The following is a 72,089-nucleotide window of genomic DNA, read 5'->3' as shown; positions in this document are numbered from 1 at the left end:
CTTTTTAATGGCATACTACACTATTCCTATCTACACTATGTTCCAAATTTACCGGTTAAATTTATGTCGTCTGCTAATTACATAGCATTTTGATGATCATATGTCGTGCCTCCTTTGCAATTGTTTTCCTTACTCTTTTTTTTATTTTAAAGTATTTTCTCAAACTTTCATCATGAGTAAAAGAATTAGTGAGGAAAAAAGTGGAAGTGTGAAAATGATTCAAAAAGTAATCTTATTGGAAGAAAAACGTGATATAATAAAGAAAAATGAACAAGGCGAATCCGCACCAAAGATAGGACAAGAACACAAAATTGGTGAATCAACTATAAGAGCAATTTTAAGCAAAGCTGCTGAATACAAAGAGAAAGGTAAGGCTACTTCAAGTTCATCATGCATGCACTCTTATAATGATTGAATTAGAGAGACTTCTTTTTACACGGATCGAAGATTGTAACCAAAAACGGATCCCGCTAAGCACTGACCTTATTAAATCAAAAGCATTGTCTCTTTGCAACCTTGAAAGAAAGGGCTATCAATGAGAAAAGAAGAATTCCACGCTAGTGCTGGGTGGTTTGGACCTTTCAAAAAGAGAAATAACCTAAATAATGTTCTAATCACAGGCGATGCTGCAAGTGCAGATAAGGAAGTGGTAGCAAATTATCCAGAGATTTTGAAGAAAATTGTGGAAGAAGGGGGATATTGTGACCAATAAATGTTTAATGTCGATGAAACCGGCTTTTTTGGAAGCGAATGCCTTCCAACACTTTTCTGGCCAAATCAGTGGGTGCAAGCACACACACACACACACACACACACACACACACACACACACACACACACACACACACACACACACACACACACACACACACACACACACACACACACACACACACACACACACACACACACACACACACACACACACACACACACACACACACACACACACACACACACACACACACACACACACACACATTAAATCAGATGACTCTCTAGCGTACCATATCAGGAGAACATTATTTATTTACAAGATCGTATCGTTCCAACTGTTAAGTTTTGGAGTGTTTATGTTTATATTATGAGGATGTTTCGCCTGGTTTTAATTTTGTTTTGCCTGCTCTACACCACCTTGTCCAAGAGTTCCCATAACGATCCATCTCGGTGTTTCTCTGACTGGTCTGCTTGTTATGCTAGATAAAAACCACAGAACGTTTTGAAGACAAAACCTCTGTATGAGACCGAATGAATTACCTTTAGTTGAGAAGTCCTTATAAACGGTTAAAATTGAAATATATGGATTCGAATCGTGGAGGATTCGAACCCACGTATTTCCAAATAGACATCGTTGTTACTGATTGAGTAATAGGGGTTCGAAGCTAATTGACATGAGGTCTTGTAGTAAATCCGGGGATGTGACATCCCGATAAAAGATAAACCAACAGTGTGTGTGCAGTGTGTGATATAATATATTAATTATATCGAGAGTCTTTTGTATTTTTAACGAAGATATTTAGATCGATATCCTCGATAACCATCATAAATTTCTTCTTTAAAATTACAAGAGACACTTGTAAGCTGAAATAGAACAATAACAACGTTGAAACATTTCACGAGTGGAAAACTAACACTAGCTCAGTATAATTTCATTTTACTGGCACAAAAATTGGAAATGGGTATTTTTTATTCTCCATCACTTTTTAATGGTCGTATTCCTTTGGTTAAACTATTCAAAATCTTAATAATAATTCCTAGTTTGATGAAATTTAACGAAACTCAGTGTCAAAGATCCTTATTCAAATTTTGTAATGAAATCACGCAGCTGAGTTTAACGGAAAAAAATTAGAAAAACAAAACACTTGTGTACAGTACATATACCAAAATGACTCTTGGTTCAGTTTTGAAAAATAATAATGTCACCATTATACAATATTGCAATTCTAAAGATCATTTTATGATCGTCTACGATCATTTCTTTACTGGTTAATATGTGATGAACATGATTCTCTGTCTAGGATATTTTCTTCTGCAATGAGAAGTATCTCATTCGAAGAAATACGCATTTGATCGGACCTAGCATACAGGTCTATTAAGAAGCTGCCATATTATAGTCTGCCTTCCATGCTTTGTATTTTGATTTTCAGTTTCCTTTATAGTAGTAGTGGTGTGTCATGGTTGACATTCTATCTTCAGATATCACCGTTAATTACGAAATATCCTAGTTTGTTCGCTGAGTGGATAGTTTCCGTTCTGCGACTAATTTAATGTCGTTCCAGTCCCAGCATGGCACGAAATCTCCGTGAATGTCTTGGAATGGGAGATGAATTTCATAATGCTTAAATAAGTTCTCCTTTTGAGCTGTAGAGAAGGCGTTTGCGTTACGTTACGTTACCCTAAGATCATCCATAATATTAAATGTACGATTGGTTTGGGTCTATAGTTGGAGGGACACACACACACACACACACACACACGCACACGCACGCACACACACACACACACACACACACACACACACACACACACACACACACACACACACACACACACACACACACACACACACACACACACACACACACACACACACACACACACACACACACACACACACACACACACACACACACACACACACACACACACACACACACACACACACACACACACACACACACACACACACACACGATCTCGTTAACAACCTATTCATATTTTTGTTCATGCCAATGAGAAGTCCCTTCACTTCTCTTTACTTTTTATTAATACTCAGCTCTCAAGGCAAGAGAAAATATCTATAGCCTCCAAAAATAAGTATTTTTCCGCTCAGAACGTAACCTTTCACTGTAATTATTCAAATTAATTGTTCCTAAAGCGTCCCTAAAATTTCTTTATGCTTCTAAAAGGTAACATGAAGAAATGAAGGACAGTTAATGAATGATTCTCTACATACAATTCTGAATCCAATCAGACTCTTTGTTACAGTTGTTCTGTTTCTGTCCAAGCCTTTTTCTTTAGGTGTTTCTTTGGTATAGTTCTACAGAAATGGGTTTCATTATCCCTTTCTTTTCCTGTACGTTTACAAAAATACAATCAGTTGCTATTCAACATCATACGAATGTGTGAAACTGCCTCTCAGTCTTTTCGTTCTCTTCTCTTAATTTCATCCATCCTACAGAACAATCGCATTCACAGCATTTCCCCTACGCTATAAATCAGCACCGGTTCAAGAACAAAAAACAAGAAACAAAAACATCAAATTATTTCCTCTTTCTTCTTAGCTACTTACTCACACAAGGCACCACTGTGATGCATGTTTTGCAACTTCTACCGAGAGGGATTAATATAAAAAAATGTTAGGTTGAAGTTATCCCACGAAATTTTGCTCATTATGGGATCATTCCAAAAAAGAAAAAAAAAATTGCTTGCACATTTAAGGAGGGAAGCAAAATAAAACGAAGGAAATAAATTCCAGATGGATGTCTCATTTTTTTTGTCTTTCGGTGTGGGAGAAGGATTCAACATTGCATGGTTTTTCCAGACACCAGTTGAATTCCATCACTTAAACAAGGCCTACGTTCTCCAATGGGCTCTTTATTTTTTCAAAGTCCGTTCGTATCATTGAACGCACGTGAAGGTGAAAACATTTTTCGGGAAAATGAGAGATTTCAGTCTGAAAAACATCAGAAAAGAGGAAGGAAATGTTAGTATGCATGCCGTTTCCTTTGGTGTACCTCTTTACACAGTTTCCATGATGACTGAAAGACTTATGGATTAGACTCTCAAGAGTGGCAGAGAAACTGAATACAATCAGTCAGATAGAACAAAGAAATGTAAACATCAGGTGAATGTCTTGAAAAGTTCCCATCTTCCTTCATCATTGCAGCTAGTATTTGTAGTGTAAACACTTTTCTAGTTCAGAAAATGGGATAAATTTCTTTCAAAAGATTATGAGGGTTCGGATCTTGAGTTCTATGAGAACGTACGAGTCGAATATGTACACTATGTTGAAATTATGGAAATCTCCATTATATTCTAATACCTCGTATCATCAATACTCCAGGAATGAAGTCAAGGGGATGGGCATGAGATGGCTGTAATTGAGTGCAGTACTGGAGGAAATGACTTAATCCAATCCAGGAAGGTTTTATCATAGGTTGCTGTATTATTGTAGCATCATTTTGTTCATGCAGCAGAATCAAATTTTAAAATCAGAATTAACAATGGCTGATGCTCCGAAAATATGACCGAGAAGACAGATCCAAGAAACAGTCATGCGCGTCATGTAAATTGACAGAAAACGATACAGTTGTTAATTCCTAAATCCTCCCAATTAGGTGTTCAGAGCGTCCATCAGCTTTAGAGATTTGTGTCAAAATATAATGTACTGAACTTCACTACCTTAGTTTCAATGAAAGAGCTAACAAATGCCATAAATGATGCTTGCATAATCCACCATTCTTGGACAATAGATCGTCGATAAGATGCAGTAGGGAGTATTAAGTAATCACACCCAATCTTCAAATTAGACAGAATATAGCAGCTTATAGATAAGATTTATCACAGTGGATCATCTCATATGTTAATGTTTTAAATGTAGTAACGATTTCTGTATAATGCAGGGGTACCGTTAATAAAACTCGTGATCGTAATAGTCAGAAACCTAACATGAATAATTATTATACTGTCATTTTAGACAATCTCTGTTACCTATACTGTGGAAGTCTCATGGAAATGAACTAGCGAGCAGCAAACCTCATGATGTACAATATCATACTTCAAACAGCTGTGTGCAGATTCGATAAGCCAACCAAGAATTCTTTGGGTTAATGATCTTAATCGTAAAGAGCACCTCCCTCAAACAGACACCCCGTCCTGATGTCGCCTAGATCTCAGGCCGGCCTGACTGGTTTGAGGTACAGCAAATTTCTTATCTTCCACACGAGAGGATGTAAACCTATAGTAAATCAGTACTGTTGGTGGGCTAGCGATTTTTCAAATCTTTTTATATATGTTTATTTAGTTTTTACATAATCCGGAAACCCTTCTAGACACCAAATATGTAACTTTTCAAGCCACTTCAGACGTTCAATAACCCGGGCGGTGGTGCCATTCCACTTTATGAAATTCATCTCCCACTGAAAGAGAATCGCAAGCATCGATTCCCTTTAATTTATAGACATTACATATGTTAATTTGAATATCAATTCGAGGAACACAGGAGTTCATTAAAGTGTTCGTAACTTTACTCACAAAACGCATCAATGCTGTCCTCTAACAAATACCATCAACGATGCTATCCTTAATTTTAGCAAATAACATCAAAATTAACACAAATTATTTTATAGTCACTTTTAGAAAGAAAAAAAAATGGTGTTTTATATGCTATTGCGTCATTTATGAAAGATCTTAGGTTTTTGCATTATTAACTCCGATAATTTCAAGATACATAAACATAAACATAGTTTTTAATCATAATTGCAACAGAAACTTAATGCACTTAATTATTTAGCGTCTAAAATAAATATTGATATTGAACAACAAACAAAAATTCTGCACACCATTCAGATATTTAACCTCAAGACGAGGATACCCCTGAATATAGAAATCCTACTATCTAGCTGACACCCAACTCTCTTGAACACATAAGCATTTCCTTTTCTTCAGCAATTCTACATTAATATTTCAGAAGTAATATTTTAGTGCAAAAGCTTATACCCAAAGTCCAAAAGTTTTTGTTTGTAGAAAGAAAGAAACTTCTTTCTCCATGAAACAAATCCCTAAATTGTACCATAAACATGCCTTACAGTGTTCGCTTATGAACGTAGGAATAAAATCCTAGAGACGTGGTAATTTTAGAAAAATGTGCACTATCACGAACAAAGATAATGAGGGATCCCGAAAGACATCGGACGTGACTTGGAAGGATATTTCTGAAATAAGTGTTAGTTCACTCCTTTGTTTTCTTTGTTAACAACATTAAAGAGGACAGTTAAGAGAGGATAAAGTTTTCTCCTTTACACCATGTGCTGATTATTGGGCGCCACGCTGCAATATAAACACCATAATTTTACAACAGACTCGCCCACAGACATTTTTCAACTTTTAATTGAATAGCGAGTTATTATTTGGACTCCATTCTTTATTCTGACAACAGTTTACTTTTCATGAATTCTTTATTTCTTTAGTCATTACTCAAACAAACATACTTATACGCAGAACTACTTAATAGAATTAGTTATCAAAATAATTGTGTAGAAAATATTTACGATATGTGATGTTATCACTTTAGTTCTGATGTGGTTGTTAAGGGATCGAAGATACCTATAGAAGTAGGCAGAATATTAGCATTGTCAGTCTAGTAATGTGCATTTATATTGAGATTTATAAGAATAAATATCCATTGCTATATCACAAGTAAAGACTGAATATTTCCTTCTATAAAGTAGGACTGTCCATTTGCACATTATGAATACAAATGGATAATCCTTCGACCGCTAAATTTCATCAAAATCCCTCTAAATGTACCGTATAACTCATGCATAGGAAGACTACTTTCCAGATATACAACATCTGACAACTCGCTGATTGCAGCTGTGCTTACACATTTTGTACGACAGGACTGTGGATTATACACTAAGTAACGGCTTAGAATATAATCAAACTCTGTCTGAGTCAATTTCTAGGAACAACCAACGTTGTTTTTATCTTTTGATTTAGTAATCTGTTGGGATCTGTACTTTTCTGTAGTAGACATTTCTTGGAATCTATTTTTTCAGTATGATTAATTTACTGTTTATAAGAAGGGAAGTTACTTGATCAATTAGGCCTAATACTTAAAAGAAAAAGGGGAAACAAACAGAGTCATTATTGAAATAAGCAAATCATTTGAAATTTCTCATGTTCCTTAACTTTCTGTTAATAGATGCAGATAATAGTTCAACATTTATTCTCTGTAATCACTATAATGCTTGAATATCATTTAATAAAAGTGTGGCTTGATGTGTACAAAAGAAATTGCACCAGGCCATATAGTTTATTTAATGGCCAGACTGTGTGGTTGTAATTGAGATCAATTCCGGCCTTCATTCTAAACATTTTAAAGATTTTTCCTCTTTGATGAATTCACCTTTAAATCGCACATTTAGAAATATCAGCTTTCACACATTAATCTGTAATGAATTGATTTTTTTCCCTGTTTCTTAGTAACATATCCATTTCATATAATAACTGCACCGCTTTGTCTATCCCTTTTATGCTCCTGAACTGTGAAAGAAATCGTTCCGAACTTGTAGTTTGAACGAAAGATTATTCATTAAACCGAAGAGGATGAAGTCGTTCCAATTAGATTCCAAGAATTTTTCCGGTTGTTGAACACTTTTGCGTGAATTAATTAAACAGCAGTCGTATAATATTGCATTCATTAAGTGCCATCATAAATGGTAGCATTTTACCTTCTCTGATTTCTACAGTTAAAATTGGACAATAAAATTAACTGGGTACTCCATTCGGCCAGTAAACAATGATGCATCATTAAAACCAATTAATTATGAGTCTTAGTAAAGTTAAACATTATTATTTCCTATTAATTCAGTTCATTTCTTCTGAAGATGCTTCATTATGTACCGTCGTTTTGTTATAACGAAACATTTTCAGAAGTTAAAGTCTGCAATTATCGGTAAGAAAAGTTCACGGGACATAAGTCATTCGCTGCTATCTCCTGAGGATTAATTTACTTATTAAAGAAAGGTTTAAGTATTATTTGTACGCGCTTCTGTATTCTATTACATTCATAAATGTCTCATTTTCGAAATGCTAATTTTGTACATATGAATCAATGCACTGACTGAATTTCTGTTTTAATTGGGCCATTTTAAAATCGAAATTAGACAAGGAAGTATAAAAAACAATAGGTAAATTGTGTAATGGCCCTAAGTTCAGTTACTGTAGTGATGAGTGACGTTACTATTGAGGAATGCTATTGCGAAAAGTTATAATTGCCTCCGATCATTTCTTACATGTTACTGTACAATTTTCTCTTCTTGCATTATAATAAGGGAAATGTGAACCGTTTTGAAGCAGTATTGACATTGTGATTATATTGAATTATTAACTAGTTGAGTGAGAATAGATATTGAGTTTATCGACACAAGATTTGATATGATGATGCTGTCTGAGATATGAGTCAAAGAGGAACAGATAGGTTTTGCTATTCAATTGACAATTGACATTTATGACTTTAGGGGTGAAGCAAGATTCTTTTCATATTCCCCGCTATCTGTTGTGGTTACAGTGAGGGTAAACTTTATGAGCAGATTGCTCGCCCTGAATGGGCAATGGAGATTATGCATCGCTATAGGAGGCTAATATAGCTTTTGGTCTTCTATATTTGAATATGTCCGTTGCCTCGTATGCTGCAGCTTGCTGAACCAAATAGTTGGGGGTGTGTGGACGTCTTTAGGAAAAACTTGGATGCTAAGGATTGTAGAAAAGAGAAAATATAAGAAATATTTGTATCTCTATGAAGTTGATTGTTTCTAACATACCACGGGGCGTTCAGAATCATTCTCAACCACTTGTTCTGCACACGTATCTTAATAATGTTAGTGTTAGAGTTATGGCTCCAGGCTGGAGAGGCATAGGTGATTATAGGACGAATCGTCATCTAGTATAGTTGCAATTTGATTCTGTTACTGAGCTTGTTATTTCTATTAATGAGCGGGTAGATCTGAGCTATGACTTTAGATGCCTTTGCGCACGTAGACTTGATGTATTGGTATTTTTTTCTGTCTGCCAGGGAATTTTAGTATTGAATAGTAACACATCTCTGCAGGAGACATTGGCCTTTTTGAGAAAAGAACGGCTGAGCTTTTCTGGGGGGTTAACATCCAATCTCCATTTGGAGAACAAAAAAAAAAGTTTTCTTGAAGCTTTCTGGTAACGAAATGGGGTCGGAGAGATTCTGGTTAGTATTGCTGTATCGTCCGCATACAAGGCCAAAATGGAAGACATCGGATTTTGCGGGATGTCCGACATGTATACAGAAAACAGCAATGGAGCCAGTGGGGATCCCTGCGGCACTCTAGCAAAGATATGGCGCTGGGACGGTTCTATTTCGTCTTGATTTTTGATTTTTACTTGCGTTGATCTATTCTGAAGATATGAATGGATTACATGAACCATTTTTAGTGAGGTACCGGCTGAGATAAGTTTGTGTAGGAGTCCAAAATGTCAGATCTTGTCAAATGCTTTGAATAGGTCTAGGAAAGCAGCTCCTATGCACTGGCGCCAGTTATAGCTGGTAGTGATGTATTCCACAATTCTGTGGATTTGCTCGGTAGTACTATGGTGTTGCCGAAAACAAAACTGTTCTTTAGGGAGGATGTTTAGGTCATTTACTGAGGTTTGGAGTCGTGAGAGGATGACCTTCTCCGCAACCTTACCCAGATTAGAAGATAAGACTGATTGGACGGTAATTTTGCGGTAGGTGTGGGTCTTTGCCTGGTTTATGTATAGAAATTACATCAGCCAGTTTCCAGGTAGAAGAAAAATAGTGAACACTTAAGATTGCATTTATTATACTGGTAAGGTGCACTACAGCTTTCCGAGGTAGCAGCTTGATCACCCTGTGTGAGATACCGTCTGGTCCAGGAGCTTTACTGTTCTTAAGTTTTTTACTAATATCATATAATTCAATAGGTGACGTTGGTGCAATATGGTCAGCACTGGTATCTGGGAGATTTAAAGCGTGTCTGACCTGTCTGTGGATTTTGTACAAGTGAATGAAATCTAAGTTGTTATAAGAGGGTTTGCTCTGCTCCTCTAGATTCTTTACTATGGCCTTATCTACATCTATTGTGAACTAAGCCTTGGTTTGAGATTATGGGGGGAAGACAACTGTTTTTATTTCTGATGTTTTTCAGTAACCCCCACATAGAGTGATCAATAGGTGAGATAGAGGATAACTTTTTATCCCAAACTTGGTTTCTATGAGTTTTAAGTGGATCTCTTACTGCCACATTTATCCTGTTTAGGGCTGTTTTATCTTGTGGTGCACGCGTGTTACGGAATCTTTTCCTTGCTCTGTTTTTGTCTATGATCAAGTTCATGATGTCTTCAGGCAAACGATCTGGGTTGCGGGCAGATTTGTAGGATGTAACTACCTTTATAGCAGAATTAATTTGTCGTGTGAGATTTGTAACTCCATTTTCTACTTCTTTTGTGCGTATGGAACAGGAACAGGTCCAATATAATCCTTGAGTGCTGTTGACAGTCTATCCCATGCAATGTAGGAGTGAGAAGGACGACACAGGTATTCTTGATTTCCCAGCTGTAGCAGAATTCGATTGTGATCGGATGATAGTTCATCCATAGATATGATGCTGTATTGAAGTTTGATATCCTGCAGGATAGCTATATCCAGGATGTCAGCAGTGCCGAACGTACTGAGATGAGTTGGTTCGGTGGGGCCTGCTACAACAGCGTTGCTTGATCCTAAGTAATTAGAAAGGATACAACCATTCTTGTTGGTGGTTAAAATAATTCCACGCAGTGTGCTTGGAATTCAGATCCCCGGCTATAATGGTAGGCTCTCTGAAGCATAAGATGGCATTTAGGTCAGAGTGAAGTAGAGATTTTTGGAGAGGGTTGTAAGCTGAGTAGATTTTCAGTTTGCCAGTGGAGCTGGTGACAAATTCCACGGCTGTGATCTCAAGGTTAGTGGTTGAAGGATTGCTCACAGAGTGGTGTTTAATGTAGTTTTTAATGAAGATGGCAGATCCGCCGCCTCTGTAGAGTAGTCTATCATTTCTGTATAGGTGATAGCTCCTTATTGTAGGATTGTTTCATGGCCTTAAATGAGTTTCACTGATTAATATAACATCTGGTTGATATCTACATGTGAAATTTCGGAGTTCCAGAATTTTGTTTTTGATGCCATTTGCGTTCCAAGCAACTATCTAAAGTGATGCTGGAATGAGTTTGTTACTATTCATTTATGAGAGTTGTGAGGATGACCTGAGTTTCAGGAAGAAACCTTTTAGTGGAGGTTTCAGTAGGGTTTGATAGGCTGAAATATTGTAGCATGTTTGGTAGTGAGGCCGTAATAACAGCTGTTAAATTTTTAGATGCCGTTGGTTGATTTTGTTCTGGTATTGGTCTATTTGTGCGGGTCACATCGGCATAACTTCTTGTTTGCTTTTGGGTGTCTCTATTTTTGGAGGTCTCTGATTTTGGCCACTGAGTCTCCGGTTTTGATGCCTGGGCCTGTGGTGTTATTATATTGTAGGAGGAGGGCTGATTGATTGCCTCCATCTTTGTTCTGTTCTTTGGGTGCTGAGTACATCCTTTGTAGTTCGCAGGATGATGGCCACCGCAGTTTGCACATTTGGCCAAGGTTTTGCATATATTTGTTGAGTGGCTGTCCCCACATTTTAAACATCTATATTCTGCTCTATATTCTTCTCCTGGGCATGGCCAAACTTCTGGCACCTGTGGCACTGCCCAGAAGATGATCTTTTCCGGAGTGGTTCTGGTGTGACGATGAGACCACAGACTGTTTTTATGTTATAGATATCCTTGTATATTTTATGAATCTCAACTAGGACTAATGGCATGGGAGTCTTGTCTGCTTTGTATATTCTGCTGACCTTGACTGGAGGCAGATCCTGAGAATTAAGGTCAGCAGCTATTTCTGAGGTGTCAATGTCTTCACAGACACCGCGAAGGACCACTTTTAAGTTTTTTCGGAGCTGAGCGTAAAGGTATGATACTGGATGCCTCTGTCGTCCAGTTCTTTGGACAACCTTCTATAGTCTGTCAATGTTGCTGGCTGGATCTTTATGCCTTCATCCATGTTTTTGGCCTTAATGAAGCCAATGTGCAGATTGGACATTGTGGATCTTAAAGCTGCCCACTTCTGCTTTTCTCTAAGGATGATCGGAGGCACCTTTTCTTTGGGAGAAATAGCAGCGTCCGAACCCTGAGAATCCTGTTCCATTTCATTATTGTCATTGTGTGGTTCTTCTGTTGCCCTTCACTTTTTGCGTGAGCGCACTTCTACAAAGTCTGAATGAGTAGAAGGCATCAATTCTAATTGATCTTCTACGACAACGTCTGTGACACTTTCCGGGGGAAACGTGTCGTACAATTTCACTTTTCCCGGACAATTGTTGTTAAGTAGTTCACCTAGTCTTATAAATTCTTTATATACCTCTTCGAATATTGTCTCATTTAGCTGTTTTTCCATGATTATCAATGTGACGTAAAAGGGAAAAAAAAACACTTGCCGTGCAGTTGTAGTCTTACCGGCACTGCTACAGGCAAGAGCACTGAATCAAAAATTGCATCATCTACAAGGCACATAATGTAATAAAACGCACCACAATTGCGAAACTGAACCAAGGACGCGCCAAACAAAAACTAATCTTCTCCAATTGCGTGTTTGCTATTCCTGGGTACGTCACATTCTTTAACTGTAGGGTATATAACAAATCGAGTGGTGTTTTAATCTTTCATATGGGTACGAATCCTGCACCTACACAATAAGATCAACAGTACTAATCGGCTGATCACACGATTATGTGATAGATGATTTTAATAAGGGGCTAGAAAGAGTACTGAGAAGTGTCAAAACGGAAACCGTTTATTACCTAGGGGATGTAAACATAGACTTCCTTAAAATCTTAGAAATACCGACGAATATCTAAACATAATGTGTGATCTGAGTTTCAGACAGTATGTCTTCCAACTAAACAGGAAGGTGGGAAAGAATGGTTCGTGTACCGATTATGTCTTCATAGGAAGCACAACGATAGCACAAGTAACGAATTCAGAATATGCGAATACCACAAGATATTTCCCAATAATAGTAAAAATAAAATACAAAATAAAAGAGACGGCAGAAGTCAATAAAAAAACATATACAGATAACGAAGGTAGTAGAAAAAGTATTGATTACACAAAATTGACAAATATATCATGAGCCTCAAACTCTGTTATTCCTCATACGAACAAATGACCATTAATGAGTTCTATAGGGAGTCAGCTGATTTCGAAGAATCACTTCGTCAAAAATGTGCTATGGAATAGAGACTTCAGAGAGAGAAAAATAGAAAAAAAAACATGTATGACTAAATGTTTAATTACATTAATAAACAAAAAATAAATAAATGCTATACAGGAAACACAAGAAGAAGATCGGAAATACAGAGATTGAAAGAGAATATGGATCATTTAAGAAGCTTGTGAAGAACGAAATCAAAATGGCAAAGAAAGTATTCTTCCATACTGAATTCGCGAAATGCGGCATGCATCCATGAAAGCAATGGAGATACTTGGATTCATTTCTGGGTAAGCAGAATAAAAAAAAATATTCCCCAATTACTGTAATCTGAAAAGTACAATAAACGAACACAGTCTTTATAAATAAAGGTGCCTATGTGGCAGAAGATGAAATAAATAGCTCTCAAACCTTGACATCAAACTGTAAAGAAGGCGGAATCTCCATTTTCCTGTCACAAATTCGAAACATGAACTGGTAAACACTGACAAAGCTGTAGGATATGATGAAATAACTGTAAAATGCTACAAACGTTTACTAAACACCACCCAAGAGTTCTCTTTCATTTCATAAACAAATCCTCCTCAACTGGTGAATTTATACCAGACCTAAAAAAAGCAATACCCATTCAAAAAAAAAAGCGATATCAACAAACACATAAACTACAGGCCAATTTCTATTTTACCAATTCTCTCAAAACTCCTTGAACTCACAATTAAAAATACTATTTTTTTTTTAAATTCAATAAACTTCTTCAGTAAAAATCAGTATGGATTCCTTAAAAAAGGTAACACTAAACAAGCTTGTCTAAAATTTTCTGAACTCATATGAGAGCATTAAAAAGAATTATAAACAAGCTAAAAAACTGCCACTGCTTTCATAGGCGTACAGAAGTCATTAGACTCTGTCGATCATGCTATACTATTAAAAGCATTGCACACCGTCGGAATTAGAGGGAAGTGTCACCTATGGTTACAAACTTATTTAGGAACTATGTGGCAAGAATTTCAGATAAACGCCACCTTGAACGAATTCCAACTCACCAAAACTGGAGTTCTTCAAGGCTCAGTTCTAGGACCTATTTTATTTCTGATCTATAAAAACGATCTATTATTATTATGTATATTTATATAATATATACAATATATACATAATGCACACACACACACACATGCATGTGTGTGTGTGTGTGTGTGTATTTCCGTAGCCAAATAGGCAAACTGCACAAAATTTATTGGGGTCCCACGTGTAAATGTTTACATCATTCAAGAAAACAAATATATACCAAAAATATGTGAACAATCTCAGTTTTTGTTTATTTATGGATTATTTCTTGGAACAAAATTGAATGGGTACAAAACAAAAGTCCGTTCTTGTATTCAAAGAAAAATCCATTATTTCATAATAATCGAATTTTCTTTTTAAGATATCTTCTAAAATATATTTAGTCACGTGGATTTTGGATACCAATTTAAATGTTCTTATTAGCGTAATAATATTTTTATTTTTTAATCTCCAATCCTTATAAACTCAAAGAACTCTGCAAGGTGGTTCAGAGAAGGATTTACAAATCTCTATTCTTTAAGTGTAAATCGAACCAACAGTTTTCGCAGATCCGGGTTGGTAGTGTGAACAGCGTACCCTTTCTACACCCAAGAGGTTACAGGTTCGAACCCTGCGAAAGTTATAGATGTTTCTCATCATCTTTCAGTGGGAAATTAATTTCATGGCTCTGTATAGGCTCTCCCTTACTGGAAGCGTAAAGTGGTTTGAAAAAGTTCCTTATTTTATCTTTGGAACAACGTTTCCGATTACGTAAAAATAAATTAAAATGAATATACTACTAACTATTATACGGTTTATCTTTCGTGTGTGAGAGTTACATAAAATAACGCAGTGGCTTTTAACGTACATACAAAATAACGGCAGTCAGCTAGCATGACTCACATAAAACATAAATATGAAAAATAAAAGAGACCTTACCACAGCATATTACATCGTGAAGTATATGTTAATATATATCAATCATAGCTAAAATTTTAATTGCTGTATTAATGATATGGATATAATTTTATTTTAAAAAATATTTTAATACTTTTTTTAAAATTATTTAAGAACTTTCACAGTAGTTTTATTTTAAATCCTTTCTTAGTGTCTTTAATTTTGTGCATGCTTTGTATCAGAAGTAAAATCATTAAATGTGTTCTAACGTTATATTAGGCGAATTGCTACTTAGCAAAACTGGAAATTAAAATTTATTTTTAAATTTATCTTCTAAACATTTACTTGTTATTTTCCAAGAATTTTATTCAAATTTGTTATTTTGAATCCTTGTAATCATTTCTTGACCTGTTTGAGTTTTGGATATTTCAGAGATTTAAAAAAAACCAAGCAAAATTGAAACTTCTAGAAAATCGTTGGACATTAGTGGTTTCATACATTCTAAAGAGTTAGACAATAATTGAAGGGACTACCCTCAAAAATTGAAGAATTAAAAGGAACTATTTTCACTACGACATGGAAGATAAGTTGGTTTTTACATCGATCAGAAGTCGTAAAAATAAATTTAGCTGACAAGATTTAACCTTGGCTTCTACACTACACGTTTCTGATGTCTTTTCATTTATGCGTTTAAATAAGCACTTACTCAAGCAGAAGACACATCTGGACTGTGTGAGCCAATGTGCTTTCTCAGAATTTTCCAACTTGTACAGAATATTGATCACCGTTAGGATTTGCAGCAGGAAGCATACATTTAGCAGAGGGCTATATTTATCAAACGCATAAATGAATGGGAGACGGTTTCCAAGTATTCAAAGAAGCAGTTACTGACTTTTGAATGGCGGGGGAAGAGAGGAGATCAAGGTTAGAATCTGAGTGCAGGCAGAATTTTGAAGTGATTCTCACGATCTTTACATAAACCTTTTGGTAGCAACAGTCGTAATACTTTGAATACATCAATTGAATCGGAAGAGGAAAGTTTTGGAAATACTGCAGAGAGCACAAATGGTTTCAGTTAACAATATAGAAGCAAAGATAAATTTCTGGATTGATCATATTATAATAGCATCGTAATTAATACAGAGTTGCGGTGTATTTTAATGTTGTATTCATGCATATGCATACTGAAATAAACTGCATTAGTGGACAGTATTATCTTTTAAAATATAATAATACAGTCATGTCATGATTTCAACTACATAAAAAGAAATCTTCAAAGAACAACGTGAAGGCATTAATTCACAAAAAGCACTGTTCCATTGAATATTCCAAGTTCAAACGTAGGATGATGTTGCTGATGAATCAGTTTATGTTTTTCACACGGAACCGACATGTCTTTTCTGAAACAGAAAAGACATGTCGAAGAGGTGTCGTAGCGAAGACACCTCTAGAAGTGACACACTTGATATTGTTTTCTCCACAATATCACAGATCGTCCAAGTTCTAAGCTTTTTCAAAAACGAGGGCACTTCTTCGAATGAGACGTGTTAACTGACTTCACGCTTGGATTTCACACAAATATGGTTATTGCCACATTTCATATCTAATTCAATCATTAGATACGAAATGAAGTAAAATACCATGCATATATTCTCTTTCAACTTCCATTTAAAATGACTCTACTTTAATTCCAAAGGATGCTATAACAAGTTGAACTAAGAGGTTATTCTGAAGGACTAAAATGTTTATTATAAAAACTATCTTCTGATACTGATATGCGACTTTTATGCGATCATTTTTAATTCATTAGTAATTCTTCAGGAATTGAAAGTAACTAAATAAAAAATAAGTTAAAGTTCGTATTTTTATTTAATATCATTTTTATTTATTAAAAAATTTAATAAAAATTTTATTAAAAATAGCATTTTTATTTTTATCGTCTATAACTCATTTTTTATTATTCAAATGAATAGAAATTTATGAAGGATTTCGCACGTACCAGTTTTATTTCCCTTTGTGAGTGTTAAAAGAAACTCACTGGATAAAAACAGTGTGTGCATATTTGAAGAGTAAGTTGATCACGCACTATACTGTTGCTAGGGTAACTTGAAAAAACGATGTCACATCCACTTCAAACCAAACTCATTAAAAAGATATTTTAGAGAAGCTAGAGCTTGTCCTTCGTTCTCTTCTCTCTCCATCCTAAAGCTATAGATGTATGAGTGCAAAATAAATATAAAAGACTGTACGTTTGGCATGCCTTTCACTTACTTGACTAAACGTATGTACAAATACCAAGACAATCATAAGTTAAATAAAATGACTTGCGTGTTTCGTTTTGTGTAACTTATCTGGTATTTGAATTTTCATTCTGATAAATCTTTCAAATTTCTTATTATTATAATTTTATTTTTTCCTCTTTTCTTGTAAACTGGACAATATGATATGAAATAATGATAATACTATTAACGTAGTAAAATATTTGGTGAATCACAATAAAATATATGTTATCATAATCACGATAGCAACATAGTGGGGAAAATAGTCTCTCCAGGTCAATTATTACTCATCATATTAGTATTTTTATAGTCATAAACATTTAGATAATTTAAACACAAAGATGGATTACTGCTAAAATAAAATAAACACAAAGATGCATTCACTTGTGCTTTTTTTGCAATTTGAATAGGTCTATGTTAATGAGCAGTTAAGTGATATAACATCACACCACACTATTTGAAGATCGATATAATGCCAGCTAGCACTTACTTCCGAAATTTTTCTTCAGGAATACTGCGGCGTACGACATACAAGTCACGGAAACACAAGTCCTCGACATTAAATATTCACATTCTAAAATATATATACATTAGCGAACAAATTAATCCAAATATTCGCATTTTAAAGAAAAATTTTAATTTTCCAAGAAAACAAGTGCAAAAATTTAAACTTCAACTTTACCTAATCATTTATATGTGCTCCTCTGTTCCTAATAAATTAATTCGCTTAGGCATGGACTCTACCAACGTAGAACACATTTTTCGTATTTCCGCATCTCGAAACTATACTTTTATAATGGATTGTAAAATTGTGAAACAAAGTTACCCTTTGTATCACAATTTAATTTTCCAAGTCGCTTTTTCACTATGCCTATAAATTTTTTATTGGGTTAATGTCAAGAGAGTTATCTGACTTCCAAAGCAATTGGATGTTGTGATTTTTGAAGACCTTTCACTTTTTTTTGTAGGCTGGAATGGAGGAGATCCTGATGGAAGATGAATTCGTTGTCTTTCTGGATCTGTGGGACTACTCGTTTCTCCAATATTTGTATGTATTGGTCATTGTTCATCATACACCCAACAGCCACAAATGATCTTGGACCGTCATGTGTAAAACAACCCCAGAACATTTTTTTTAGCTGGGTGTTAAGGAGCTTGTTGAATGTAGGCGGGAGAAGTCTTCTGAGCTGCTGATAGACAAAGAAATGGATTTCATCTGAGAATATGACCTTTTTCCAATTTTCAGCAGCCCAGTCATTGTACACGTCTGCTTCTTTTTTGCAGGGACATCGTCAACATTGTTTCTTGTTTGGTCTGTGGACAGTTCTCCCTGCTTCAAGAATCTTCGATGGACTGTAATGTCAGAAATATTCACCCCAACCAGCTATTGTCTGTCGTAGACGTAAATACTGCCAAGTCAGTATTTACGTCTACAACAGAAAATATTGGATTCATTTTGCTTTTTTCTAACTAGTAAACGATCTTGAGTAAGTGCAGATTTTCTTTCTTTGTCCATATTTTTCTTTTCTCTCAGGAGTAAAGGTACCTGTCGCCCTAAACCTCTTTAAAATCGCATCAACAGTACCCAAACCAACACCACACTTATTAGCAATTTCTCTTTGAGTCATGGATGTGTGCCGAGAAAGAGTACCTATATTTCAACACTTTCTTGGAGATGTTGCAGTTGTCGTCGAGTCCATTGAAAAACTTCCAGATATGACCGTGAATCTGAAGAATTGCTTTGGCAATCTGTTGAACTTTGATGGAGTACAGCTTTCCTCTAGGGTTATTGTCAATTTTACGTAGAGCAGCAGCAATTGCTGACAAGAGTAGACATAGACGGGTGTTAGTTCAACTCCTGGACAGTTCTTGCATATTTCATAGCTCCTACAACCATCTGGCTAAATTTTCATGCCTTTAAAATGTTCCATCTTTAGTCTGATGATGTTATTTCTATATTTTCATTAATTTCACTGATTGTATTCTTCTTCTTCTTCTTGATAGGTTGTTTTACCAGCCTATTTTGGCGACAGAGTTAGCGTCAGTTTGTGATAGCGGGTGTAATTTTTGAGGCATTTTGCTTCTTTGGCTAGTCTGTCTGCACTTTCATCACCTTCAATATTTACATGGATTGGTATCCATTGCAATATCAAATTTAAAGTTGTTAGTAGTTCATGAATATCCTCTGTGAACTTTGTTTTTCCATTTCTTTAGTGCCTCAAGTGCAGATTCTGAGTCGCTGTAGATGGTTATTCCTTCTGTAATGCTGATTACTGGATTTGAGAGATAGTACTTGAGAGCTTTGGTATGGCTGTTAATTCACAAGTGACGTTTGAAGCTATTTTGCCAGCTGTGGTTTTGAGTTACGTTTCTTCGTCTCTATGTAGAGTTAGAAAAACCCCTGAACCTCCTTGGTTGAGTGCCTCATCAGATGATCCATCAGTTTAGGCAATGACATGGTTCAGATTATGTAAGTGATGTATAGTGTCAAGTCCTGTTCTTTTATTTTCATGTTGTGAATCCGTTTTGGAACAAGGTTCCAGGAGATTTAAGTTTATCATTGTGTTTTTGGTAGAATATTGGAAAAGAATGGCTCTTTGCAAATTACAATGGATAGGTGCTCTACGTCGATCTGTTTTCTAATTTCATGATCATATTGTAAAGTAGATGATCTCTTAGTCTAGATTTTCTTGTCCAAGCATCGAAAGTCCTGAGTAAGATGTAATCCTGTTGTTGGCTCCTGATTCTGTTAGTGAATTTGACTGTGGAGAATTTTCTTCTGTCTTTAGTATGTAAAGCCCACACTCTTGTTGAGCTTTTAAATTATTTGTGGATAAGACTGCACCTATAACAATTTTTTCTGCTCTTGATTGTAGTTTTTCTTTTGAACTAGTAAAAGCTGTAGCCCAGATTGATGAGGCATATTCCATAGTGGGTCGTATGTGTGCCGTATATGTAGTATTGAGTATCTTCGGTTTTGCACCCCACTTTGTTCTACAAAGCCTTTTGATGATATTAAGTTTTTTAAGAGCTTTATTAGATATATTTATAGTATGAGTTGTAAATCTCAGTTCCGTATTTAGGGTTAGGCCTAAGTATTTTGGAGACTCTATTTTTTCTATTTCGGTATTATATATTTTGGGTTGTAATTGTGTCTATTTTTTCTTTAGTGGAGAAGATACTCAGTTTTGTTTTTTCTGCATTATCTATAATTTAACTTTATCTGTAATTTATCTGTAATTTATCCATCTTTCTAAGCCTTTTATTAAATTATTTAGGACTTTTTCAGATTACTGACGATTACTGCTTGTGTGCCAAATTGCTTTATATCATCTGCATAGCATGCTATTTTTGTGTCATTTATTATGTGAGGATGGATATTGTTCATATAGATGAGAAACAGGAGTGGTCTTAAAGCAGAACCTTGTGGGACTTCAACCCAAGTTTGATGTGTGATTATTAGAAATGCCATATATTAAACACATTATGCATTAGTCTTATTTAAATATATTTTTAGAAACCTTTAGTTCTAAGAAGAGGTGTATTATTAAATAATTATTTGCGAAAATTATTTAAAGTTTTAGTCTCTTTAAAATTGCATTAAACGATTCCAATTTAATTTTGTTTCTGTAATTATGAAAATTCTAAGAAAATTCGTTTAAGAATTTGATAATTCCCCTCAAAAAGGACATTTTCTTTTAAGGTGAGGAAAAATATGCCATTTCCTTTTAAATTGCTCCCTTCAATAAAAAGTGGGACTGAAGGGGGAGGAGGATAGAGTTGCTATCCACTCTATGACTTATGCTAATAGTATAATTTTAGCAATACAGCATCCTGCTTTAAGTATATATTGCTTTATTTTATTTTTTTATCCCCAGAGGAGCTACTGCATCTTTGTTAACGTTTACTATCCTCAGGTCACGGTTTCTAGTTAAGGAGAAATTGAGAAAGTTTCATCATAAATACCCATTAAAAGTACGTCACGGATCACCAAATAGGTTTATTTATTGGAGAGGCAAGGCTAATCTGTTTCAATGATCGGCTAGGTCGTTGCAATAAGTCACCATTTTACACAGTTAAATTTGGAAACAAGTGAAGTTTAATCTCCGACAACCAATAACGACGCTTAAAATTTACACGTTGCCCCTAGTAATATCAACGCCTCACCTGATAGGTGTTTGTTTTGGGCAACCCGACACCAAAGTTATTAACTCTATAATGTTAAATGACGTTATAATCTCGAGATTTAGAGGGTAATCCAGCTTTTGGTTTTTCTTGCTTAAAATAGAGAGAGAGAGAGAGAGAGAGAGAGAGAGAGAGAGAGAGAGAGAGAGAGAGAGAGAGAGAGAGAGATGCTTAATTACTTTGCTGACGACAATGGATGTTCTTTACATTTTTCTAAAACTTATTCCTCACTTTTCTCGAGGTGTTTGTTATACTTTGTTTAAGTGAAATTTTCTATTCTTTCAGCATGTTTCTTAAATTATTTTTAACTGGTCTTAGTCTATAGTCTAGAGACTTTGCAATAATTTACACCATCTTATCAAGTAATTTGCATGTTTCCTTATTTTTATGAACAGATTTTTATCATTGTTTATTTATTTTTATATTACTGAAAAATTCCGACAAGAAGTAACAACCGTCAGTTCGTGTTTAAATCAACATAAAATTATTATTTTTTTATGCATTACATTTTTGTTTGTCTAAGTTAGGTTACAAATCGCGGTTTGAAAAAGATCAATGGCTATCTAAATTTCAAACGCAGAATAATAATAAAAAGTACAGATAAAATACTAAAAACAGAAAAAATGCTGCACATTATCAGGTATCTATATTTTAATCGTGCATTCGCATTTATTTTTCTTTATGTAATCTCCTGTTTTCTTAAAAATATTGAAGTTCCCTGCTTATATAATTCATTCCACTTTGCTGCAAAAATTGCAGAGGGACATTTTCAAATCTTCTCAGAATAGCGTTGTATGCATTCGAATTATAATATGGTGATGCAAGCTACAGAGAAAATAGCGGGTGTGATTTTTATATTTTTATTATTTTTTTCAACTAAGAATCACATTTAAGTGTATCTCGTACCGAAGGCGTCTTTTGGTTAGACAGACATTCGCTTCTACAAAGAAACCAATTATTCCAAAGAGGGATCTCGATTTTGGTTGTGTTGTTTAAAATTACAGCCAAAATGACTAAAGCTACTGGGTTAGTGTATCATGCCTTTTAATTGGGTCTATTCGTCGATCCGTTTTCCGGTTTGCAGAATGAAATCCCTGCATGTCCATATGAGATCAGTTAGCTCAATTCTAGTAAATCAAAGCTCTTTTAAAGCACTTTGCGTCTAGATAGAACTTGAACCTAGATCTCTTCACTCAAAGCAAATTTCAAGAAATCCTGATTATTGTACGAAGACAGTTCAAAACAAATAAATATGCAAACAACCGCTCTTGCACATCCGAAAGTATCTTATTATTTAGTTCTGTAGTTATCTTTGGAAAATATAAATTATGAATATTGATAACTTAATTTAAGTGATTTTTTTATAAATAATCGATATACGAGAGTGATCTGAAAAGTTCTCGGCCTAAATCATAGAAGGCAACACTATCGGCACGATATTTTTCCCCCTAAGTTGGTACATCTGTCATAAGCATCCATGTGAAATTGCAAGTCATTCTATCAAGTAGTTCGTTTTATACAGCTGTCTGAAGAAGACAGCTGTATAAAATGCTGTAAAATACAGCTTGTACAGCTGTATTTTACAAAGAATTTTATAACCTTCTGTTATAAAATTCTTTTTAAAAGAAAGTTTATGGGCACTCTTCTGCTCCGTTTTCGACAAGTAAGAAATCGGCTGCCTAGTTTAAACATGGCCGTACCGGCCGTAAAGATGATCCACGTAAAGGACATCCAAAAAGGATAGCAACACCAGAAAACATTGTTCAAGTGCACGATATGGTATTGGATGACTGGCGAGTCAAAGTGCGTGAAATTGCTAAGCCTATAGACACTTAAAAAGAACGTGTAGGATATATTCTGCACGAAGAATTGCAAATGAAAAAGCTTTGCGCAAGATGGGTGCCACGCTTGCTCACATCAGATCAAAAACGCACTTGCTTGAAAATCTCTGAACAGTGCTTGGAACGTTTTAACAAGAATAAAAGTGATTTTGTGCGTCGATTATTAATATGGATGAGATTTGGCTTCACCATTACACATCAGAATCTAAACAGCAGTCAAAACAGTGGACAGAAGCCGGTTGTTCAGCGCCAAAGAAGACAAAGTGGCTCCATCAGCAGGAAAGTTCATGATATCGGTGTTTTGAGATGCTAAAAGCATTTTTTTATTAATTATCTTGAAAAGGGTAAAACAATAACCGAGGAATATTATTCCGTTCTCTTAACCAGATTAGATGAAAAACGTTGTGAGAAAAGACCCGGTTTGCAGAAGAAAAAAAATCATCTTTCATCAGGACAATGCACCTGCCCACAAAGGTGTTTTGGCAATGGGAAAATAAGGGATCTGCACTATAAATAGTTCGAACATCCACCCTATTCCCTAGACTTGGCTCCCTCTGACTTCCGTCTCTTCCCCAAACTAAAACTCTTCCTCAATGGTCAACGTTTTTCTTCGAATCAAGAGGTGATTACAGCTGTAGAAGAGTATTTTGCAGATCTTACTGAGAACCACTACAGGGACAGGATAATGGCGCTTGAGCATCGCTGGAATAAATGTATTAGTCTTATGAGGGATTATGTTGAAAAATAAAAATAATTTTGAAATTATAAATTCGTTTTTCATTGCTAGGCCGAAAACTTTTCAGATCACTCTCGTATCACCGAAAAATACGTGCTTACGTATATGGCATTCAGATGTTTTCCATTTCTATTGTTGAGACTAGCGATACTAAAAATTGAAATAACCATATTATGAGTCATCTGTTAATTCAACATGCATTTTCTATTCCATTAAGTAAATATAGACTGATAAATGGCATGCGGATTGTAGGATAATTTTACAAAGAGAAGAAGGAATCTCTTAATATAATAAACCATATACTTTTTTTAAATATATAATTATTATTATATAACACCTCCAGGGAGTCCTTGAGGTGTTATATATACTCATCGAGGAGGGTACTTGCTCTACTACTCTCCATCTCCACCACTCCACCAACCCCAAATACCTTCATCATCTACACCAACGCCATCTACCGCCAACCACCACCACTAGTATTTTCATAGACAAACATCCATGTCCACTGCGGGATTCGAACCCGCAGCCTTTTGGCTGGAGAGCGGAGAAAGCATACATAGGATTTATATGTATGTGTGCATACTCTACAGTTTCTGCTATAAACTACTTCATCTCGGCTTCATTCCAATGACGGTGGAATTTGAGCCGCTAACTAATAATGCATTAATTTTTTTTCTCATAATTTTATCCCCTCCGTACATTTTATGAATTTCCAAGTGCATATTGGATAAAGGCATAACTGTCTATGGTTTTACTCGATTTTTATCTTCAACATACGACGTTAATTTTTTTTTTAAATTTATTATTCTGCTTAATGAACTCTGTCGACACATGTTCTAAATGTCAAATGTTATGGTCTTAATTTATAGAGGAGGAATTCGCTGTTCTTTTTAAAATTAATCTTCAGACGTTTTTGTCTACTGTTCAAGGACTTTCTGCTACATTTAATGTGTTGGAAGTCATCTGAAGCACTTAGGTGGAAATGAGAACACGGAACATCTTAAGCTAACTTTTTAAACAGGGCGAGCAAGAACAACAAACGACTAACATTTTACATGGCTTTATGTTTATATATAAAAAAAAAAGATAAGATGTATTTCGTCCTTAGAAAGCAAAAGTGTCATGAAGAGTTTGTAGTTTATTACTGCAAATTGTTTTTGGACTTGATTTTGCTATCTCGAAAAGTTTTGACAACTTCCACAACTGCGTGGAAAGTTTTTATGAACAACTACAGTAGGTAAGATCAGTGCAGTTTCCACGGTAATAGAGCAATTACTCTAATTTGATTATTTTCTTTTTTCACGAATTATTATTTATTATTATTATTGACAATACTGTATTTCATTTATCGCTATTCTCGACATTGATCAGGCTGATCCGAAGGTATTGCCAAAGAAATTGGGGGGGGGGGGGGTACTCCATTCTTGCCAACGCAAAGCCATTTTCACCATTTCTTAACAGATCATTCTTTTAAATAAATAAAAATAAATAAATCGGAAGTAGTTACCTCTCTTAGCCTTAACAAAATTTCGGAAATCGGTGGGCAGCGGTTAACTGTCGTGGCCGTCATCAACAACTGAGCTCACAACCATTTGTAGCTTTTTAAGGCATCAGATAGAAAGTACGCTGCTAACCAGTGCCATTTGGTGATTTTAACCTCCAACACTGTATTGATATCTAAAAATAGCATGTTAATTCTACATCGATTTTTCTGAGATTCGGTGTTAAAAACATTAGTTTACTGGAGGAAAAAACCCATTAAACCATGCATTAATTTTATCTTATAACAAACTATAAAATTCTTGGAACAAATTCTTCGGAACAAATTATAAGTTCACCGTCGAAAATGAATATAATGTAACATCTCCTTTTTCAATATTTTGAAATATAAATAATATCGCTATATCCAGCATAAGTTTTGGAATTCGACAAGATAATTCATAGATGACAATTATAATGTTGAGCAAAACTAGAGGTCATTCCACTAGTTGGCTGTTGCGCGCATTGTAATTAGGTTTACTCTTTGCATATACTTTTTTTTTTTGACAATAATATAGTTAGTGCACCATTTAAATTTTTTTTCCTGAAATATTTAGTAAGAAACTATCAGCTGTAAGAACCTAAATTGCGTCCTTTCAAAGAAAGGAAATCAATTCGAAGTTAAATATGTAATATAAATACAATTTTTGAGCGAGGAAGCATTTTAACTATTTTAGCTAGATGTAACTAAATGTAACTAACCAATAAAGAAAATGACATTAATAGCAAAATGAAAAAGAATAGTACACAGAATAATTAAGCAAATTTTTAATGAAACAAAATAAATACCAGAAAAATACTTATCTGGAGTAAAATATGGACTATCAGAAAATACAAACAATGCCTACATTAGTCGAAATGTAAATTAATTTCGGTATTTATTTTTTACTTGAAAAATACGTAAGAATACAATAAAATATCACTATATGCAATAAAAGTATATATCAACACCTTTCAATAGTCGCAAAAAGCTACTGAAATATATAGAAATAACAATAACAAATAAATTTGACGATGTGTAATAGCTAATTTTTTAGTTCAAAAATATTTTCTTGATTTTTTTTGTCCTTTTCCGTTTAATTTCCTTGAGTGCTTAATACTCATCACATTGCTCTAAAACATTTCTTTACTAATGTATTAAATTTCAGTCTTCATGCTCATGAATATTTCTACTAACTCTAACTGTCCATGTTATGTAACTGTATACACGTATGCAGTAGTTCCAGTAAAAACACAGAAAGAAGTGAAAAAAAAAAAAAAAAGATGCTCTACGAGTAGCATTTACTGCAATAAAAACTATCCATTGATCTGCATGTGTTGTTTTTCATATATAGTGGTTTTCATGCCTTCATTATATAATATATAATCCACGCTAGATTAGTGTTTTTCAAAGCATCAACAAAAATCAGAATTCATTTTAAGCAGATTCTGTTATCCATTGATTACAATTATAGTAGAATCTGGCTTTTACTCCTTTCAAACTAGATTTCTGCATCATCAGAATACAAAGCTCGCATACAAAGTTTTATAAAGCAAGCAATTTTCTAAATAGAAAGGTTTGAAAGTCTCCCTTTGTTTCCTTACATTATCCTTTAGTTTAAAAGTCTTATTTTGTTTTATTTAACGGGGCATTGTAGACACGTTCGTAAATTCCTTCATTGATTTCGATCACGTTTGAATGAATGTTGATACGTTGTTTTATAGCCTTAGCAGGAAAATACATTAAGTAGGTAAGCTAATGTTGTCTAATCATTACCCATCAGGTGCACAAGAGTAAATATTACAAACAGAAAGTTACGCTGTTGCAACTTTTTTTTTTTTTTTCAGTAGTCATTAATTTATTCTATAAGCCGAAATTCGAAACGTTTTTATGTCATATTTTTTGTCTCTTCATTGTTTTGAAACGTCCAACAATGTGTTTGCCTTCATGAGACAAACACATTGTTGTCACATTGTTGTCTCATGTCTCGAGTCATCAGAACTGAAGGAGAACTCGGGGGGTTGGGCGCCGTGGCCGCAAGGTGGGGGGGGGGAAGGAGCTCCCTAGTAGAAGCTATAAAATGATTCCAAACTTGCAAATCAAGTCATCTTTATTCCAGACGTGGAACACTCCATATCTGGAGTATTCTACATCTGTTAGGATGCATTTAAATCAAAGAATCGTAACGACGTTTGACAAGTTTTGTTCTGGATTTGATTAAATTCATCCTAATAGACAAAATATTCTCGACCCCATCATTCAGAGATTTATTAATTTATTCATACAAGATGTGGACATTTGTTGATTATTAGTTTATGAAAGTTACTGATTATCCCTCCTGATCACCAGTCTCACATATAGCAATTATAGCATCATAATATAATTATCAAATTTAATCCAAGAAATATGTGTCAATGTAGCCCTTTGGAAATGCTATTTGTCTTAATAATCTAAACCACCATAAGAAAAAATGTTATACGTTCGATTCTAGTCGCCGGTTGAAGGTCATTGTTCTCAGCATCTCTTCGGTTCAGAGTTCGTCAGTGTGGTACTGCCAACAGTTTCACTTCTCGGAAACTAAAATTTTTTCATCGCTGAGTTCAAAAACTCGACGTAGAACTAAAACTATTTCCGACATAATATCTATCGGTGTTAGGGTTTGGGATCACGATATGGCGGCACTTGCCTACCGAAATTTGTCTGAAAGTCTATTTCTCGATGTCATTAGTAACGCTGAAGAGTGATGCCTAGCTACCAACTATTCGTGTTTGTATTTTTAAATACTTTTATATATTTTTATACATTATATATATATATTTTTTATACTTTTGTGTCTTCATAATTTTTGTAATAACACACACACACACACACACACACACACACACACACACACACACACACACACACACACACACACACACACACACACACACACACACACACACACACACACACACACACACACACACACACACAAAATTTCGCACAATTTGTAAAGAAGATATTCCAGAATCCTATTAAAATTTACCCAGGAATAATTAGCCCTTGTAAATAAAACTAAATAAAATTAGGTCAGTCTTGAATAGTGCTCCATTTCATATATTTTGAACAATGCCTTCGATAGAAAAATTAAGTTAATTGTTGTGTGTAATTGTTGTATATGATCCCTACAAAGACTTACGCCTCTTATATAACGAAAGAGTTTGTGTAGGGGAAAGGAGAGGGGGGAATGAATTGGTCTTAGAAAACTTACATCATGTGACAAACAAAGCATCTTAACTTTAAGGATTAACCATCCATAAAATGCATAACAAAGAACGAAGCGTGTTTGGCCCGCGGCCTATTTTTTATTTTTCTGCAAACGCGCTGCAAATAGATATTCTTAAGGGAGTTAAAATGGTTTCTTTTGTACAAAAAATTATATGGAATAGCGAAAAAATTGCATTTATACATTAGTGAACCAAAGGAATTCATTTATAAGATTTCTCAGTCATCAAATTACATTAAAACTAGGTAGTACACAACACCCCCCACCTCTCCCTCGACGAGTCTTTGGACTCCCTGGAGGTGTCAAATAATAATAATAATAATAATAATAATAATAATAATAATAATAATAATAATAATAATATATGCACACAGCGGCACACACACATACGTAATTAAGAAAAAATCCTATTTAATTAAATATATATAAATATAAATATATAATGCCAGCAAAGGTTAATCGATCCGTAGAGCCTCTGCTACTAATGGCTCCCACAAAAAGTTAATCAAGTTTGAGCTCGGTTAGTAGTTGGAAGGAGTTCAATCGTTCGATGCTGTAGGCACACTCTCCCTCAATGAGTCTTTGGATTCCCTGGAAGTGTCCGACATACTTGCACACACGTGTAATTAAGTGAAGCATATTTAATATTTATTAAATCATCACGTACATTTAGAGGTTCGAGGATTGAACTTTTACTGTTGGGTGAGCATAAACGCATTTTATACTCCCCGATGTCTGATATGGATACAATGAAAGGAAAAAATATGAGCTATTTTCTCGCCATGTGTAGCATGAAGGTTACATGCTCTCACTTGAAATTAAGATGGCTTTAGGCCTTTTGTATTTGCAGTGGTCATCCTTAAAATAATTAGCGGATTGTTGTATCAGTTCATTAGGGTGCGTAGTCGTTTTCAAGAAGAAGTTGGTCGCTAGAGAGAGAGAGAGAGAGAGAGAGAGAGAGAGAGAGAGAGAGAGAGAGAGAGAGCAAGTAGGAATGGATATATGGGATATTTGTGTCGCGATGTATCTGGGCGTCTCTAACGAAACAAAGGGCGTTGAGAATTATGCATAAGCATTTGTTTTGAACTCGATGCAATTTGAGAATATTATTATTGAACGTATGACTCCAAGCTGGAGAAGCATATGTAATTATAGGACGAATCATCATCTGGTAGATCAGCAGTTTGATTGTTGTATTTAGTTTGCTGTTTTTATTTATTAGGAGTTGAGCTGGGCAATGGCTTTAGATGCCTTAACACATCAGATCTTAATATGATGATTGAAGTTTAATTTTTTTTTTCCAGCAGTACTCCGAGGTATTTGGCTTCTGTTTGCTATGCAATTTCGGTATAGAACAGTAAGATGTCCCCTTTGAAGATTCCAATCTTCTAGTGAAAAGCACAGCTATACTCCTTTGGGAGTTGACTTGTAATCTACATTTTACAAACCATTGCTCTAAATTTAGAAAATTTTCTTGAAGTTTTTTTGGCTACTAGGTTGTGGTAAAAGAGAGCTAGCCAATATTTCCGTGTCGTCTGCATAGAGAGTCATGATGGACGATACAGGGTTATGTGGGATGTCTGCCATGTAGATTGGAACATAATCGGAGCTAGTAAAGATCCTTGTGGTACTCCCGTTAAAATACGACGCTGGATTGGGTCTTATACTACTAACAATATAATACTAATAATTATGATTATTGTTGCAAACACCTCCTGCAGTCAAGACTCATCGAGTATTATTTTAGTGATTATTGTTGCGAAACATTTCATGGAAATGATATGATTGCAAATAATGTTTTCTAAGGAAACTTGTTTCAGATACACGGTAAGTGTTGTCAAATATAAAACGTTTTTACTCATTATTCATTGAATTCAACTTATTACACATTTACTATGCCCAAATAACATACACATCCATCATTATCTTTCCAATTTACACTTCTAAGCATTCATACAGTCAGAAGTTTGAATTCTGTAAATGTAATTCTTCTTTAATTTCCAAGCATGACCTGTATGGTCAAAATAAAATAAATGATTAGTGAATAAAATCAACATTAATTCCTAAAAAAATTTGCAACAAACTTTCTTAAGCAGAACCATGTGTAATATATACAGAGATAACAGAGCTTTTAATAAATAAAAAAAAAAACTTTCATTGACTGCAACTTAATTTCTGCGGTTAGGTAGAGGATGCAACTAAAAGGAATTTTTCTTTTGTGCAAATTATTTTTTCTTCTCTAAATTAAATGTCAGAATCTCTTTCATTTGATAAGTAAGCAAACCTGTTAGCAAGACAGCAGGGGAGAATGAACTAGTCGGTCGCTGAAGGGGAAAAAAAAAGGAAAAATTTTAATATTAATTAAAAGGCTTACAGAGAGAGAGAGAGAGAGAGAGAGAGAGAGAGAGAGGAATTTAAAACGGGTAGATTAATTAGTACGTCAGGAACTTCCGACAGTGAAATACGCATAATTAGTAACTTAGAAATGGAACTTTTCAAAATGAGTTGTGAATGAAAAAAATAGAATTGAAAACGGTTTTTGAGAGAGAAAAAAAAGCAAAAATTCGGTTTTCGTTCCCTGGTTGTTGACGGTTCAGAGGAAGTACAGCTGGAAGGGAAAGCAGTGATATTAATTTCTCTAAAACTAATATTATAACTACTATCCTGGGAAGATTGTTATGATGCGTAATTAGCAGATGTGCCGAATAATTAAATTAACTATTGATTTCCAGCTAGCTTTATACAATATTTTATAATACTTCATTACCAGCTGTTCTAAATATTAAATTAATCACCAAACGCGAATCCAAGCACAAGCTGTATTTTGGGAGGATATTTTCGTAAAGAGAATTTGCTTAAATGATTTTATTATTTTAAAGTGTTACGAACGGAGCTGAGATAATGAGATGAAGGACATTTAGGACTCCTTTGGTTCAACGAGGAAGAATTTCCTTTATTATAATTAATTTATTGTTTTTTTATATCACTGCAACACTAGTTTGTTGCATAATCTATATTAGTGTTGCAGCACAGAAGTAGAACGTATGAAAGAAGATAATGAGAAGTTGGGTCGGTATTTTTAGAGCTGTTTCTGATGCGCTTACATATTTGAAGGAAAATGCTTTGGTAGAATAGTTGCTGAAAATACGTGAAAACTACAAAACACTAGAGCGAAAACACTACATGTTTAAGACAGTGACTGCAGTGAGTCTGTAAGACTCATCAATGTATTAAATTGCCCTGTTCTGGACAGCATCAAGCATTTTATGGGAGGCTTTAGTGCACAACCCTAATTTACACGGTTATAAGAATTATACAGGTGAAAAATAACGTAATGTGCTGAGAAGGACAATTAGTTGTCGGAATTGGCTATGGATGTGCATGTACCAAGAAAAGCCATTAAAGGTGAAAAGAAATAAAGACATTTTTCTTGAGAGAGAAAGAGAGCGAGATACGAACACGACTGTCTTTTGGCAGCACTGTTATTGACAAGGCTGTTCTGAGTCCATCGAGCTTAGGGTAGATACTTTAAGTTTTTAGTGTAAACATTTATTTAAATGCTAATCTAATATTGTAAGGATATATAAGACTTTGCGAAATCTTATACTTCTGAATGTATCGATCTCTCTTTCTCTCTGACAAAGTGTAAATTATAATTGTTTTAAACATTTGGTCAGGGTTTATCCTAGCAGGATTATTTTTTTAGATAAAACTGAATTACATGTGTTTTATTACCTATGCATATAATGCAGATTTAAACGCGAGTTACAACGTATGAATGTCATTATGCAAAACTTAAATTTATCTTGTCTGAAGGATGAAATAACCAATGCAAGAATGAAGACCAAATATTCTATTTAATTTCAGTAAACGATTCATTTGCTGCGAAAATGTCATAAGCGGAGGGAAGATTATAATGATAACGATTTTTAACGAAACCAGGAGTTAATATTTATTTCTTTAAGTTATCGAATTTTGTTAAAACTGTATCAGAATATTTATTATGTTTAATTTTTGTGACGCATGTAATCTCTAAAATTACCAAAACAGCTGCATATTAAACATTACTCTGTAATAATGTTTAATATGTGTCCATCTTACCATTACCACAAAGGATGCATTTGGGAATGTGAATGATCGTAATTCAACTTTAATTAAATTTGCTGTATCATTACATAAAAATCTTTTTTTTTTTCAATGTTTCGGGACATGTTTTAAAGTTATTGGCATGCAGCAGACAAACGACAATGTTGACAATAAAAAACTATTGCATGCTGAGCTTAATAAGCAAATTTTTAATTAAGTAATATTTGGGTCAGACGCGAGTCTGGAATTTCGCCCAGTAGGAAACATACAGAATTAGTTTCCGAACTTTTTATAAATAGCGGTTCTGACTGGACTAGAGAAAATTGTTTTTCGAAACTAGATTAACGAAATGAAATTTGTAAGCTGACTTATGATAATCTCCAGATCATCGGATAAAGTTCACATTATATTATACATACATTTTTTAATGTAATTCCCACCCACGAAATGTAAAGCTACAGCATCTTAATACCTTGGGTGGAGTAAGAATTTTTCTATTTTTTTTTAAATCAGTTTTACGTTTCCTGTATTTTTATTAATAATTTTTATATTTTCGTAGTTTTTAATTAATTTTTTTATCTAATTCAGAAACCCTGTTCTAAAGACCACGAAACGTTTTCAATTGATTGTTATTTCCATAGTTAATTGCGGGTCGGCTGAACAAAATTTGGTGTTTACAGACCCAGTGGGGTATTGGATGTTTTTATTCACTAAATTGCAAATCTGGAACTAAAATGTAGGCCCACTCTTCTGGGAATTATTAGTCAATTTTAAACTAAGAGACCAATAGATTTCATAGTATTTATGCCATTATATCCATTTTTGATCATCAACAGTAGTTCTGGTGGTTTCAAGTGGCGACGATATGTAGTTTTATATAAAGAATAAATGAGAAACTCTATTTGCTTGAATATGTTAATACGTTTTCATATTTGTTCACATTTCCAGTTTTGATATTTAGGTACGTTGTTATTTTTAGTAATATGCATTGCACTTGAAACGAATTATTTACATGAACTATAATTACATTTCGTATATCGTCGGAACATTAGCAAAAGATAATCTGATGATTAAAAATGCACGTATAATCCAGATATTTTGTTTTCATTCAATTGGAAAGACTCGTTTGCAATCTTGTCTAAAACGCAAGGACGTTTATAAGGTTTTTGAGTGTAGTTAGTCGTTCTTAATTGGAGATCTTCCCGAAACTGAGTCTTTTATCCAGGAAAATAGACAAACCATCTATCGCACACACAATTAATAATACTAGTTTCAAAACTTTGGTTGTCCCTTATCCTTCTGTAAATAACAATGGGAATTAAAAAGTCATTATCAGAGTGTTGTAATGACATAACCCTCTCGGATATGAAAGAATTCTTAGCATCATAATGATGTCACTAGTTCATAATAAGCAGGCAGTTATGAATGGTAGCAGGATGCACAAGAAAGAGAGAGAGAGATTGAAGTTTTAGTTTAAATCATCGTAATTTTAAATTATGGAGAGACAATAAATATCTGTTGCATTCTAGAAAAACAAAAAATTACCCAAAGATAATGTAATTTCTCATAGATTAACTAATGCTGACTTATAGAAACATAATATTATATTCGATGTTTTAAACTATCTGTTTAATTTTCCTTTCCTTTCCCAAGTGGTATATATGTTTTATTATTAACATTTCTCACGAATAAGATTATTTTACAGTCGCCATTTAGAACAGAAAGTCGTGAATGTCTCAATGTAATTTCCCTTCTCATTTCCTGAAGAAACATTATCCACTCGCTCTATCGACCTCCATTGTGGAAGACATGCGTGTGTTGTTCTGCTGTTTTATGGAGTTCTGTTTGTATTTATGACGGAGGAGCAGAGGATATCAAGCGTTCGAATTACCTGTTTAAGCTTTATTTGCCAAATAAACTCGCATGAAATTTATCATGATGGGTGGATTAAGGGGTTCTTACGAGCGGGTAGAGTCATCAAATGCTCGTATGTTCTGTGGAGAGTAAGTGGCATCAGCTCTCGATTGCTCTGCTATATATCTCTTTAATAACTCTAAAATGCACCATCAGAGCATTTCGCCGAGGTAAACTTCTTCACACCTCTTTCTCTTTCTCTCTCTCACGCACGCACGCACGCACGCGCGCGCGCGCGCACACACACACACACACACACACACACACACACACACACACACACACACACACACACACACACACACACACACACACACACACACACACACACACACACACACACACACACACACACACACACACACTTCCAGTGCCTCCTTGAAAAATAATTCTTGAGTTCAAATCCCATCTAGGGTTCACGGAACCTTTATAAGGGCTCTTTATTTGAGGGGATGTTAAAGTGAAAGGGTAGGGTTCATTTCAAAAACTCAGGTTTTCCATCCTGTAAGACAAATATACACGCTGAAGAACATACGCTACTAACTGACACCACATACACACACACACACACACACAAAGAATTTGAGGAATTGTTTTATCCCTGTGATGTTTTTTTTTTATTTACATTCACTCATCGTTTGGCTAAGTTTAAGGTTTTTGAACTGCGAAGGTCACAATAACGCTCACGATTATCAGAAAAAAAATATGTTTTGTTTTCTGTTTATATCCATTATTGTCATTTCATAGTAGTTTAAAATAATCTCTTGATTATGTTTCTAGAAAACAAAGTTAATAGAAGGACGATCTTTCCTTAAAGTCACATGACTAATAGCTTGGTTACAACTGAGGTTCCTCAACTCCAACTCAGCAAATATCATAATTTATTATTTTATTTAAACATTTAACATTCTTGACTGATAATTAAATGAAACCTACCCAACAATATACATTATCCTAGGGAAATAAAGTCTGAGAAAAGCATGGTGATATCAATTTATAATTAGCTTCAGGGATGTGTACTGTTTGTACAGTACATGCTCCATGGAACTCATCATGACAAGGGCGGTAAAACGAAGTCTATTTTCATCTCAAGAGTTTTTTATTTCCTGAAATAAAACTATAAACGTGGAAGCACAACATGATAATGCAGCTCAAATCGCTTAAACTACACATAGAACTATCAAAATTAAACTGCTGCAGGCATTTTTCTCCTGACAAAGTAATCGATCATGTTAGTTTTTATTTGTTAGGGCAAACTGCTGTGTTTATTGTAACTTATAAAACTCTTAACTCACATTTGATTCTTCTTATCACACTGTATTACTTTTTATACCCTTCAGCAAATTCTCTTAGAAAAAGAGTTTCCTTCGGACACCAAATAAGAAATTAAAACAGTATCTGTTCTTTCTCCAAGGCTATAGAAAATTGACTTCAGGAATTGATAAACAGTCTAAAGTATTTGATGGAAATTACTTCCAAGTTAATCGAAAAAACAAATAAACCAAAAAAAAAAAGACATTATGAATGAACTGTGTTTGTTACAAAGTTTTTTGTTTGGCATCCTTTTTCTAACCATTACGTCAGAAAAAAGACCAAGTGTGGTTGCTGTCGGAAAGTTTTTCTTCTAGAATCAATAGTAGAATATCAATGAGGTAAATTCCAAACAACATTTTGAGATTTTGGGCTTACAATTAACCTATTTGCCGAATTTAAAACAATACATTATAAGCATACTTTTCAGCGATGATTAGTTGTCCTTTTTCATATAACAGGCGTAGGATTTTTATTCCCCAAATCCCGGTTTTTGATTTCGAAAAAATGAGCAAAAGCTAGAGACATAAAAACTGGGTTGGTATTCGTAATTCTTTCACTGTTAATTCCAGCTGAAGTAGATTCCACACTCAAGGTAATTTATTTGAAACATCCTGCAGTTCTTTACAGTTTCATGATATGAACTTGAGGAGCGACCACATTGGATCCCCAGAGCAATTTTCCCAGAAATTTTCATTGATACAATACTTAATATGATGTAAGTTTTCAGCATTACTTGAGGTGAGATTATCATACACACGTCACTTGCAAATTACATTCAGTGTGTTAGCATTAATACTGTCAGTGTTTTCGAATGTGTTCTGAATAAGGGAATGCCCAAGAATTATCCTATTTTAAGCACTTGAAAATAAACATGTAAATCTCCTGTGCTTTATTTCAGAACAAGTAGTGTAACATTATCTCTCAGTGTGTGTGAGAGAGAAAATCGATGTTAATAAAATGTGCTCATCATTTGCAAGTTTGGCTGAATCTACTACTAATATTAATTTTACAAAAGCTTTCAATTTTCCAGGTAATAAGTTCGTTATTTGGCTTTTGCAGTTTTTTTATCTTCTTAAACTTATCCATATTTGACCAAGTAAGGTTACTAATTCAATAGTTTGTAATTATTTGTCAGTTCTTTGCATTGGCAATTAACCAGTTTATAAAAATTACAGATAGTGTCAATATCTGTGGAATAAAAAATAACTCTGTCTAAAGATCAGATTAATTAGTTGGAATTAAATTACGACAAAAAACAAGTAGGACGTGTGGTCAGTGTAAATTAATTATGTCTATTAAATGAGTGTGTTATCTGGCCGTTTTTCATTCTACGCAATACAAACCACCTTTTCCCCCGAACTTTTCGTTGCGCAGTAAAATCCAATCCACCGCCTTAGAAAGACCCTTATAATGATTCCACGCATGCTGGACGGGATTCATAAGACTAAACCGAATGGGAAATGTCATGTTGCTCCCGACTACGATACGGAGGAGTTGGCCAAATAAAATAGAGGTTGCAGTTATAATACAGCACGGTCTTGTTTACTGAAAACCTGAAGTGGACAAATATTAGAATCCAAAACAAGATTACTCGCTTCCTTTTTTCTTAAATTCTTCCTCTACTTATATTATGAGTTGTGAACAAAGTGTTCTGAGGATATTATGGATGCTCTACTCATCCCAGCACTTTCTTCCCTTAAGGATACAAAGTTCCGCAAGTAATATACTGCACGAAAAGTAATGTGATGTAATAAAATCTCCGAGTCATCTGTTACATAATCCAGCCGGCTTTAATGCTCCTGGAGAAAGTTCGAACAACAACATGTAAAAGAATGAGAAGATAACGTTGTGATCCTCACGTGAACAGCGCATCAAATACTTTCATCTCGCGGATGTCATGTCGCTTCTATTGTTTTAAATTAAAATGAGAGACAGAGAGAACGAAATTAATATAAAGAATCTTCTGCAAATAAAATTCTACAAACTTTTTATATAAAATATTTGATAAAGTTGGAATTGTGACTTTAAACCTCTTCATTTCAATACGTTTCCTATAAAACTGCAGAAATTATATTTTTAACCTACTAAATGCAAACTATTTGTTATGCACACAAGCAGTATAAGTCCGTAATAAAATATTGCGGCAATATCTCCAACACAAGTAATCGTATATTCACTATTTTGTCACTTAGAATAGAATATCAGCACTTTTTTTTCGTTGATGCTGTGAGTTGTTTTATTTCATTTATTTCTAACGAAAATAGCCATCGAATCAGCTGATAAACAAATAAAGAAATAATAATTTGATAATGAAATTCCATGTGATGATATTGTAACTCGAGTTCCTTCATTAAGTAAACAGTCTCACAGGAGAAAGTTTTTCAGGAACAAGAAGTGCGATAATGACACTAGAAAAACTTTCCGATCTAAAAGTAGAAATAATGAACCAACTTCGTGTGAAGTTCTGTCTCGAAAAATAAGGCTTATTTGAAACAAAATAACTCGATATTTCAATTAGTTTCTTTATGATAACCTAATGATCCCAGCTACGAGATATTGTTTTTCTCTCGAGAGTTATTTGTACCGGAGCACTCGAGTGCTACCTCAATGAAATCCTGCTTGTGATAATTTTAGAGTATCGAGTCTCTGATGCTGATTAGAAATACGAATAAAGTTCATCTGAACGGTGAGAACTACTTATTCAATTAATAAGTAGCTCTCACATTTCGTAAATTAACTTTCTGAAGTTGACTTTGCTTTTAACTAGGTTTAGGTGCATTACGAGTCTTCAAATCAACATTCATCGTGTGTTACTGTTATCTATAAGATAAAATCTATACCGTGTATATGAGAAGTGTGTTATTAGTGAGCTAAAGAAAAGCATTCAAATATGTCCATTCTTCCCAATAATAATGAACTACAAGAAAAGTCAGTATATTAATATTCTCTAATAATATGACTGAGGCTTGATAAATTCTTGTCCGAAAAAAATAAAAAATAAATAAAGCTATGTTAAATTCCTACATGGAAATTGTTGGGAACATACTTGGATCAAAGCCGAAAGTTCATGGATAAGCAGCGTGAGCAGTGGAGTTTTTTATCTTGGAGAGAGAGAGAGAGAGAGAGAGAGAGAGAGAGAGAGAGAGAGAGAGAGAGAGAGAGAGAAAGAGGGAGAGAGGGAAAAAAAGCTGACTAGGAAAGAATTAGAGTCGGATTTTTTGCTCATAATTTCTTTCATAAATTGATTCAAAAAATAAATAAAAGAGGAAACCATACAGAAATATATTAAAATATTGGATGGATGTGAAATTTAATTAAAATTCCAATGTATAAGAGAATTTAATTTTTCTTTTATTTATTGGTTCAACTTTCTACGTAATTAGTCATGTTTGGCACTTATACAGATGGTGAGTTCCATATTATCACATGTTCTTAAGTATTGATAGCCGCAAGCTTCTGAAAATTAACAAATTAAAAATTCAACATTAATTTTACTTTCAGATAGAACTCTTTCGTACATGAACCAGTCTTTATGAAATTCCTGAAAAAAAAAACCTGCAAAAGCGATAAAATGAGTCAGGGATTTGATATAGAATGACAGTGTACTCTCTTTCTTATTTCACAATTCAGAGTTGAAAGTGCCCCAGTTTCATTAAAAAAAAATATTTTTACTGAAAAATATTTTTTATGTAAAAAATATGTTTGACAGTTTTACGTTATCCAATATTTTTTTTTTTGTTGATGCAAGCAATTTTTAGTTCTGATCAAACGGATCACAGCACTATTAGCATAGTGAAGTTTCAACTAGGTTCACTACTTTTCCGAGTTTTAAATGTTAGTGTAATGTTAAGGATGACGTCTTTCTCCTCCATAATTTGCTTCCCCAATTATTATGCTTTATAGTTATAATAGTACTGCACTTTAAGACAAATTTAACCCAATTCATAAGAGTAATAAATGCACTTGTTTTTCGTCGGCTAGCCGAGTGGCTATGCGCTTCACAACCACATTCCTGGGAAAGGAGTGTTCTGGGTTCGATTCCCATCGTTCACGTGAGGAACTTTGGATCATTCTCAGACATAGCCAAGTTAGCCTGTCTTAGCAGTGGACTGCAGCATTTTTCTTCCCAGGTTATCGAGTTTTTCATCGCACAAGCAGGCAAACCAGCTGTCAGAACTCAACGCTTCTGCAGTATAGAATACACCTGGAGGTATACGGCTAGCCACCTTATCCTTTGTACGGTTGCAGTTAAATGAATAGAAAACCTTCGCCACTGCAAGGTAAAAGAGGAAGAAGAAGAAGAGGAATAAATATACTTGAACGCAGTGGCGGTTCGTAAGAATTTGTAGCATTACCTCCACTAATATCGATTTTGTGCAGTTTGTATTGAATTCAGCTCCAGCGTTGAATATACTAGCTCGTCCATAAGGGTTGCAGCCCTTATGGACGAGCTGCCACTGCCTGGAGGTGAATCTCTCCCGAATGTACTTAGGTCACATCGAATCTCTGTGCTTATGGCAATTCTGGCTTTTCCACCACTAGTCCATCAAATCACGTAGCAGCAACCACCTAAATGTACTGATACAACAGAGAATTGTCCATACTTTCATACTCATACTCGATGATTATTCTTTGCACACTCCGACAAGTGAAGAAATGCTAGGTCTGGCGAAGTGTCCTAAGCCCATAAATCATCTCTTGGATTTCTTTTCACAATGCTTGTTCCGATTTTCAATATATGTAGTCAAAAATGGTCTCAGATGTTTTAATTGGGCGGAAGTCACATGATGTGCAACTCAATTTCATTGATCGATGATAATATGATAGAGCAAGATAACACTTTCTAGACGTCAGTTAAATTAAAAAAAACACACCATTTACAGTTATGCAAAAGACATTCGTTTAGTGATTTCCCCTGCTGTGCGTTGACAAGAAAAATGTTTCGCATTTTGAAAACTAGGATCTCAACAGGACATTTCGTCTATTGAGAATATACCAGTGAGGTTTTAAAAAAGATAATTTTAAATGCTTGAAGCAAAATATTTGCAGTAATCTATATTTTTTAAAACTGCATATGAAAAAATCTAAAAATATTCAATGTTTAATAACTATTTCAATAATATTCATTGCAAGATATTACGCTAGTGTTCCATATACATCAATATTTATTCAACATAAAAGTATAGTACAGAAATACACTATGCCCGCTGTTTGAATGTTCATTTATTTTAGTTGACATTCAACATGAAATCATCAACTAATCCACTTTTAAAAATGTTACAAACTCTTTTTCGCCTGGCATTCTTTACTGAAAACAAACAGTGCAATCTCATGTGATGCACAACATTTTTAGTTACTAAAGTTGTCCTCAGCAATCCACAGCACTAGAAAAATATTCTAGACAGCAGATATTCTAGAAAAGTAGTCCTTCTTTCTGATGTTATTTATGTCTACGCTAATCAGTTTTGCTTAGGAAAGTTTAATTTCTAAGAAAGTTTATTTTTTTAATGGAGTATTTTGATTAAATTTTTGTTTTCTTATATTTTCGGAGATATTGCCTAAATCTTAATTCCTTTTTTTTATTCTACTACTTCTTCTTAATTATTTTTCTAGTTCTTTTGGTATACTTTTACATTTTTGTTTTTTGACATATAGAATGCGTATGATTATTTTCTTTTGCTAGCTTGTTCTAATTTAAATGTATGTACGGTCCGAAAGAAATAAAAGAAATTTCGCAAAGAATGAGTTATTTGTTTTCTTAGAAGATTAGTGTTTACTTTTCGGTACTGCAGAAAATGAACGTAGTAGTGATTAAATATTATTATTTATATTATTATTCCTACTCGCTGCCTTAAAATTCGGATTCGTGCTAGACTGATATCACTTTACTTCTCATGCACAGGCTTTTTCTTCTGTTGTTTCTTCAACTTGTAGGTTGAAATTGCCTTCTTCAAGAAACACGTTCTATTAAAACCACACAATAATATGACATTTCTAAAATCATTCTTTTTAATTTTACGTTATCAATTTTAGCTAACTGTTTCTTAGAAATTGGCAAAAATATTGATGGATTTCTCGATAAAATTAGATTTTAAGTTGTTTTTTTTATAAAATGCTTTGTTTTATAGAAAATGTCGAAACTTATCTTGAAGTTTTTTGAATAGTAATTTCAAGTTTCCCTCTTTCAAACATAAAAAATATATGCTTACTTTTTATAAGATGCCTAATCTCAGAGCTTCCTTGCTCAACAAGCAACGAGTATGCTCTTTAGCTGTAAATTCCTGACTTAATAGATCTCGTACGTAGGATGAAGGTTTTAACTCCTGAAAACTTTGTTTCTTGATCAAGAAAACTGGCTACACTAGCATGGAATTAACAGACATAGTTACACTAGTTCCTTCGGTGATAATTTAAATAACAAACTAAGAAAAATCTCTGTTTTCATTTACTTTAATTACATGAATGTATCGTGTGAAAGCGATAAAGTGATAAAAGAATGACAGTTATCATTATCAGCTGATGCATCATAAATGTTTCCTCTCGTTTAATGTAGGGAATGTACATAAATCGAGTGATAAATCAAGCTTTAACATCTGGCAGTAAGATGGGCAAGCCTGACTGATGTGCTAACTGTGAAGTTTGGTAGAGCAGGCATTGTAGTCTGGGGCTATTTTTCATCGTTTGGGCTAGCCTACCTACCTACATCCAGTGACGGGGATTCTTAACAATGCTGGCTATAATAACTTTCTAGACAATTCTGTGCTTTATGAAACTTTATGAAAGCAGTTCAGTGAATGCCATCTCCCGTATCAACAATGCAATTTCCTTCCACAAAGTGTCCTCTGTGCAGGAATAATTTAATGAGATGAGTGTTGAAATGATTAACCTGCATAGAGGTCAAATAAAAGGACAAGACAGAAAAGCCATTGTGTTAGATTAAAATATCCCCATCTACTAAATAATAATAATTAAAATATCCGTTAACATCTTTTATTCTCTGTAGAGAGCGGGCAAATCCATTTTACTCATAGTGAATTGCTTAGGGACTGAGGACCCAGTTGAATCTTCACTGACAGCCAATCGAAGATAGTTTGCCAAAGACTATCAATAATTATAAATGGCATCCAGCGAATAGCGACAGATAACTACTGCCATCTCGAGGTACATAGTCGTACACAATGTATTACTGTTTGAAATGGTGTGGGTTCTATGGTCGATTTTCTTGAATTAATAGGAGAAAAGAGAGTTTCTAGAAGAGAAAACATGCTTAGAAAAAGTTATAAAAAGTTCTTTACCAGGCGATTAGATGTAAACTTAGGTCTTCTTATGGAGATCTAACGCTATGGATGCTAACGTCTTTTTCAAGCTACACAGACTTTTTGAAAATAATTATTAGTATTGTTAATTTTCATTCCTTATAAAGAAAAACCTGTTTCTCACATCGAAGTAATGGCATTGCAAAACAAAGTTCTATGGAGGAAATCTTTCTTAATTCAACAATAATAAAAAAAAGATACAGGGTCACTTCCCTTTTGAAAATACTGCCCAAAGGGGTACTATTTTCAAAAGGAAATGGGAAATATAATCTCCTTGCTACATTCTTTTAGCTATCCAAGATTTAATAGGTTCTATTTACTAAACCATTATTACTATAAATAGAGATTGCATCTAAAATGTGTCACAGTGTGATAGAAAAGTCCTTGCTGACTACACTATTATTCTCGCCAATGGTGTGACCACAACAGCAATGACATTCTAAAGCACTATATATATATATATATATATATATATATATTTAGGTGTGGCACTAATAACCATATTAAGAGCAAGATAAGATTAGGATTTGTGAAGTAATTGTTTGATGAGATTAGTGACGTCATGAGTATGGAATGCTGGGAATTTCGCTGGGGATCTATCTGCCTGTGACGTCACGTTGTGTGTTTTGGTTCGCGTATGGAATTCTGGGTAATGGTTCGAATATGGAATTAATGAGATAATATAGAGTAATGGAATCCTTGGAATTTCCCTGGGGGACACAACTGTCTGTGGTATGATGTTGTTTGTTTCCGCTCGCGTATGGAATTCTGGATAATTGTTCACTAATGGAATTGTGGGTGATGGTTAGAGATAAGATCGAGTATGGAATCCTTGGAATTTCCCTGGGTGACACATCAGTAAATGACGTAATTTTGTGTCTTTGGTTCGAGTATGGAATTCTGGGTGATGGTTAGAGTGTGGAATTCCGACAAGATTGAGATGTTTATAAGATAAGAATTAGATAAGTGACGTCACATTGTGTGTTTGGTTCCACTGTGACTTGTGGGTAATGGCCGCAGTGTGGAATTCTAGGTTGTGGGAATGTTCGTCATTGACATGAGATGAGCTCTTTGTTCGCATGCGGCATTATGGGTATTGATTAGAGATTGGAATTCTGGGAGGATATTGGTCAAATGTTGGGGTTTTTGGCTAGATTGTGGAACTATGGGAGAATATTTGTCTATAGGAGGCAGTACAAATTTTCCAATATAAGTGTGTGGTATTTAGTTCCCATTATTGACTATGGGAATTTTTAGTTTACAGTCTAGAGATAGCTCCAGCAATGTTTTTTCTCTCTTTACATAACGTTTATTGTAATTAGGTACCAGTTAGTCATTTTCTAAAATAATTAATTAGTGGATATCAGTGGTGTCCCCCCCTCAAACACACACATTTTTCCCATGTATATAACTCATCCGAATATTTTGATTTGTCTAAAATTTTAAGATCTTAAAAGTTCATTACTTTTCTAGTTAAATGTTATCTTCATTACAAATTCTAAGCAGAATAACTGAGCAAAATATTGTGTGTGAATTCACTGTGACTTCAAAATTAGACGTGCTTTTCTTAAATATGGAGAACACATCACCACACCAATTTGTTCATTTAAGTTTACAAAGACACATTTTATTTGACTGAAATATTATTTATAATATTGTATTTTCTGAATCTAACATATAGAAATAGGAGTTTACTGACATTATCATTGCCTGTGGTAGTTTTCTGGTCGTAACATTTCACTGAGACATATCCTATTGTTGTTTTTGATACGGCTTCTCATACGAGAATACATATTTCACAGTACACTAGAATGAGCAGTAGTACTATAAAAACAATCAGCTGGAGATTTTGTGATGGTTCTTGATTTTCACCTGCAAAGAAAAAAATCTTATTGTTAGTGATGGAAAATTTAGCAGATTACTATAATCTTAATACAGTAGGTAGTTTTGTCAGTATCAAAGCTTTACAAAAAGATTTACAAAATTGCCACATGAAACCGTGAAAAATTGGTTAGCAACACAGCCTACTTATGTGACACATAAACCCATTAGATGAAAGTTTAAACGCAATCAAATCAAAATCCCGACACTTTTACACACTTTTCCATGCGATTTGACAGATATGCCATCCCATGAAAAAGAGAATGGGGAGGGGGGGTGTTTCCTTCTTGTATGCACTGATTGTTTTTCCCGATTTACGTGAGTTCGAATGTTGAAGAAGAAATCAGCAGACGCTATTGTTAATGTTTTCGAGTCTATTTTTAAAGAAGTGCCATGTTGCATAAACACAAATCAAGGAAAGGAGTTTTGCAATAAGAAAGTTCGTGGATTGTTTAAGAACCATAATATTAATTTCTACACGACCAGGAGCAAAATGAAAGCACCACTTGCAGAAAGATTTATCAGAACATTGAAATGGATGACGTATACTAAAAGTAAAAGTTATATGAATGTATTGCCGACCCTTGTACATACCTATAACCTCACGCCACACCTCCCGATCGGTATGACTCCTTTGGAAGTTAACGTTCACAAAGAGGATAGTGTCTGGAAATATTTATACGGAAACCAAGAGGAGCCTACCAAACCAAAATTTCACTTAGGCGATAGTTGGTTTTAAATGATGATACCCACAAATTTAGAAAAGGGTTTTGGGATAACTGGACACGAGAACTGTTCACTGTTGCACAGGTTATTAATAGAAATCCGGTAGTATATAGCGTTCGCGGTCGGGAGGGAGAGATAATGGAGGGAACTTTCTATGAACCCCAACTGCAAAAGGCTGATATACCCAATGAACTTCCGGAAGACGTGTATCTAATCGAACAAGTACTTAAACAACGCAAACAGAAAGGAAAGCTTCAGTATTTTGTTAAGTGGCTCGGTTATTCCTCATCGTATAATTCTTGGGTTCGTGGCGAAGATGTTTTACTTAACCCTTCCCAAATGCCAGTAAGAAAATGTTTCCTACAAACATGCAAACGAAATTCAAGTGGAATTACCACACGAGATCAGACTTAAAGGTAAATGGTAAGTTTCTCTTGCCGAAATTCATCTTACGGGAGAATTTAATAACATCGATTCCGGTTACGATGAGTTTCATATGATACGCGGAGTAGTAGGAGGAGTCAATATCATTGACAACAACAACATCACAGGAAATAATGTTTCCGAAAAGTCTAAAGAAGGATTTTACAAAGTGTACAAGATTCCCCATGGCAGTTACAATTCACCCTCTGAACTTCTTCAAGCAGTGCTTGATGTGAGTTCTGTGATTACTGGAAAAAAGAACCCAAACAACACCATTTCTCTGACGATCCCAAAAGATTATAACCTGTTGTTTCCCAAGGAGTCCCCAAGGGTTGGGCCTTCTACTGGGTTATAACCAGATTGGTGTAAGTCTGAAAGGCACAATCACAGGGAAATATTCGATTGATATAAAGAGGGGTATAGCCGCATATTTTGTTTATTCTGATTTACTCCAAGAACAGATAGTTGGTGATACGTGTACACCACTGTTATGAGTTGTTCAATGCAACACAAAGTGTTCCTTCGTTTTTGCTCACCTGAATATAAGAGAAATTATCCCTTACGAAAGATTGACTGAAATGATCTGCATTGAAATTCGTTTTGACAGTGGCGAATTATTTCAGTTTCGTGGCGCTAAGAAAATAATTAAATTACACTTCCGCCAAGTGAAGGATGACTGATTATCTCAGATATTACACTGCATGCAGGTGGGACTCAAGTATTTACGGGGCCACCAATACAGTGTGGGTAGGATAAGGTAGCATTTTCAGAAGTGAAAATGAAAGAAGTTAAAACCTGCAGCTCAATTTGTCGGTCGTCAAGCTTTTAAGGCTTAAGGACCGACAAATTGGTCGTCAAGTACCCCTTCCAATACATCTCCTATCATTTGCTATCAAGAGGACAGCAAATGATATGAGATGTGTTGGAAGGGGTACCTGTACATCGCGCCTTTATAAACAGGGCATCAGAAGCTGAGAACACCATTAAGGTCTCACCGGAGCCACTTAGGAAGAGGGCCTCTTCTGGGCAGTACCATAGATGCCAAAAATTTGGTCATGCCCAGAAGTTGTGCAAAGCTCAATACAGATGTTTAAAATGTGGTGACACCCACCCCACACATACCTTCTCCAAGCCAAAAACCACCCCACTAAGTGTGCTAATTGTGGTGGCTCCCACCATGCAAATTACAGAGGGTGTATTTGCCACCCAAAAAAACAGGCAAACTGAGTTAATCAGTCAATCTACCTCACTATCAGAAACGAGAGCCCCAGAAGCTCAAGTTCATCAGGCTCCTATTAGTTTGAACAAGATGACAGGTGTTCACCCACAATCAACTGAGCCCCCTAAGAAAATAAATCTTCAACACCAAACAAGAACATATGCTGACGTGGCCCGCCTCAAAAAAGCAATCCATGACCAGAATATGCCAAACCCACATTCAAATATAACAGCCATCATCACGTCTTCTCTTGTAAATATGTTACAGGATTTCAGTAATGAAAATCCATCACTGGGTACTACAAAAAGTTTCATGCAGCAAACACAGTTCATTTTATCTGCACTCTCCAATGCATAGGAAAAAATTTACCCCAGATTCTCTAATGATTATTTCATGGAATGCCAACGGCCTTAAAAATAAAATACTAGAAGTGAAGGAATTCAATGACAGATATAATCCGGATATATTATTAATTGATGAGACTCACCTAAGACCTGCTGACAATCCTAAATTCAAAGGATATCAACTCTACAGGAATGACAGACTGGATTACAGAGGTAGTGGCACAGCCATCCTCATCAAAAATCACATCAACCATCATGCTGTAGCCATTCCTACAACCACTAATCTCGAAGTCACAGGTATCAATATCATCACAAACTCTGTCGGAAACATAAAAATCTATGCTGCTTATAACCCACCATCAAAAACATTGCTGACCACAGATCTGGATGCTATCCTCTGCGTTAAACTTCCGGTTATTATTGCCGGAGATTTTAACGCAAAACATCACGCATGGAGCAGTACGTCTATAAATAGGAATGGCGCATCCTCTTTAACTACACAAGCTCAAATTGCGCAACTGTGGCTGGCCCCCTCAGTGACAACTCACCACAGTCCTACTGGCTCATCCGACGTCTTGGATATAGCTGTCCTTCAGAATGTCAACCTACCGTAACCCTGGAATCATTGAATGAATTATCATCAGACCACAATCCTATTCTGCTCCAACTGGGTTATCAGAGGGGACGTCCCCATTCGCCTCACACCTTCATTCCCTGGGAAAAACTATCCAAAATGCTTCCAAACTACATTGATCCCATTCTTCATATTAATTCCAAGGAAGAAATTGATTCTGCAGTCAATAAACGTACTCATCAAATCAACACAGCCATAGCATCTATCACCTCAAATTCAATGGCTTTTTAGCCTAAACGACTACCAGATGATATAATGAACTTAATCAGGGAAAAAAATAAAGCAAGAAAAAGATACCACAACACCAGAGCACCCCCAAGACAAAAAATATCTCAACAAAATGAACAGTGCAGTGAGAGATGCACTTAAAGTCCATAGAAACAAACTATGGGAAGACAAATTAGCCTCCATATCACCTGGTGATCAATCCGTTTGGAAGTTCCTGAGAAACATCAAAAACAAAAACAAATCTCTTCCTCCTCTCAAATCTGACCTGACATTGTTTACACAGATGCAGAAAAAGCCGAAACTATAGCTAAAAATTTAAAAAACAGTGTAGCCCTTCATACAATAATCTAAATTTCAATCATATTTACAAAGTCCATCGCCACGTCAGACACGTGTTAAAACGGCCTGATACCTGTACCAGCCAACTCACACCTACTTCCCCAGCTGAAATTTATGACATTATAAAGAATTTAAAGAATAAAAAAGCTCCAGGGCCTGACGGCATATCCAACAAAGTTATTAAACTGCTACCCCGAAAGGCTATCGTATATCTTACAACAATAATAAATGCTATGTTCAGGTTTAAGTATTTCCCCTCTGCATGGAAGTTGGCAGGCGTAGTTCCTATATACAAGCCTGGAAAGGATCCTCAGCAGCCTCAAAGTTATCGTCCCATAAGTCTGATTTCTAATTTGGGCAAAATAGCAGAAAAAGCTGTCCTTTCCAGAATTCAACTTTCCGTAAAAAAATTAAACATCCTTCCTTCAGAACAGTTTGGTTTTCGCCAATTTCACAGTACCACCCAACAAATTCATAGACTAATCGAATTCATTATCACAAGTTACAATTGGCACCAATACACCGGAGCAGTTTTTCTTGACTTAGAAAAGGCGTTCGACAAATTATGGCACTTTGGACTACTATACAAGTTGATTTTAGCTGGCATTCCATTAGATATAGTCCAAATTATAAAGTCATTTCTTAGTGACAGACGAATGCAAGTCAAACTAAATGATATATTATCTACCCAGCGACGAATCTTGGCAGACGTTCCTCAAGCGTCCCTACTGGCACCGATACTTTTCACGATTTACATGGCTGACATTCCAAACAATCCAATGTCATCTATCATTGCCCTATGCGCAGATGACACAGCTATACTAGCCAAATCTATTAAACCGCACCTTGTCACCAAGAAACTGCAAGAAAACCTGCAGAGATTAGAGCACTGGTTCTCGGAATGGAGATTGCAAGTAAACCCTCAGAAGAGTATCGCCATGCTCTTCACTAAAAACTCAATATCTTCCAAAGATGAGATCTTCCTAATGTTGGAGGCTTAATGGATTTTTTACAACACTCAAAAAGAATTAAAATAGAATTTAATACTTCCTATATTTCGTCCTAGTCACTAGGACATCTACGGGGATTACAAAAACAGTTAATGTAACATACACACAAATAATAAACAATACTGAGCCCAACCACGTGGGTGACACTAAAGTCCTATCTAGTTGGAGCGCCCTCTAAGGGCAGTAGTAGGTGGCCTGGAATGTAAGGTGGGACCTCTGGTGATGAGTGTTTCCCAAATCTTCGGAAGCTTAATACAACCGTATTTATTCAGATTTGGTTGGTTTTTGAGAGCTGCTGCTGCTTCCAAGAAAAGTCTCTCTTTCTTGAATTTGCTGTGGTAGCATGGTTTTCTTCCAAGGTACCCTGTGGGCGGTATCCAAAACATGGTCAGCCAAGCCTGAATGGCCATAGTTGTGTTTGCAGATGTAAGACTTGTGTTCCTCTAAGCGGGTAGATGCTGATCTACCTGTCTGTCCAAAGTACACCAGCTTACAGGAACAGGGTACTTTGTAAACTCCAGGCAGAGAGAGAGGAGGGAGCTGATCTTTCGTAGAACGGATAAGGATAGCAAGTTTGCGGTGGGGCTTATATGCTGTGTGTAGGTTGTACTTTTTTAGTATCTTGGCTATTTTTTCGGATGTTCCACGGTTGTAGGGTATGGTGATGGCATTTTTAAATTCTTGTTGACGAGAAGGACGAGGAATGGGGGGGGAGTTGATTTTTTTTTGATACTGTGATCACTGTAGCCATTGGAGAGGAAAGTGTTGTGTACGTGTTTAAGCTCAGTAGTGAGGGCGGTTCCACTGGAACAAAGATTGTGGGCTCTCTTGGTAATAGTTTTAATAATGCCAAATTGTTGAGAGGGGTGGTGGTGGGAGAGTTTGTGAATGTATCTGCCTGTGTGTGTGGGTTTTCTGTATACAGTGAAGGCAAGTGTATCATTAGGCAGGCGTGTGACTAAAGTGTCTAGGAAGGGTAAGCAATTGTTCTTTCTTTTCCTTTTCCATAGTAAACTGAATTCTTGGATGTAGGCTATTGAGATGACTGAGGAAGGATTCTAACGTGTCTGGGCCAGGAGGCCAAATAGAGAACACATCATCTACATATCTTAGCCGGATAGAAGGTTTGAGTGGGGCTGAGTCAATGGCTCGTTTTTCGAAATCTTCCATATAGAAATTGGCAAGGGGTGGTGAGAGGGGGGAACCCATGGCGGTTCCCTCTATCTGCTTGTAGATTTTGTTCTTCCAAGAGAAATACCCAGAGTTAATGGCAAAGGAAAAGAGATCTAAGATGTCGGGGGGGAAACACATTTTCTAAGAGAGATAAGGTGTCAGTTAAGGGAATATTAGTAAACAAAGAGGAGATATCAAAGCTTACCAATATGTCTGTCTTATTCAAGGTTAAATTTTCTGTGAGAGCTTTAAAGTGGGTAGAGTTTTTTTATAAAGGAAGTGGACCTTCCGGTGAGGGGGATCAGAGAGTTGGCCAGCTGTTTAGACAGTCTATAGCAAGGTGCATTGCTGGCATCTACTATAGGCCTGAGTGGGGAATTGGGTTTGTGGATTTTTGGTAAACCGTAAATTCGGCGGGGACTGGAGCGGAAAGGTTTAAGTTTTTTCGTGACGTCAGGGGGGCCAGGAAGATACTTTTTAAGTAAGATTTTTAGTTTCTTATTTTTTAAATTTTTCTTATTTTTTAATTTTTTCTTATTTTTTAATTTTTTCTTATTTTTTAATTTTTTCTAAATTTTTAATTTATTAAAAATTTAGAAAATTCAAGAAAGAGAGACTTTTCTTGGAAGCAGCAGCAGCTCTCAAAAACCAACCAAATCTGAATAAATACGGTTGTATTAAGCTTCCGAAGATTTGGGAAACACTCATCACCAGAGGTCCCACCTTACATTCCAGGCCACCTACTACTGCCCTTAGAGGGCGCTCCAACTAGATAGGACTTTAGTATCACCCAGGTGGTTGGGCTCAGTATTGTTTATTATTTGTGTGTATGTTACATTAACTGTTTTTGTAATCCCCGTAGATGTCCTAGTGACTAGGACGAAATATAGGAAGTATTAAATTCTATTTTAATTCTTTTTGAGTGTTGTAAAAAATCCATTAAGCCTCCAACATGATGTCCTCACAGCACTTAAGCCTCTACACACGAATGCCATCTTCCTATTTAATACCAAGATTCCCTGGAAAGCAGAAGCCAAATATCTGGGTGTACTGCTGGACAGAAAACTAACTTTCAGTCCACATATAAAAGCCTCATGTACAAAAGCATCAAGGGTCATCGCACAGCTTTACCCTCTTATCAACAGGAATAGCAAGCTGGATACCAAAATAAAACTGCTCCTTTAATAGTTGATGATTCGACCCATTATTACTTATGCGTCCCTAGCCTGGAGCCACACCTCAAGTACAAATATCCTCAAACTACAGAGGGTGAAAACAAATGTCTCCGCATGATCTTAAATGCACTATGGTATGTCAGAAATGTCCAACTCCACCGGGATACAAATATCCCCTACATCTACTCTTTCCTACAGTCTTCAGCAGTAAAGTTCTTCTCAGCATCCTCTTCACATCCAAATGAATTAGTGCAACAAGCAGCAAATTATGATGAAACCGACTTCTCAAAATACAGGAGACCCAAGGCCATCCTACTTCCAAATGAAGATCTTTAACTCCGCACCCACTCGGGAAGTGCACTTAGCTCATAAACTTTTCCCTACACAATTAACCTTATCAGATAGCAGGGATTATAAAAGCATTTTGCTTCGCCCTTATAGTCAACAACGTCTTGCGTCATGTGCGTTGGAGAGTGATCACACTTTCCTAACGTATTCTCAGAAGATTAATTTGTGTGGAGTTTCCTCCCTTTTCTCTCCCGTCCCTATTGGGGTGAGGTGAGCTCCCTCATGGGGGGGTTAAGTATGTATGGCTGTAGATCAGTGTGTTCACGGGGCCGGTTTGCCTGCTTTGCGGGATCAAAAACCCTGCTGTCCACTCCCAAAACCGGCTAACTTGGTTATGGCTGAGAAAGATTCTTAAGCTCCTCACTTCGGCGAACGGGAATCGAACCTAGGACACTCCTTCCCCAGGCATATGGTTGCGAAGCGCATAGCCACTAGGCTAACCGCGCGGACAACGTATTCTCAAATGATTGCCTGTCTCTGAGTAGAGCGACCGCTGAGATTATGGCTGTGTCTGGTGGTGGGGCGAGCCTGTCACTGAGTGGAACAAAGCTGGTTGGGCGATCTTTTGGGATGGTCTAATTTTTAGAGAGGTTTTTACTTAAATTAAATACACATGAATTTAACCGACTTTCATAAATTGAATTAATCATTAAAACAAAGTTTTTTACTAAATCGTTTAATGTCTAAAATGTACCAAGACACCTAATAACATGTTGTTTTAAATTATTCAAAACGAAATATCTGAGAATTTATACGACTGATACCGAAAATTGTTCTTTTATTGAAATTTTCTTTCATTGACAAAAATAAAAATGATTTTATCTATCATTTTGATTCCATCCATATCGATAACATGTATTTTCCTTTGCGGTAATTTAAATCCAATAAAATATTTCTTTACATCAATTAGTCATAAGTTGTATGAACCCTTTCATAGAGCACAATATGAGTTCAAAATCGAATAAATAAAAGTGTTACGTAAGCAAGAATATATTTAACTTAGAAAGGATAATGGTATAGCAATGTAAATATATCAATGGAAAATGCGTATATCCTTATTCCATATTTGCTCTCTAGAGCAGGGTTTCCGGATTATGCAAAAATAAATTTAAAAAAAATTACAAAAAATAAATACAACTGGAAATAGAAATGGGAAAAATAAATCCATAGCCCGCACGCGGTATAAATGTACTCAAGGTTTGCTCCCACATCTTTCGGGAGTGAGAACCAAATAAAAATAAATTAGTCAAAATTTCATTGTAGAGTTAATAAAGAATAAAAAGCCGTCAACGATTAACATGCTTTGCAAATCTAACCAGAATTGACTTCCTGATAATAACACATTTTATTTTTTAGTTGGGTGTTATTCAGTTCTATAGAAATAAAAACAAATTCATCTTTAAATAAAATATAACATTAATCTGCCGTAAACATAAATCAAACTTTATGGAATTCAAATTTTATTAATATTTGAAATTAAAAAAGAAGTTCTTTAAACAATTAAGTATCTTGTTTATATGAAGAAAAATATTCCATAGGTAAGTTTTAAACGAAGCCCCCCCCCCCTTACCTCTCTTAGGCGACTTCAAATAAAGTCATTTTGAACACGTATTCTTCTTGTCGATCGGACCAAAACAATTCTTCGCCTACAGCGAAACTGCAACATCTAAATTAATACCAGGAACAAAGAACTTTGTGCGGTACATTCTTATCTTTTGACGTTTCTAGAAATTTTTTCGTTAAATGATAATACCGCTGATGGCTCGCTCGAGGCAATAAAACACACGTCCCAAGACATTATAAACTGATGCATTTATTTTCATTTTTCATAAGATATGATTTTCGTTTACATGGTTAAAAACCAAGTTTAAAATTTACGCATTTAAAAAGGTATGAATGTCGTTCAATGTATGTATTATGTTTAAAGTCATTGATCATATAGAGATTTGTTCCCACACCATTTGATCGTATGATATTAAATGCGTCAGTGTGTGTTTTGTAATACAAGTTCAAAAGCAACTGACAGATATGATCTATTACATTCAAATGAGTTATTTGTGTATTTGTGCAAGTAATGCAACATAGGATTGATTATTAAGCACGATTACGATACATTGAGATATTCGTAGCAGTTTCGTATATAGTACAACGTCTAGAACATTATAAGGTGAGCTGCAATTCTTCAAATGATTTTTTTTTTCGCTTACTGAATAAAGTCAAGCAACGATTAATGTGAATGTTACCTGATACAAGTGTTCTCTAGAGAACTATTACAATGAAAAATTTTATTTCCGAAATGTCTCATACCTAATTTTCTCTCTTGGCCTATAAAATGAAGCTGCACTATTTTTCCTCCTTTTTTTTTGCGTTCCACATCCTCTCTCACATAGTCTCTCTATCTTTCTTATTCTCTACTTCTATCACTCTAGAAAGAAAAATGAAAGCTTAAATGAAAATCAATAGCGCCAAGAACTCTATGTGTTTCTTTCAAAAGAAATGAATGACGATAGGATTTTTATCACCCTTTCGCCAAGAACATTAATCAATTCGTTAAATTTTTGTCTACAAAAAAGCAAATAAAAATGAAAAATGCAATTATACAGACAGGATAATTGCTTCTTAATGAAGTGGAAAGGTTCTGGAAAAACCGAAATACAACGAAGAATGAATCCTTATTGAAAGGATTATGTCAGGCTTTCCACAAGAGGTACATACTTGATGTATAAATTATTATTACATTAAAAAAAAGCCAAATTTTGGTTGAATAATTAATGAAATTCTGTCTAGCAACTAAACTGTGAACTACATATATCTGCCAAAAGAAACAATAACTAAAAAAAATTTAAAAAAAAAATAAAGTCCTGAATTTTTCTGCTACTATAATATATCGGTTGGACACACTATGAGATTACTTAGTTTTGAATTATTTTCTTTTTAAGTGTAACATGTAGTGTACAGTGATTATTGGAACGTCCTGCGGTTCGTAGTACTGCACATACTCGATGGATCTTTCGTGTTGCAGAGACAACCGTAGATTCGCCTTCTTTAATTTGATACCACTGACTGAGATAAAGACATTCATTTACTGTCAGCTGCTTATTAAGTTGATTACCTTTATAGGTCGAATTGGCCTGTCACTGTCATAACACGCCTACTGACAGAAAGTATGGTGGACGCCCTAATTAGACTTGGATAGAATCTACGATGTAAGAAAACCATCGCCTGCACGAGTGAAGACAATTAGAAATATGAAAATCTCTATGACTAAAACATTTCGAACACTTTAATTAGAATTTCTGATTCTTGTTAGGTTTCCTTGTAATATAGATTTCCTAGAAAGGCATAAAGAAATAACTTGTTGGCATTTTCAACTGAAGCTGTTAGTGCCACACTCAATGAGGTTGAAACAGTTTTACTTCTACTTCTCTGTAGCTCAATCAATGTAAAAGAGTCTTTTTGATTGGCCCGTAAATAAATGAGTATCAGGGCTTTTCAGTTGTGAATTATCTGATAGCATACAGAGGGGAGGATTCATTGTGCAAAACTGACAAACAAGAAATGTTATTTGCAGCCATAATGCATCGGTCTCCTAGCTTATCTGCTTCAGCAGTAATTCTAACCATCTATTACTACTACAAGCATACAAGCTTGACTAAGAACATGCACATTCGTTTCAGAGAATGCAGAAACGAGCGTCTTATTGCTTTACTTGCATCGATCCTAATTTATGTTTTATTTATTCATATGGAATTTCCTCCCTTTTCTTCTCCGTCCCTACTGGGGCGAGGTGAGCCCCCCCTCATGGTGGGTTAAGTATTTATGGCTGTAGATTTGTGTGTTCACGGCCGGTTTCCCTTTGTGGGATGAAAAACCCCAGATGAACTGGGGGAAAAACCCTGCTGTCCACGCCCAAGACCGGTTAACTTGGCTATGGCTGAGGAAGATCCTTAAGCTCCTCACGTCGGCGACAGGAATCGAACCTAGGACACTCCTTCCCCAACCATGTAGTTGCGAAGCGCAAAGCCACTAGGCTAACCGCGCGGACATCGATCCTAATGATGGTGGATAAGTAGGATTATGAAGAATCTTACTTATGTCATCCAGATTTTTTATGATGTAATGATTTGCAACATCTATTAAATACAGATATTACAATTTTAATTCATAATTTATGGATCAAATTTTCTAATGCAAATATTTAACTTAACCCGATAATATTAAAATTACTTTCTTCTTCATCCTAACTACATTATAATTGATTTTTAGAAAGTTAAAATCTGTTGAGATTCCATGGATTTTTCACTTATCTTAAAAAAGAGAAATAGAAACTCTGAGTTCCTTTTATTGTACACCTTCATGTACAAAATAAGATTACGGTCGAAGATCAAATGGCTCGCACAAAGATTAATGGAACTTCTACCTCATATCCGAAGTGACTCCCTTACATACGATGAATCAATAGACAGAGTGGAGTTATTCACAAAACGAATGGTATCTGGAAATATGAACTGACACCCGGTTCATCCATTTTTCCAATGATACATCACCCCGACAACTTGCTCTGCACTTGCGCTTATGTAATAGGGGATCAGGATGCTAGTTCATTCCCAAGAAGACAAAAAAAAAAAAAAAAAAAAAAAAAAAACGCCAACTGTAATATCTTAAAATGTTTGACACTTTTAAAAAAATTCTCGAAACTGTTCTAAAGAATAAAAAGAAAATCGCATTTTCTTGTCACTTCCTTGTCAGTTTAGTGTCCATGAAACTAGAGAGTTCTAAAGGTACCTTGGTGTTCGCAGCTTAAATATAAAGGTAATTGTAAGCAGTTGTTATGTACTATAAGTGAAAGAGTGACGTTTGAAATATTTACAGTAATACAATTTATAGATAGACAATCCTTATAAACATCACAAGAAAAATATATTACCCCTAATTTTAAAAACGTCTTCTATTACGTTATACTCATGCGTACTGTCAATCTATTATCGATATTATTGAAGCCATTTTCACAGACAGGATAATTTATTTTCTTGCGAATATTTCAATACAAGAGACATCTTTGTGAAATATCTTTTACAACAGTGACATAAAGAAATGAATTATTTGAGCGGTAAATAAAAAGCTCAAATGTACGCAGACGCGGGAGGCGTGGTTAAGTCCGAAGAGAAAGATTCTTTGTGTATAGTTTAATATATTTTGAGGTGTTCTCTTATTATTTTTGATTTGTACAGAACAGAAATAAGAAAGAGTGATAATCGAATAGCCATTTTATTGTCGTTATAATTATATTAGTTCATAACTAGTTATGAAATTGACAAAAATGGGTTTTTAGATGGAATATGAATTTTATCTCTCGATGTTAGACCACCGGATTAGATAAAAATAAATAAAAATTATAAAATTAATAATAAAAAAAAATCCTTGGCCCACTCGGGACATAGACTCACAACCTTTCGTTTGTGGGAGTCACATAAAAAATATTCATGCTAGAAAGAAAAACTGAGTCTGTTCTGAATGGTTCAATGGAAGTTTTTTAACCCCCCCATTAAAATCAATAAACTTACATTCCATCTTTGGAAAAGAAGGAGCACAAACAATTTCTATGAGTCATTAATTCAAGCACCAGATAAAACACAACTCTCTCACTTATTTTTACGAATCTAATGCGAAACATCGTCTTTGAAGGTACTTGTTTCATAACTATGGGAGACTCGATCAAAATATCTCAATATAACTCCAGAAAAACGATAAATGTCATTTCATGACAACAGCAAAATCTGACAATACTAACCGCGATATGCGAAGAATTTATTGGTTAGTACTTTCAAATTTACGATATACCAAACAATATTTCATTACAAATATCCGAATACCTGCTCACCTCCTATCTCTCATTAAAATACGAAAGGCATTAATGTGGAGTTCGTTGGCCCTCTGCTGCTATAGCAGTCTGCAGTCTTTTGGGTACACTTTCCACTAGAATTTGGTACGTTCTGCGTAATTCTTTTCCATTCTTCCAGAAGAACACCTTTTTCAACGACAGTGTCATAAAGATATGAATTATTTGAGTTTACGCATGCGTAGTGTGGTCGGTCATTATCTGGCTTGCATTCAGTGATCTAATTCATCCCGTAGGCAGGTGTTTGATGGGGATTACGATCAGGATTTCTTAAAGTTCTTCAACATCCATCTCATCAAACCATTACTGCACAGCCGTCGCGATTTTTGGATGGGGTATTATCGTGTACAGGAAAGGCCTTCACCGACCGATGTCAGTTTGCTACTGGCTTTATTTGTAGAGGCATTTCTGAATTCGGTAGCGAGTGTTTCAATCGACCCCAGTTGATTTTTTTTTGATCCATTCGCTTCAGCACTTGGCAGGCTTGAGGTCGCGATTATGCTCGTACATTAATATCACTTACAGCTGGGCAGCAGTATGTTTCCATGGTGGCTTCCTAGTGCCACGTCGATTGAGCTCTTAAGTACGGCCCAGTTTACTGTTAATGTTTGTCGATGTAGATTGAAAGACTACGTGCTTCATTTTATACCTGTATGTAAGTTTGCATCTTTACACGATTTTGATGTATATAGCCATATCTACTACTACGAAAGCATAACCTGCTATTTTTGATCAGATAGTGTGAGTGATGTGATCACTTACTGGTTGAGAGGGACAAATAATTTTATTCCAGTGCAAGCAGTTCTTTATTATTTACTTAAAATATAACTCTATACTAAGTTGTATTGAAAACGTTATATTTGTTATTCACAAATAGAGCATTTCTAAATATTGAAACAACAATTATCATAAAAATGTTTTGAGTGGTTTTAAATGCCTGCAAGAGTATTTAAACATCTTAAATGTTTTATGCTATCTCTTAACGCGTACTAAAATACCACTGTTTTTGCCAGCAGTTTAAAGGAATATTTGTTTTGTGTAAGTTGAATTCAAACGAAGATCATTTGACAGTAGTGAAAAACTTCGCTAATAGAAAAGAGGAACCAGTTAATGCCGTTGTCATGGAAACAAATACGTCATCAATCTGTTGTCCCAAGAAAAACTTATTTATCATACAGATAGATTAGACACTTGTAATTCTGGCAGCTTTTTTTTGTAGCTAGTGATGAATGGGCAGCAGTTGTCCATTCATTGTTAATATCCAAACTCAAAAAGTGTTGGTTGGATTGGGATTTTCTTCCTCGTACTTTTATTGTTTACAACAAATTGTTTTATATGTATTTAATGAATCTGAAAATCTGAAAGATTTGCAAGTCGACTGTTAATAAGTTTCGTTTTGTTGTCTTTTTTGTTTTTTTTAATCTTTAACACCTCACTCACAGTTTTAGTACACTGTTCATCTCTCGTTTGGGACAGGCATTATATAAAACATTAGTGGACAGCTTACTAGTCTAGTGGATCGCAAGAGATTTCTTTCCTGTAATATTTCTATTAAGACATTAAAAATTCTTTTTAAACTAACCACAAGATTTTGCATTTGAAAACATTAATGTAGTTGGAAGAGTAGGTGGATCTTCCTTTATAAGACTTAATTGCATCTAGGTTGGTAGTTGCATGAATTCCACAAATTACTGAAATGTTTGCATCTTTACAATGTAATGTAACCTTACGACCAGATGGTTTCGACAAAGAATCATTAGTATTTTATGCTTGAGCAAAAACCAGATCACCAGAGAAAACACTATGCGGCACCAACTAACTCTGTGATGTAAAAAGAAAAAAAAACAGACGGGTAAGTGGCCAAATCACTAATCATAAAAAGATTTATAACATTTTTCTATTTTAAAAGATATTTCTAGTCATTTTCATATTTTATACATATATTAGAACAAACTTAATAGCATCCATGCATCATGAACAATACTAAACTGGTTAATTATTAGATCGATTATTTTAACATAATTTTAATCAATACATCCATCCAAAAATATTTATTCACTTTGTAAACTTCATTTAATTATATTTACACATAAACGTGGACTGTTTTCAATAGAAATTAGTACATTAATAATAATTAAATATTCACATTGACTCTAAAGTGCTGCTGTTTCCCACATTTTAATATTCAGTACACCGAATAGCACAACTCAACATATTCAGTCCCTACACTCTTTTTTCCAGATAAATCAATTTGCACGATTGAGTTTTAAGTTGCAGCTGTATTCTGTCCTGGAAGACCTTAATGAAATGCAAAAGCGAAGGAAAGAAAGTCACCTTTTGAGGATTTAAAAACGCTAGTCTTCAGAGGGCATTTTAATATTTTATAAAAGGAAGTCACTTCTATGCGTTTCGTAAAGAATAATGATATTATTTCCGCACCTGAATTCCACGAATTAATATTTGCTCCACTAATCCGTTTAGTAAACAAATGAGCAGTCTCCCCTCTCTCTCTCTTTCTCTACATGCAAACTTTTACCTCAGGCTAACATTGGAGAGAGAGGTGGGAAGTCCTTGAGCTGCAAAGGTAAACACAACCAGACCAAATTGTAACCTAATTACCGAGGAGTAGGAAAAATAAGACTAACTTGGTGAAACTATTGTTCCTTAACCTTCTGGCTAATATATATTCTTCTAAATTGTTTCTCACAGCATGTAAACCTAAAATGAAAATTGAAAATGTTTAGCATAAAGAATTCAGCCCTACGGTGTGAATAAAATATGTTGGAATATTTCAATAGAGAACAGATTCGCAAAGCAGCCACCCACACAACAAGAACTGCAAGAATAACTAAGTTAAGAACTATTACTCAGTTTGAGTCTAGTTAATATTGAAGAAGCAAACATAATATTATTAAAGTAGACTCCATCTGTGTGTTCATGAGAAAGAATGAAATGAAAACAATACTTTTCTAGGATGCTGTCGGAAAGTTATTCTCAAAGGGAGATTTACTAAATGTAATTATCAACCACTCTCTTTATGATGTTTATTTATTTTTAGCTTTTCCATGCATGCATATTTAAGGAATATGCTAGAAACTGTTTGTCGCTTTTATTGAGTTTGAGTACTATAAGAAAATTAAGTACTGTATGAATTATAATAAGATAATTATTTAATATTCTAAAATATTGCGAAAGATAACGAAATTTTATGTGTCAGAAAAATCCTATGATATTATAAGCAATATTTAGAAGCATTTATTATTTTATTGAGACCAGCAAGTTGTTAAAGAGAGCGCTAACTTTGCTTGTCGTAGTTAAATATTCTCCACTTCTTTCCCAGCTATATTAGTATTGCATTCTGTTGAATACTAGTACCAGCGGAGCATCACCTGTAGTAACATGTCTGAAATGGGGTTTTTGTAGATAAGGTAATATATAATATAAGATAATATAAGATAAGGTAATATATAATATATAATATATAATATAAGGCAATACTTGGATGTACATAATCAATAAGCCACGTAGTGGCTTATTGATTATGTAAATCCAAGTATTGCTTATTATGTACAATTGATTATGTATATCCACGTCTTGAATAATTAATTATAGTCAATTGATTATGTTCATCCGCGTAAGGCTTATTGATCATCATTGATGAGATTCCTCGATTTATTGGAGACAATGGCACATATACGTTCCAGGCCTCAAAAGATTGATAGTTATTATGAGACAGGTGCGTAAATCATCCAGATAAATAGCCAAATGTGACAGGCATTTTCAGAAAGGTATGATAGGTAGCTCAGTTTTGATTTTGGTAAGCGCGAGACCGTACAGCACATCAGTACCGTTTGTAAGAACATCAAAAGAATCTTTTACATTCTTTGAAGAAAGAGGAGGAATGACTGGCCATTTCATCAAATGTAGAGTAACTAGAGCAAGTCGGTGATCGAGGGGGAGGGGGTTGTGAGTTAATCAGATTGAACTCTTCTGTGTAACATCGAGCATCCTTAGGGAGATTCAGGTTCACTTTCCCTAATGTATGAAGAACTTTCTTTTCTTGGATGGATTGGCAGTTCTGGTGTCTGTTGTTCCACCTGCAAGAGCTATGGCATGGAAACAGAATCAATAATCAATGGACACATCGTACAGGTAGTAACACGGAATGTCTGTTGTTCTTTGAAGAATGCTTTTTCAGCATCTTAAGTATTCTGACACTGGAGAAGAAGCAATGTTTAAGTGCTAACACTTAAATTAGGACGTGTTGTTCCCAAATAGATCGCTTGAAAACATTTAGTCCAAAATAGTGGCTTTCAGTCGGAAAATGAATCCTATGTCAAAGCAGAAATGATTCAACGTGCATCAGTGGCTTTATCCATCACAGAATATTAAGATATTCTGTGATGGATAAAGATGTTCTGTGATGGATATGTAGAATAAAATTTCTAGCATATGAAGCATCTACCCATCCATCACTGAAACTGCATAAACCCTCATGTACATCCTCCGTCGGAAACTAAAAAGCAGGCTTTTATTGAAACTTGAGCTTCAAAGAAACAAGAACTGTCGCGAAATTCATAGAGGAGTGGAATCCAACTGATGCCCTCTTCTGGATTGACGATGACAATACGCTTCATCTGAAAGATAACTCAGACTGAAACTGAACTGTAAATTTTGAATTTATATATTGCATTCTGTATTGTATACCGAAAGGAAAATGTTTCTTTCCCTGTAATATATATACTTATATACTTATAATATGTAAATAGTCCTTGTTACCTATCGTGTAATGTATATTCTAACAACTTGAATTAAAAAAAATTCTATCTATCTATCTATCTCTTCCATCTGATTCAAATAGTCTCCTTTTAATGAGGAGTCACGGCGAAATAGTGCAGCCGGCACGCCACTCCTCTGCTGCATCCCTATTGGAGGTATTCATAACTGTAATCCGTGTGTGTTCACGGGGCCGGTTTGCCTGCTTGCGGGATGAAAAACTCCAGATAAAGGGTGGAAAAAACCCTTCACGCCCAAGACCGTTTAACTTGGCTATGACTGAGGAAGATCATTGAGCTCCTCACGTCGTCGACGGGAATCGAACCTAGGACACTCCTTCCCCAGGCATATGGGGAAGGAGTGTCCTTCATGCTTCGTATGGTCCTTCGCGGTTAGCCTAGTGGCTGCGAAGCGCACGGCCACTAGGCTAACCGCGCGGCCCATATGAAGCATATGTATTGAGAAATGACACAAATGATATGATCGATATACATAAAATACTTGAGGCAAAGATTTCCAATGGTACATCGCAATAGAGTTTCACCATGGCAACATTCTCTACATTCAACCAAAGCACATAAAATCATTCAATTCGTATAACGACTTCTATTCACTAGTCGTAGTTCGGAATGACCTTTTTTTTCCTCATTCTGTCCTATTTAAAACAATCTAGAACAAGTAGTTACCTTCAAAAGTCTAAATGAAAAGTAAAAATATCAGCGTGTATTTTTAATTTTTACTATTTCATTTTTGATATTATTGATAAACTTCATATCATAAAAATAGAGCTTGTTATCAAATTTACATTCATTGGGAATCAACTACTGGATTTTAAAAGAGAAAAATATTCTAAACGCTATATTATGATAAGTTCGATATTAACTTGACGTTCAACGCAGTTCTAAGCTGTAAAGAACTAGTATGAAGTATACCGAAAGTTTATTTTATTGCCATTTATTGATAAGTCATCATAAAATGCTGATTGGTTATAATATGAGAGATAAGATAACTAAGACTCTGTGACTGTTCTTAGCTGGTGTATGCGTTTTATGGGAAGAGATATAAGTTCCGCTATGAGACTGGCTATCCCACCTTCAATAGATAAATCGGTAAAATGTTTCTGACTCCTAAACGGGACTTGAAAACCGCTGGATTATTCATGGTGCATATTTTTATTTAACTGCCACTGAGGATTACCGACATTCTGCAGTGAAAACTTGTATATCAATTTATCATGATATACAAGTTGCCAAATACAGTGCTTTTAAAACCAATATCGCGATTCAAATACTTCTCTTTATAAAACAGCTGGTTAAATTTATATATATATATATATATATTAAAATCTGATGAAATACTTCGATTTTTTATTTTATTTTATTTATTTATTTATTCTTTCATCTTATATTTACGGCATGCATTCTTTCTATTGTATGCACTTCCCTAAAGTTGAACTCCTTCCAAATTGTCTGCGAGTATACCAAAAAAAAAAAAACGAGCTCTTCAAACTCGCATCTTTCATAACGATATACGTAAAAAATTAATCATGAATAATTTTTCAAATGTGCTGTATTAAGTTAAGAGTAAATTTCTTTAGCCTCCGTCCCCTTGTAAATATTTGTTTGTTTCCTATTGGATCACAGTAAATCCGTTCTCTTTTTCATTCTTTCTTTTAGTGTCTTTTGTCATACTGATGTATTCATCATGGACACAGTGCCCTGTTCCTTCCTTAGTTCTATGTTTGTCTTGTTATGCGCTCAATTTTTTTCTTCTCTGAAGTCAGAGTCTTACCATTCCTGACGGTATTTGTAAAAGAAAAAGAAGGGAAAAAATTGTTTTCGCGAGGAAAACAGCGGGGTAAAAAAGTAGGGAAGAAGAAAGCGTATGACAAGGTAAAGTACTTCGAGACTACAACTCAACACGATACGAACATTTATATGACAGGCAGTGGAATTTAATTTCACCTTTATACAGATATTTTTACTTCTTTTTTTTCCCAGCATTACATACGAGAAATGCAGCAGTCGTAATATGAAAAATAATAATAAAAAAAAGTTTTGCAGAATGAAGCGTGGACAAGAAAAGTACTCAGAATGAGATAATATTTTGCGCGCACAAAATTCTTAAAAACGATTAGCAGTTCATCTAACAAACATTATTATTTCCCTGAACCTGGAAAATTATATTTTTAAGCGTTCTGTATAGAACTTAAGTTGTTTTTAAAATGTCGTTATTTTTATATTCTGCAAAGGGTTTAAATTACTTTAGTAGTTCTTATAGTCCTCATAAGGACTGGCTTAAAGGAGCGAAGCAAGAATGCTTTTCATCTTCCCCATTATCTGTAGAGGACAGTGTAGGGATAAGGTGTTATTGAGCTATTAATGCTCTGATCATGGCAAGAGGGTAACAGCAATAGCCGAGCCTCAGTTAGAACTTCATTGGTTACAGCATTGCCATCCATTACCCTCCAAGGGTATATTAATCACCATGTCACGGTCGATTCCTGGAAGACCCCCAATGCCCTTAGTAGTTTTCAGGCGAATTCATATTACTTGATGCAAAATATTTAACATTGGAATTGGTGTTGGAGTGTTTTCTATCTTTTTAATAGGGTTTTTGAAGTAATAATATAATTTTAAGATATTTGCCTTATGAAATTAAGTTTCAATCTTATTTATAGACAAAACAATACACACATTTACACATTACATTTGTTAATAACGGAATGGAGCTACACAATACGACTTGATGATATATGACAAGATGGCGTACATATTCTTAAAGATATACGCGCACTTTGTGTGTTAACTGTTATTATTATTTACGTAACACCTCCAAGGAATCATCGCCGGAGGGCTCTCAGCTCCACTCCACTCCGCTACACATATCTAACCGTCTCTACTACACACAACTACCACGGTGCCATCCAACTTGAAAATTTTCAAGCCACTTCAGTCCTCCAATAAGAGCAGCAAATCTCTGAGATCTGGCGATGAAATTCATCTCCCACTTACAGAACAACCATAAACGCTCGGCCTATACTGGGATTCGAACTTGTAGCGTATTAGGTATAGAGTAGTTAATCTCTCGGCCAACAAATACATTTCTGAGATTATTTATTTTATTAATTTAAAAATTCTATGAAGCAGTATGATTTATTTTAATTTGTAAACAAGCAGCACGACGGATTATTTTACTGTGACACACACACACACACACACACACACACACACACACACACACACACACACACACACACACACACACACACACACACACACACACACACACACACACACACACACACACACACACACACACAGTTAAATTTAAAAATTAGAAAAAATATTTTAATATTGTAATATTTAATGTTTTGTTAAAAAAACAACAACGTATACTGTGGTTGTTGTTTTTTTTTTACCAAAAACAACCCAATCAACATAAAACTATAAGAGGTTCCGCCAATACAACTGTTTCATTTCACATTCTCGTCGTCCACGACAAGTCGATGCAAAACAGATTTACACTTATTATTTATTTGATAATGGATACGTGAATAATTTAATAGTCTCATATTGTTCACCTAAATGAAATTTGAACAAGTAAATCATTCATTTTTATAACGAAACAGTTTTATTCCATATATTCGCATTGTGTATCATTAAGAGCAATGAATATATTTGCATATATTATTGACGAACTTAATTATTGGTTATTTTGAGTTTACAGGAAAGAGAAGTTAAAAAAAAATATATTAAACTTTCTCAATCTTTATTTATTCATTGAAACTAAATTAAAAGATTGGTTTAAATTGTGCTTATAAATATTTTAACTCAGCTGCATCTGAAGCACTAACGCTACAGCAGCTACAGATGTAAGCATTAAAGCTGAGTACCAAATTGTCATCCTATCTATTTACTTACCCAGCGCATTGAGTTTCTGTGAAGAGAAGCTTTCACAAAACTTGTGCACGTATAGTGCAACGTGTCTATTCTCCTGATCACTCATTTTAATAGGCGCACATGTTTAACGTAGCAAGTATCCTCCGCAAATCTGCAACCAGCCTGTGAAACATCCAAACTGAAACAACTCGGGTAATGATTGTAGACAATCATAAAATAGAGTCTTTCGTCCATTGTTGTAATGTAACAGCGTTCATTATTAGCACAATTGAATCCGAAGTCCTTTTGGCATGTATGTATTGTAAGCATAAAATTGCAGTGCCCATTTTGTTATAAAATGGTCTTTTTGAAACCAAGATTGAAATACTTGAATATATTGGCTCTAAATCCTAAATTCAAATCAAACTTATATGTATATACAATGTTACTTAAGTTTTTTTTTTTTTGGATAGATGGGTGAAGCAAGAATGCTTTCCATATTCCCCGTTACCTATAGAAGAAAATGTATGAATGGGGTAATATAGGGCTATAAGCTCTGATCATGGCAGGAGGGTAACAGATTAACAACAACAACTGAATTATACGTGTTAAATATATATATATATATATATATATAAGATGTTTTATTAACTTGCTTATATTTCGCTGATTTGAATTCAGTTAAATATAAGCGAGTTAATAAAACATCTTTTTATAAAATAGTTGATCAGGTTTTTAATAACGATAAAATAAGGCAAGACTAGTTAACCATTTTCTTCAGAATGTACAGATGTAAGAGCCAAGAATCGCTCTTTCAAATGGTTTTAAACTACAATAAATGGATTGGATTTAAAAACCATAAACCTCAAGAGCATACTACGAACGTTTGTAGGAGTATGCTTTTCAACGCGCGGTTCGCTAAGCAACGGATCATTCGCCTGATTCTCTTTTCAGGAGAATCATAATTGGAGTGACTTATTCGGATATACTGTTCTGTGATCCTCACTTTATCTTAGAAATTAGAATATTAAACATCTTTTTATGGTCACGACATCTTTTATATCTTTGGTTATTTCTTCTCTGCACGCATATTTCCTCTCGGAGTTTTTTATTATTATTATTTATTTTTTTATTTTTTTTTTGCAAAGTAGATCACCGAAGCAATATTCTTTTATTTGATGCGTTCCGGAAAATTCAGTGCTGCTGAAGTTTTTTCACTACTTCTCTCCCTTCGTTCTTCTTTTCCGGTCTTTTGCTGCTATCTCATGAATGCATTTTTCGAATGCATATAAAAGACTTGCAGAATCTATACAGTTCAGCATCAGCTTACTTTTAAAATTTTCATCCTATATGAAAAATCCGCATTTAAATTATAATAAATCTTCGCTTTTCACGTTTCTTTTTGAAAATACCTAGCATTATTAACATATATTGAACACGAAACTTTATACACCTTTTATTTTTATATATCCCTGGGCTATTTTAGTCCCTAGTTGGATGACTTACAACACAACGTTTGAAGATTAATCGACCGTGAGATGCGGTGATTAATACCACCCTTGGAGGGTAATGGATGGCAATACTGTAGCGAATGAAGTTCTAACTGAGGTTCGGCTATTGCTGTTACCCTCCTGCCATGATCAGAGCTTTAATAGCTCAATAACACCTTATCCCTACACTGTCCTCTACAGATAACGGGGAAGATGAAAAGCATTTTTGCTTCGCCCCTTTAAGCCAGTCCTTATATATAAAGACTTACAACGTTTGGAGAAAGATATGTCATTTTTTAGGACTTCCAGAGTAATAAATTGCAATGCCAATGAAGTCTGACTGAGGCTCGGCTATTGCCGTCACCCAGTCATGAGTAGAGCTATTAGCTCAATAACACCCCATCTACACAGATTTTCTTCATTCAGATGACGGGATAAAGAGTCAAGGACTCAGTCCATCTTACAACGTTTCCTTGTTTTGAATCCAGGTAATGTAGTTCATAAATAAAAGACAGCCAAGGACATTCTTGAAAAACATTAAATGTGCAATTTACAGTTTATTTTTGTGAAAGTGTAAATACTACTTAAGAGTATTATGACTAATTGTAAATACGATGTGCATTTGTCTGATAGGAATCGCCTTGCATTACATATGTTAAATGAACAAATTGAAGGCATTAAAATGGGGAAATGACATGACCAATATATCAATGGAATTTTCAAAACTCATGATAATGGGGGAAAAACCCTCTTGTAATGCAAACAATACCGAGAGAAAGAGTATTTATTTTTTCTATTCTTCTTTGATAGTTTAATTTTAATTTTGGCTTTATCAAGCTACTATAAACCATGTTATTAAAATCTATTGCACTATAAATCTTGTGTTTATTTTGCTTGAACTTAATTAAAGTAAAAAGAGTTCCTTCTCTATTTAAGCAGGAGTAGTTTGATTTATTCTAGTATCTTTACGTGATGAAATTTCACTATCTTAATTCAGCAGAGCATAGAAGGGATCGCACGATATTAATTAACTTATAAACATAAGTTAATTATAAACTAAAGATATACAACAACAAAGAAATGTTCTGGACTTTTTACTTTCATAATGAGAATTTTATATTTAATATATTTAGAGAGTCTAAAAAGATTCCTCCAGTGTCACCTTTGACCCCTATTCCTTTCGGATTAAACAATCAGCACTGGACGTTACTACAATTGGGACGTTTGATTTTCAGATGGTAAAAATCTAGAATCTAAGAATTCCGTTTAGGACATGTAGAATAATAAATTATTTTCATCTGTGAAGGGGTTAGCCGATCTCAAAGGAATGTGCAGGTTTTTTTCTCCTCTGGATATTCCGGTTTATTAACCCGTGAAACAGATAGATCACTCAGGAATTCACGCAGCTAACAGACACACTGTTCTCAAAGTACCGCCAAGACTTCTGAATAAAAAATCTGCAACTAACTTTTCTAAATATCATTTCCGATAAACAGGGTGTCCCAAAATTCACGCAAGATTTAAATTTAGCGCCATTTGTGCGGTAAAGTGTTCCCAACGAGAAAAAAAAGACAGCGTGACAGCTGACAGTTCAGGGTTATTAAAAATGGAGCGCTACACGAAAGAACAACGCATTTTCATTGTTGAGCAATATTTTAAAAATAATGAAGGTTTGACAGCTACAGTTCGCAATTTTCGTACAAAATATGGTCGGAATAGTGATTTAACTTCATGAAATGTGAAAAGATTAATTAAAAAATTCAAGGAAACTGGATCAATTAGTGATCTTATACACTCTGGCTGTCCTTCAACAAGTCGTTCAACAGAAAACATCGAAGCAGTTCGTGAGAGTGTTGCTGAGAGTCCAGGAACATCAATTCGGCACCGTGGTCTTGAATTGGGCATTTCGAGAAGCTCTCTACAGCGTATTCTCACGAAAGATTTGCATCTTTATGCTTACAAAGTTCAATTGACTCAAGAACTGAAGCCTACTGACCACACACAGCAAAGAGAGTTCGTTGAATGGATTATGGAACAACAACAAGTGGCTGCTTATTTTTCGAACAAAATCATCTTCAGCGATGAAGCTCATTTTCATCTTGATGGCTTCGTTAATCGACAAAATTGTCGCATTTGGGGTTAAGAAAATCCACAAGTGATTGTTGAGAAACAAATGCATCCACAACGTGTCACTGTTTGGTGCGGATTTTGGGCTGGAGGCATCATCGATCCATTCTTCTTCGAAAATGCTGCTGGTAAAGCAATAACAGTTAATGGTGCTCGATATCGCGACATGATAATCCAGTTTTTTTTGTGCCTAAATTGCAAGATATGTATGTGGACCACATGCCATACAGCGCGAGAAACAATTCAATTACTGCACGAGTCATTTCCTGGTCGTGTAATTTCCCGTTTTGGTGATCAGAATTGGCCGCCCAGATCATGTGACGTAACGCCGTTGGACTTTTTTCTTTGGGGTTTTTTAAAGTCTAAGGTTTATGCCAACAAGCCCACGACCACCCACGCCTTGGAGGAGGAAATTGAGCGCTGTATCAACGAAATTCAGCCACATTTATGCAAAACGGTCATGGAAAATTTCGACAAAAGAGTGCGTATGTGCCAGCAAAGCCGTGGAGGCCATTTATCCGATATGCTATTCCATGCATAATCCTATACTGTATATTTTATGAATCAATAAGAAATTACAATTTTTAATTAAAAACCTGTGTTTTCTATCAAAATTACTTCTTGTGTGAATTTTGGGACACCCTGTATAAATTGCAAAAGAATTCACAAATGCATATCTCTTTCTTCCAGTAGGTGTAGTATGAGCAAACCCACTTATAAATTTTCCAAAACAGTTGTGAAACGCACTCTCTTCCTTCTTCATAGTAACCTAGGCATGATTCATTTATTACTAACACAAGACAGAAGGACAGAAAGAGTAGCTGGCTACGCTACATACTTTTGCAGTAGTCGCTCAGAAGTGCCTACAATTCAACGGCTGTAGGGCTTGAACAGACTGCACATGGAAAGATACAGGATACAGTAACGCACATTATACCATTGACTGTTAAATCT

The sequence above is a fragment of the Typopeltis vanoorti genome, chromosome 17 (genome assembly GCF_054136105.1).
Source record: "Typopeltis vanoorti isolate ZY-2024b chromosome 17, IOZ_Tvanoo_1.0, whole genome shotgun sequence".
In the NCBI taxonomy this organism is placed as follows: Eukaryota; Metazoa; Arthropoda; class Arachnida; order Uropygi; family Thelyphonidae; genus Typopeltis; species Typopeltis vanoorti.
The sequence above is the reverse complement of the archived record's forward strand: the minus strand, read 5'-3'. Positions refer to the sequence as shown.